The sequence below is a fragment of the Lycium barbarum genome, chromosome 8, assembly GCF_019175385.1.
Source record: "Lycium barbarum isolate Lr01 chromosome 8, ASM1917538v2, whole genome shotgun sequence".
Taxonomy (NCBI): domain Eukaryota; kingdom Viridiplantae; phylum Streptophyta; class Magnoliopsida; order Solanales; family Solanaceae; genus Lycium; species Lycium barbarum.
Window position 1 is genome coordinate 48,127,441 of NC_083344.1, and position 72,089 is coordinate 48,199,529.

A 72,089-nucleotide genomic window follows, 5' to 3' on the forward strand; every position below is an offset into this window, starting at 1 on the left:
ATTCTATTCATCCAGGCTCAACAAAGATTTACCATGATCTCAAGGAAGTTTATTGGTGGGATGATATGAAAAGAGATATAGCAGAATTTGTCGCTCAGTGTCCAAATTGTCAGCAAGTTAAAATAGAGCACCAGAAGCCTGGAGGTCTATTGCAGGCTATGGAGATTCCGACATGGAAGTGGGAGGTAATTAATATGGACTTTATTAAAGGGTTACCCCGTATTAAGCTGAAGTGTGATTCGATATGCGTCATAGTTGATAGGCTCACAAAGTCAGCTCACTTTCTGCCTGTCAGAACTACTTATGCAGCCGAGGATTATGCGAGGCTTTATCTTAAGAATATTGTACGACTCCGTGGTGTTCCTTCAACCATTATTTCAGATAGGGGAGCACAGTTCACAACCAGATTTTGGAAGTCTTTCTAGTAGGGATTGGGGACTCAGGTGAGTCTTAGCACCGCATTCCACCCGCAGACGGATGGGCAAGCAGAGCGTACTAGACATACCCTTAAGGATATGCTTAGAGCTTGCGTGCTTTATTTTCAGGGCATTTGGGAGGATCATTTTCCTCTTATCGAGTTCGCATATAATAACAGTTACCATTCTAGTATTCAAATGGATCCTTATGAGGCCTTATATGGGCGGAGGTGTAGATCACCCATAGGATGGTTTGATGTTGGGGAGGATCAATTACTAGGCCCAGACTTAATACAACAAGAAGTTGATAAGGTGAAAGTGATTAGAGAGAAGTTGCTAACAGCCCAGAGCTGACAAAAATCCTATGCGGATAATCGGTGACGTAAGCTAGAGTTCAAGATGGGCGACTGGGTGTTCCTAAAAGTTTCACCTATGAAAGGAGTGATGAGGTTTGGTAAGAAGGGTAATTTGAGCCCTCGATATATTGGGCTATATAAGATCATTCGTATAGTGGGTACAATGGCATATGAGCTAGAATTGACTTTTGAGTTAGAATCGGTACATCCAGTATTTTATGTATTAATTATTCGTAAGTGTATCGGAGATCCTTCAAGAGTTGTACCAGTGAATGATATCCAGGTGACCGAACAGTTATCATACGAAGAGACTCCAGTGTCTATATTGGACAGACAGGTCCGTCGACTGCGAACCAAAGATGTAGCCTCCGTTAAAGTCTTGTGGAGGAATAAGAATGTTAAAGAAATGACATGGAAAGCAGAAGAAGCGATGAAGATTAAGTACCCGCATTTGTTCCCAGCAGTACAAGAGGTGCAATCAGAGGCATCACTTTTCTCAGGTATTATTTCATTTCAGTTATCGTGATTGGTCGTGTGAGGCCATAGTATTGTATGTTATAGTATGTGTCCCTGTGAGGCATTATTTTGGGTTGTTGCGTACAGGACGGATTGATATAAGTACAGGGGAAACTATGCCGAAATTTCTATAACCCAGGATTGTTCGAACATTTGAGGACGAATGTTCCTAAGGGGGAAATCATGTTACACCCCTCGTCTTCGTAGTGGTAGAAGTCATGATTTCCTAGTTAGGTATGCCTTGGGAATTGAGACCCGAGCTCGAGTTTTGGAGATAGGAAGTGTCCCACCCCGTGTACAATGGTACCAGCAGGTATTTCTAGTGATTTATAGGATTTGAAGTTAAACAAATCGAATCGACGCGACCTGAACCGAATTAGAAATGTCTGCAGACACCAGTCAAGATCGACGGGTCGTCGAACCTGTCGACGGGCAATCATTGTGCGGCATCGATAGGGTTCCGCAGCCCTGCATTCTGAGACGCAGGTCGACGAGCACATCGACGGGTCGTCGACCTGCTCGTCGAACCGGACCACTGAAGCATTTAATTCTCTGAGTATAAATACATGGTCCACGACTTTATGTGTTATTTCTCTCATTCCCAGATCAGAAAACCCTAATATTTTTCTCTCCCAACATTTATGGCATAGTAGTGAAGATTTGACAAGACACGGACCCTGTAAACCCGAGATTGTGAAGAAAAAGGTTGGTTTTAGGGTTTCTCCAAGAATGGGAAGCTTAGGAAGTTGAAGTTAAAGTGATTCTAGGCATTCTTGACCCCTCAAGGTATCTAAATGATTTCTACCCATGTATTTGAGTTTTCTATCAAGAGCTTTAGTGATTTTAGGTAAAGAAAGGGTATTTGTGGAAGTGATAGATTGATGAAGGGTAAGGTAGTGGCATGAGACTATTTTAAAGAAATAATTGGGGATGGATTTACGTGTATTTGGATATATATATAGGCGCTATCATTGTAAGCTTATAAAGGAGATGGTCATCTATGATTCGTTAAGCTGTATACGTGCTTGGGGGATGATTAGTAAGCAAAGCAAGTAGCCTAATTAAGGCTTATGTTATCTTAATTGTAGATTTACAAGTTCAAGAAGTAGAAGTTGGGAGATTTGATATACGTCAAGGTATGTTAAGGTTATTCCATCGTTTTTTGGCATGATCCCATGATATGAACCGATAACCGAGTAAGAGAGTTTTCATATTACTCAATTCTTATAAGTACTAAGAGAAATACAGTTTTGATGTCCCCGTACCCCGGCTATGGTATTTTTCGCATATACAAATCTTATGATTTCCTGTCCTAGTAGTATGAGCTCAGTAAGGCCCATGAGAGGCAAACTATCATTTTATTGTTTGAGAATCCTGTCGTTCCGTTTTACTTGTATTACGCATTCACTTCCAGTTCTCCGAGGTATGAGTGAGGGGCGCACTTGACAGGGAGTGGAGGTGTGACCTATGATATTACGTTGTATATGTGAAAGGCACGCTTGACAGGAGGTGAAGGTGTGGCCTATGAGTGGTCCATGAGTGTCCTATGATGTTGGAGTATATACATGAGAAAGACACACTTGACAGGGGGTGAAGGTGTGGCCTGTGATGTGATGATGAGGTGTGTACCTACTAGTTATATATATGTATATATGCATGTCCATACTTCCCGACATACAGATTCAGCCAGATGCAAACAGATACTAGCTCATACAGATTTATGCAGATAGTCATTTCAGCTTATGAGTCAGATCTTATTCATGATTTCTATACATATTTATACATGTTGTCTTTATGCCTTGCATATTCAGTACATTATCCGTACTGACTCCCCGTTTCTCAGGGGGCTACGTTTATGCCCGCAGGTACGGGTAGATAGGGAGGTGGTCCGGCTTAGTAGGACCCTTATCCAGCAGCGATCAGGGCACTCCATTCGATCCGGAGTTGCAGTCTATTTTGGTAGGCCATTCTTTTGAGATGTATATAGATGGGTACGACGGGGCCCTGTCCCGTCCTTCTTACAGCTTTATTCCGGTAGAGGTCTTTAGACAGTTGTATGTAGTAGTCAGACGATGTAGCCTTGTCGGCTTATATTCTTTTGTGTACAGTATATATAGCAGCCTAGCCGGCTTGCACTGTTCTTCCGCATGTTGTGTATATATATATGCAAATTTTACAGAGTTCGGATGTTTCCTCTTTATGAGATTAGCTTGTGCCATTTATGGGCTATTGATGTTCAGTATGTTTCAGATAAGTGTTTAGGGGTGTTTGGTCGCTAGAGGTCAGACTCCCGTCACAGCTCATCGGTTTGGGTCGTGACCAGAATGGTGCCCCACGAATAATTATGTGGGCTCACCAAATAGTCTCGAAAGTAGCAAGTTCTCTTAAGTCGTAGGCGTATCACGAACCTGCTCCTCAATGATACCTAACATACCATCGAAAACAACAATGTTATGCCTGAGTACTGGGTACTCAGTGAGTGTCTAAGGGGCAATAGTTAACAAAACAAGATATTGATATGGCGTGATTTTATGCCACAATCGATGCGTTTCGGCTATAAGTTTTACTTGTTTTTAAGCAAGTCCATGTGATTTTACGTGTTTTTTATTATGTTTCAGGTAATACGAGGTCCCTAGAGCCTAAGTGTGGAAAACAAGCGAAAAAAAGGAAAAAGGTTGATCACTGGAAACAACTAGAGAATCTGGAATTTTTTGTGGAAAATTACCCTGCGCGTTCGCGCAGGTAGGTCACGCGTTCGTGCCCACGCGCGTCAGTGACTCTGTGCGTTCGCGCAGCCACGTGGCACGTTCGCGTTGAAGGATTTTCGGCCCAGTCCGAGCAGAACTTGGACTTTGACGATTATTACTATTCCAGTTCCTTTAAAAAGCCAACTAGGAGCATTGTAAAATTATCTTTGGCAAAAAACACAAGTTTGGAGGCTAGGGTTCCTATGTAAATATTCTTTCTTTGATTTAATCCTTGTTTATGGGAATTTCTTGGTGACAATTTAGATTGATACTCTTGTTGTGCTTATTTATTGATCGACATTATTTTTAATCAAGTAAGTTATTGTTATTTTAATTATTCTTGTTCTTCAACGTTTCTCAAGGGAGTAGCTAACCCTAGGACTTGCCCATTTACTTTGTTTGAAACTCGGAAGAGGAAGGACAGGGTTGGGATAGAATAATTAACATGAATTTGGGGCGTTAACCCTCATCTAATGGAAATTGACCTAGGAATAGGCGATACCACTTGTAGCCATATTCGGGTGTTCTTAATGCTCCTAATTGCTTGAGAGATCTTCAATTGGGTAGTCTAGTTAATCTTCGGGAGAAGTTAATTTAGAGTCATTATCCGAGGCTAAATAAAATAAACTTGCTATTATTTATAATTAGTGAAATATATTGGATCGTTACTTCAGAAGTAGTTTCCTTTATTCCATTCTTGTGGCCATTGATCAATTTACTTGCTTTCTAGATTAGAATTTATATTTCTGTATTTTATCAAAACCTTATCAAAAAATCACCATTGATGTGTTCGGTCTAGCTATTGTTAGTGATAATTCCTAATCTGCTTAAATTGCCTACATATTGTTCTCTATGGGATTCGACCCCAACCTTGTTGGGTTACTATATTTGACAACATCCGCGTTATACCATTAATAGGTGTAATTTGAGCATATCAAATTTTGGCACAGTTGCCGGGGAACAATTGGCGTATTTTGGCTAATCTAGGAAATAAGCTAACTTGCTTTGAACCGAAACTGTGAAAATTTGTATCATTGTTTTCTATGTTTTATTTAAAAAAAAAATGGCAACTTTCCATGAAAACTTGTTTAGTAGTGATTTTTATTGTGAGCATGGCCAAATTGGTGAGTTCAAACTCATGATGGAGTGCCTGCTAGGTGAGGGTAACAAAAATCAAAAAGCCTTGGAAGAATACTTGGAAACTAGTCTCCAACTTGGTTTGATGACAGACGAAGAAAATCCTCCATGGGCAAATCATTATGAACTCCCCAATGCTCAAGATGAAAGGGTAAATCATGAAGATGAGTTTATTGGGAATGCCAAAGAAAAAAATGAATTGGAGTCAACCATGGTTCTGAAAAATATGATTGGTGTTGATTCCAATCTGGGGGAAAAAGAGGATGTCGTAATTCAAGAAGTTCAAGAGCCTTATATTTTGCAATTTGAAAATTCAAGAAGGCAACATGACATTCCTCACTTGAAAGCCAAGAAGTGTAAGATGAAAAATATTATGCTTGGTTTGTTCATCTACTTACCACCCCGCTTCTCGTGGTCACAAACTTGAATCCAAGTTGGGTGCCCAATTCATAAGCTTCAAATGGCGAGAAAAGTGGTAAAGTTGGTAACCGTCGTGCCGCGACGTTAAATCAAGCGCTTGGTGGGAGGCAACCCATCGTTTATAAATTTTTAGAATAGTTTATTTTATTATTTTTGACTAACCTAATAATAAAAAAATAAAAACGTTCTGGAAAACAGGGGTTTCATATACTTCTGCGCGAACACGCTGAACAAAAAGAAAGATTCAGCGCGAACGCGCCATTTTACCACGCTAACGCGCCCACGCGTATTTCCCAGGTAAGCATACGGTTTCAAAACAGAAGCAAAGGGGTATAACCCCCATTTCCCTCCCTTTTCTCTCACTTTTCTCTCAAACCCAACTTCAAATCTTAAAAAAAATAAAAAAAATTCTTCAACTTGCAACCACAAGGTATGTGATCCTCTCATTCTCTTGTTCATAAGGTTGTTTTTATCATCTTTTCATGTTAGAAATTGTGAAAGAAAATTTTACTTTCACTTGTTTAAGCATTAAAAGTTGATGAAATTGTTGAATTTCTTGTCATGTAAATTATTGTTAGTTGTTGAGTGATGTGAGTTGAGAGTTGGGTGTTGATGTGTGCAAAAGATGGGGCAAAACACGTTCTTAAATTCATTAAATCGAAGCCCCAAAAATCATGCCCATAACCTGTTTGTGAAAATGCCTTCTGGAAATCTGAACTGTCGACTCAGCGCGACCGCGCAGAAATAAATATGTGATACAGCGCGAACGCACCACATTGTTGCGCGAACGCGCTGAAGGAAAATGGGCACTTCAGAAACAGAATGCTCGCACAGAGTTGCTCGAAACTTTTGTGACCAATTCCTTTGGCCTAATTGCCTCATTATACATTGTTTTAGGTATTCATGTGTGTGCTCGACATGTGTGTTCATTTTGTAGGTACTTATGCTTGAAAAATGGATACAACATCCAATGTTGCTCAAGTACCCTTGATTGAATACTACGATAGTACCACTTTTCAATCAGCAAAATGTTCGAAGCTCTATGATAGACTGCTGGGAAAGAGCTTCATCGAAGAAAGGGGCATCGTCACAGAAAGTTTGGAAGAAAAGATGCCCGAGTTCTATGAAAGGCTGGTAACAAGCAGATGGATACGCTTTGCGGATGAACCAATCAAGGCAAATTATACCCTTGTGCGGGAATTCTATGCAAATGCTGCAGAGGCAGACATTACAGATCGGGCGATTGTCAAAGTCAGAGGCGTAGATGTCTTGTGCAATGCTTCTCGAATCAATGCCTACTACATTCTGCAGGATGGTGATAACAGTGAGATGGCACAGAGGTACGAACAAATGCGGCAACAATGGTTTGTGACCCACCTCCACGGTGGGGAGCAACCAAAGTGGTTGACCACAATGCAAAGGAAGATTGACTCCACAGAGTTCACTGCTGAGGCCAAAACTTGGCTAGATATTGTGACATCCAAGGTGTTTCCTTCCAAACATGATTCAGAGGTGCCCCTTAATAGGGCTAAACTAATTTGTGCTGTGATGGAAGGTTTGCCTGTTGACGTGGGGAGGCTAATTATGCGAGAAATACGGGAGGTGGTGCTTGACAAGACTAAGAGCCTATTCTTCCCGTCGTTGATCACTTATTTGTCCTCCACTGATGGGGTGCCCACGAGGCCAGGTGACAAAGAAAAGGGGCCCGGCGGACCGATTCATCCATTGAAGAAAAGAGGGCCTGGTAATGCGCAGAAGAAAAGGAAGATTGACGTAGCAGCCCCTTCATTTGGGCAGTTCACCTCTACTGCATCGGTCTCGACTGATGAGGCGCCTGCTCCTACTCCAGCTATACCAATCTTGCCACCACTACAAGAGGCCGCCAGGCCTTTTCAGTATATCTCCACCCAGGTCCATGGGGTGGACACTCGGATTCAGCAGCTAGTGGCTAGTCTCCCTTCGGGCCCATCTGGAGAGGGCACATCTACAGCTCCTTCTGGATCTAGTGGTCCAACATTAGCAGGTGTAGTGGAGGAGCTGAAGCATATAAAGGAAAAACAGGGTAAGATGGAGAGGAGGCAGAAAAAGGCAAGATAGCACGCCAAAAAGCAAAGCAAGTTTTTGAACAAGATGATGAGTATTATGAGGAGTGTATGCGGAGCACAGAATGAGAAGGAGGAAAATGAGGAAGATTTTGTCCTGCCAGAGCCCAGCAGCTCTAGCTCCGAGGGTGAGCAGAGATGACTATAGCACTCAGTGCTAGCAGGTATGCCTAAGATTTTTTATATGCTTATGTGATGCAGTGAGGACACTGCAAAAATTTTTTAGTTGGGGGTGGCTATCTGGTATTGTTGTATTGTACATATGTGTTTAAGACCCCCCCCCCCCCCCCCCCCCCCGACTTTTCTTTGCCAGAGTTCTTTTCCTGAGGGGTTTTATATTTTTTTTTGTTGAAACTGGCATGTTTAGGATGTTACTTAGGTTGAATAGAGTAGTTGTGACTTATTTGGTGTTACTCTGTAACTAATGGCATGTTGTTATGGTTGTTGAAAATTTTGGACCCCTCAAAAATTTGAAAAATGCATACTTAGAACATTTATTGGTTGACATGATTGATTCTTTATATGACATTATGATTGTAGGGGTATTGTGTGTGATAAGTGACTACTTAGAAGGTCATGATACGCTCAAATTACACCTATTAATGGTATAACGCGGACGTTGTCAAATATAGTAACCCAACAAGGTTGGGGTCGAATCCCACAGAGAACAATATGTAGGCGATTTAAGCAGATTAGGAATTATCACTAACAATAGCTAGACCGAACGCATCAATGGTGATTTTTGATAAGGTTTTGATAAAATACGAAAATGTAAATTCTAATCTAGAAAGCAATAAAATTGATCAATGGCAATAAGAATCGGATAAAGGAAACTACTTCTCAAGTAACGATCCAATATATTTCACGAATTATAAATAATAGCAAGTTTATGTTATTTAGCATCGGATAATGACTCTAAATTAACTTCTTCCGAAGATTAACTAGACTACCCAATTGAAGATCCCTCAAACAATTAGGAGCATTAAGAACACCCGAATATAGCTACAAGTGGTATTGCCTATTCCTAGGTCAATTTCCATTAGATGAGGGTTAACGCCCCAAATTCATGTTAATTATTCTATCCCAACTCCGTTCTTCCTTTTCCGAGGTTCAACCAAAGTAAATGGGCGAGTTCAAGGGTTAGCAAATCCATTGAAAAACATTCAAGAACAAGAATAATTAAAATAACAAGAACTTACTTGATTAAGAATAATGCAGATGAATAAATAAGCATAACAAGAGTATCAATCTTAATTGTCACCAAGAGATTTCCATCAACAAGGATTAAATAAAAGAGAGAGCATTTTTGTAGGAACCCTAGCCTCCAAACTTGTGAAAACTGCCAAAGATATGTTTAGAAAACCCTAGTTGGCTTTTTATAGGAACTGGAATGGCAGAAATCGTCAAAGCCCAAGTTCTGGTCGAACTGGGCAGAAAATCCTTCTACGCGAACGCGCCACGTTTCTGCGCGAACGCGTGGAATAGCGCTCTTCATGAAGCGCGGTCGCGTGTCGTTCCTGCGCGAACGCGTGGACTTAATAACGCGCGTGGGCGCGAACGCGCAAAGTAATTTTCCACGAAATTTTCCAGAATGTCCAATTGTTTCCAGTTTTGCAGCTTTTTTTACTCTTTTTCGCTTGTTTTCCACGCTTAGGCTCTAGGGACCTCGTATTACCTTAAACATGACAAAAACTACGTAAAATAACATAGACTTTCTTAAAAACAAGCAAAACTTATAGCCGAAAAGCGTCGATTGTGGCGTACAATCACGCCACATCAGGTCACAAGTGTAAAAATAATTGTCCTTATGCCAATGTATGTGTGAGCTGTTAGTTTGGTTCTGTTTATACATGTATAATCTAGAACTTGCCCAGTTTGTCTTGTATGAAATCCGAAAGTTAGTTTGGTTGTGAGATGATCTTAGGCTTTCTTTGTAAAAATAGTCACTTTGCCTAAATAAGCCTTACCAAAAGTTTCAAATATCCGTAGTTTCCCTTTGTGAGCCTTTTGACTTTTTTCTTGACTAGCCAATTATGAAACCTTACCCTTTGTGCAATTAATCCATCTTCGCACCCGTTCCCTCCTTGATGCTACTAGATAGATGAGGCAAAATGCCTAAGTTGGGGGTGAATTAAATGTGGAGTAGATGGTAAAAGCATAAGTTGGGGGTGGTGGAGTTCGCTAGTGGAGATTTGATGTGGTAGTTGAAAAAAAAATCAGAAAATTGTCACACAAAAAGATTTGCAAGTTGGATAGGAATAAAACCACATCGAGGTTGAAAACTTGAAAGAAAATAAAGGGGTTGGAAAGAAAAGAGGTGAATCAAGGTGAAGAGATGTTGTAGTGTTCAAGGAGGGTGAGTCACTATTATCCAAAAAAGCATCCTACCCGTCCCTAAGCCTACATTACAAGCCAAAACAAGTCCTAATGTGATCACAACTGAATGAGCCTAGGATGAAAACATAGAAAATAAGGGCAAGCCTATGGAATTTGCATGTGTAGATATGAATTTCTTTGTGAGTGTGAGTGTTTTTCTCTTCTCTTTTGTCTTCGTCCCATTCTTGTTTTATATATGTGTGTTTGGACATTATTTGGTCTATGTGAGGGCATAAGGATGAGAATTGAGCAAAATCAAGTGACCGCCTAAAGTAGCGTTTGTGTGCATCATAATATGTTCGATAATGGAATGTCATGCATTGAAGCTTCATTGTTAGTCATAGTGTTCCTGAGTTGTGTATATTGCTTTAAAATAGAAAATGGGGGTGGTCCTTGGAAGAAAAACATGCATACCAGTGGTTCAGAGTCAAAACCAATGTAGACATTGTTATTAAATGATATCTAGGTGTTAGATTGAGTCGTTGTTTTGTATGGCTTGCTTGAGGACAAGCAAATACTTTAAGTTGGGGGTGTTGATGTGGCGTGATTTTACGCCACAATCGATGTTTTTCGGCTATAAGTTTTACTTGTTTTTAAGCAAGTCTATGTGATTTTACGTGATTTTTATTATGTTTCACGTAATACGAGGTCCCTAGAGCCTAAGCGTGGAAAACAAGCGAAAAAGAGGAAAAAGGTTGATCACTGGGAACAATTAGAGATTCTGGAAATTTTTGTGGAAAATTACCCTGCGCGTTTGCGCAGGTAGGTCACGCGTTCGCGCCCACGCGCGTCAGTGACTCTGCACGTTCGCGCTAGTATCTCACGCGTTCGCGCTGAAGTAACAGATGGATGCTGACGTCATCCACGCGTTCGCGCAGCTACGTGGCGCGTTCGCGTTGAAGGATTTTCGGCCCAGTCCGAGCAGAACTTGGACTTTGACAATTTTTACTATTCCAGATCCTTTAAAAAGCCAACTGGGAGCATTGCAAAATTATCTTTGGCAAAAAACACAAGTTTGGAGGCTAGGGTTCCTATGTAAATATTCTTTCTTTGATTTAATCCTTGTTTATGGGAATTTCTTGGTGACAATTAAGATTGATACTCTTGTTGTGCTTATTTATTGATCGACATTATTTTTAATCAAGTAAGTTATTGTTATTTTAATTATTCTTGTTCTTCAACGTTTCTCAAGGGAGTAGCTAACCCTAGGACTTGCCCATTTACTTTGTTTGAAACTCGGAAGAGGAAGGACGGGGTTGGGATAGAATAATTAACATGAATTTGGGGCGTTAACCCTCATCTAATGGAAATTGACCTAGGAATAGGCGATACCACTTGTAGCCATATTCGGGTGTTCTTAATGCTCCTAATTGCTTGAGGGATCTTCAATTGGGTAGTCTAGTTAATCTTTGGGAGAAGTTAATTTAGAGTCATTATCCGAGGCTAAATAAAATAAACTTGATATTATTTATAATTCGTGAAATATATTGGATCGTTACTCAGAAGTAGTTTCCTTTATTCCATTCTTGTGGCCATTGATCAATTTACTTGCTTTCTAGATTAGAATTTATATTTTCGTATTTTATCAAAACCTTATCAAAAAACCACCATTGATGTGTTCGGTCTAGCTATTGTTAGTGATAATTCCTAATCTGCTTAAATTGCCTACATATTGTTCTTTGTGGGATTCGACCCCAACCTTGTTGGGTTACTATATTTGACAACGTCCGCGTTATACCATTAATAGGTGTAATTTGAGCGTATCAGATATAATGAATAAAGTCAATAAAATGATATCAATGAAAATAACAATTCAAACCCAGGAATAAAGTGAGTCAGCAACATTAAAGGGTCATCAAAGAATCCAACAATGACAGACACATTAACTTAACTCCTTACCATTTACCAGGCCAAGTATTTCACTGACAAAATCACTATCACAACAAGCCACTCACAAGCAACAAGATACGAAACAAGCCACTCACAGGCTAATCAAAGTACGAAACAAGCCACTTACAGGCAGATCAATCAATCGATACTCCAGGTTAGGAAACTACGGGGGCTAATCGTCCTCTGGACTAGCACAACAATAGATACTCCGGGCTAGGAAGCAACAGAGGCCAATCATCCTCTAGACTTACACAGCAATAGATACTCTGAGCTAGGAAGCAATGGAGGTCAATAATCCTCTGGACTGACACAGCAATAGATAATCCGGGCTAGGAAGCAACGGAGGTCAATCATCCTCTAGACTGACACAGCAATAGATACTCCGGGCTAGAAAGCAACGAAGGTCAATCATCCTCTAGACTGACATAGCAATACTCGTATCGATATGTTAGGATCCGTAACGGCTAATCATCCTCTGGAATAGCACAGTTTGCCCATACAGGCCCAAACACAAACAAAATACAAATCATGGCATATTACCGAATCGTCAATCATGGCTTAGAGCCAAATCTCACTTCTCAAGTCATCATCTCAAAATAGAGGCATTTCAAGTCATAACCGATTTAGAATCTTATTAAAATCTCTCATTCAATTTAAAGTTCAAGAAACCCATTCAACCACAGAACAAGTTTAAGGTCCCACCTTTAGAAAACTAAGTTCAATCATCCAATAATAGGAAAAGCGAGTTTCACAAAGTAGTATAGTTCGTATAAGATTTGATGCGGGCTTGACCCTACACACACATGACCTTGTCTAAAAGAAATCATCTTTAATTCCAGAAGAACTTCCACCAAACAAGAGTTATAATAATGTTGATATTCTAGAGGAAGATTTCGAGTCACAAACAATCATCCACACATTTCAAACAAGATAACATACTTCAAAAAGAAGCCTTTTGAAAAGTAGACATACTCAAGAAAGATTTTTGGAAATCTAGACATACTTGAAAAGACGATTTTTGAAACATAGACATACCTCAAATCCCGCTCAGACGCACTTCCCAAGATTCACTAATCACACTTTTTGCAGGAATCTCAAAGTCTCCAACGTTCGTTTCTTATTCTCGTTCTTTAGCTTTCCAGAATCTAGGGTTTGAGAAGATGAACAAGTGTTTAAGAGTAGTGAATTGACGTTAGACTGATGTAACAATGATAGGAATTGATCAAGATCTTACCTTATATGTTTTGGGGAAGCCCTAGGGTTATTTCTTCTCAAAAAGTCGGCCAAAGATGAAGTAGAATGAAGGTTTAAGAAAATTTCACGTTCTGGGGGTTTTTATAGTCGAGCAAGGTGCGTGACACATCCCGTGAATCACACGTTTGACCCGTGAAATGTATCCCTACCACAAGACGTGACAGAGGGGCATGATTTGGTGTTCATCCTGAGATTCGCAGGATTGAACCGCAAGATGATCCCGCGAAATGCAGGTTAGTAAAACGGCCATAACGTTTTACTCACAAGTTCGTTTAAGCTCCACTTTATATCTTTGGAAAGGTATTTCGAAGATCTACAACTTCTATTAGGGGACGTTTTCCCAAATTCTCAATGTATTTTGATGAAATTGGCCTACACGACAGGTCAAAAAAACTTAGGCGATTTTAAGAACTCTTATGAACTTCACTACTTGGTCTTGATCTTAAATCAGCTATTTCCACCCAACTCATATTGATAGGACTTAATATGCATAAAATGTCACATTACTTCTCATTTAATACATTCACACCTAACTCGGATATACGGAGTGTTATAGGTCTGAAGGTCACAAAAAGATGTTTGGTCTCTTTTTCAATTAATAAAATCTATAAAGACCAGATTTTGTGTGATGTAATCAGTTTGGATGCTTGCCACTTATTACTTGGAAGACCATGGCAATACTATGGGCGTGTGATGTGCCGCGTAATTTCGGCACATGTGACGCTTTTAGCGATGAGTTTTACTTGTTTTCAAGCAAGTTTGTGTCGTTTTTATGTGGTTTTTGTTGTATTTCAGGTATTAAGTGTTTTGATGGAAAAAGTTGGAGAAGTTTGTGAAAACACGGAAAGAAGTGGAGAAAATAACAAGTTATGAAAAGGCAGTTTGAAGGACCAATTAGACGGACCGTAGAACTTTCTGCGGAACGTCAAACTTAATGCAGACTTGTCACTGAAAGCAGTTCACTGAAGAGCAATCCTGTGAATCCATTATACGAACCGCAAAATATTTGACAGTCCGTCAAAGTGGTAGCGTAGGAAGTTTACATAAAACTGTTTGACGGTTGAAGGGCAGAGATTTGACGGAGCTTAAAATATTTGACGGTCCGCAGAATGAGCCCGATGGGCAATTTTGTCGTTTTACTTCTCACGACTTAGACTCTTATAAATACCTATAGGTTTCTTGTAGGCCACAATTCACCAGATTTCTTAGCATTGAATACTCAGAGTTTTTGAAGTCTTTTTAGGATTACAAACAACTGCAATTATCTTCTCTTCAATTCCAATCAATCATTCGTAAGATTTCAACTATATTTTATTGTTCTTCTTCTTCTATGAGTAGCTAAATTTCTTTACTAAAGTTGTGAACCCAAGGATGGGTGTTTTGTGATTGGGGATTGTGAATGATATACGCATAATGGATTGTTAGGGTTAGTTTGTTCTTCGTTTTTCATCAAATAGTCAGTGGTTGAAAACATTAGCTAATGCCATAAACTTTGGTTTATTTGGGAAAAGAACTAGGGTTTGGTAAGAACAAATAATAAGAAGTCAATGCTTTAAACCTTCTTTAATAAATTCGCTTAGGAATAAGAGGAATTTACTTGGCATAATTAACTGTTCTTCATGCATACTTTCTTATCTTTGGGAAAAACATAGAAAGAAATAATCTTTTCTTATAGGGAAATAGTATAGATTCACATAGAGGTTAAGTGCATCCACACAAATGATCCATTAGAAGTATTTCAAGATCAATACCCATGATCATATACTTTATCTGACGGGGACACAACCTTGGTTCTTTTTACCCATAACTTTAAACTTTAAATTTCTAGTCACATTAAATTAGTCCACAAACCAAAACTCCTATAAGACCTTTTTTTTGGAATACACCAGGACCGCAAGATTAGTATAATACTTATTTAGTAAACTTTTCACACCATATTCTCTGTGGGATTCGACCCCAACCTTGTTGGGTTACTATATTTGACATCGTCTGCTTTACGCTATTAAAAGGTCTAATTTGAGCGTATCAGCGTGCTCATCATGATGGGTACCTCAACACCTGCTCATTTATAGTTGATGGACGTAAGGTAACTTTGAAACCATTGCACCCAAGAGAGCTTAAGAAGAAGACAAAACCCATGGGTGATGCCCTATTGACCAAATCACAAGTTGTTGGCCACATTAATAAAGGAGAGCCATTGCACATTGTAGTAGCTATAGAAGACTCACAAGAGGAGGAGAAAGTGTTAGATGCACGAGCCAAAAAGCTACTTAGTAAGTTTGGTGATGTGATCTCTGAGGATGTCCTATTAGAACTTCCATCTATGCGCGATATTAAACATCAAATTGATCTTGTACCTGGGGCTTCTTTGCCAAACAAAGCTGCTTATAGGATGAATCCTACACGACAAGCGGAACTCCAAAGGCAAGTTGAAGAGTTACTAGAGAGGGGCTTAATAAGAGAAATCCTTAGCCCTTGTGTTGTACCCGCTTTGCTTGTTCCTAAGAAAAATGGCACCTGGAGGATGTGTGTGATAGTCGGGAAATCAACAAAATCACCATCAAGTATCGCTTTCCAATCCCTAGGTTAGACAATCTATTTGATCTATTGAATGGTGCTAAAATCTTTTCCAAGATTGATTTGAAGAGTGGATATCACTAGATTCGTATGAGAGAAGGTGATGAATAGAAGACTACCCAAGGCTTGTACGAATGGTTGGTAATGCCTTTTGGTTTGTCTAATGCTCCAAGCACATTCATAAAACTTATGACTCATGTGTTTAGACCATTCATGGGGAAGTTTGTTGTTGTTTACTTTGATGATATCCTAGTTTACAGCAAAGAGGAAGTCGAACATGAGAAACATTTGGAGAAGGTGTTTGAAACCTTAAGGAGGGAGAAGTTGTATGCACAACTCAAGAAGTGCATCTTTTATGCTGATAATGTTTGCTTCTTTGGTTACATAGTAACTAGTGCTGGTATTCAAGCTGATCCAAGCAAGATAGAGGCAATCTTAAGTTGGCCAACTCCTAGGTCAATTTCAGACGGTTTATTATAGATTTCAGCACATTGGTTGCCCCTATAACTGAGGATCACGCCCCAAATCTGGAGCAGCGTGACCGGCACTCGGTACCAAACTAGGCCCGAGCGAACCACTCTAAATCTGAAACTTTGATAAGGCCTACCCGTACACAGACAATACCAACAAGCCGGCGAATATATATATATATATATATATGTGTGTGTGTGTGTGTGTGTGTGTGTATGTGTGTGTGTATAGATATGTGTATATATATGTGTGTGTATAGATATGTGTGTATATATATATATATATATATATATATATATATATATATATAGATGTGTGTGTGTGTGTACAGATATGTGTATATATATGTGTGTATAGATATGTATGTGTATATATATATGTATATATATACATATATATATATACACACACATATCTATACACACATATATATATACACATATCTATACATATATTGTTACACCTCGGAAAATTTTCCGTTGGTACGCAAGAGAATGAACTAGTGATGAATATGAGTGCATGATGTCCATGAGCAAGAAACGACGTTTGATGACCTTAGGCGAGATTTCGAAAGTATCCGATGTGAGATGAGGAAGTTGGCTAAGTTAAGATGAGATACAAGGTGAGCAACGCATGTGTATAGACGGGGGTGATTAAAATGAAAAGTAAGAAATATGGGAAGTTGCAGAATTGCAACTGCCCAATGGTCGTAAATTGCAAAATACGGATCGTAAATTGCTATACGGTCCATAAACTGCCATGCAAGGCTTCAACTTTCTGCCAGCCGAGGAAATGGTTAAATACGACCTGGTGGACGGACCGTAAAGTGATTTACGGCCCATAAACCATGGTCGTAAATCAGCATGCATGCAGCCTTAAGTTTCTGGTTCTGCTTAAGCTTAAAGACGACCACGAGGGACGGTCCGTAAACTGAAATACGGACCGTAAACCTCCATGGACGACCACTGTTCACCCAGCACAGATTTTTCAATTCATTAAATATGATGATCAAGACTTGTTTTATTTTATTTCTACATTACACCACTTCTCTCTAGAATCATCTCTCTACATTTATTTCATAAGTTTTCAAAGGTTATAAGTCACCAACAACATAAACAAGTGAATCAAGTGTAAGCAAGCCATTAAATACCATTCAAGTCAAGAAATGCAAATGGAGAAAAACTAGGGTTTTGCTCAAAGTGGAGTATTATTAACCAAAGCTTGTTCCTGCAACTTCTAAGGTAAGATTCATGATTTTTACATGATGTTTAAGGTATTGAAGAGTTGGAATACATGGGTTGTAGAAAATATGGTCAAGTAGGTCATGAATGATGAATAGTGACATTTTGTGGAATAGTTGGAATTGAATCATGAATGTTGTTGTGTTGTGATATGAATGCATTATAAATGGTACTAAGATCATGAACTAGACACTTTAGACGAATGGACGAAGTTGGATGTTATGACCATGAATATGGGTGAATTAGAGGCAAATTAAGGAATCTAAATAATGTGGATAACGCGATTGACTAATGGCCATTGTTATGATATTAATGAAGGTATAGACGCTAGCATTGGAAGGAAGCGTGCAAGTGTAGAATAGTCTGACGAAAAGGTATGTAAGGCTAACCCTTCTTTCATAAGGCATGGTTCCTTGGCCAAACTCTTAAATCCTCTATACGAGTATGTTGTATTCAAGTGATTGACACTCCGAGCTCATAAGCTCACGACCCTTGATACGTGCTATGAATGTACTACGCACCCTATTGACGAGTAAGCATAAGATAGAGATGTAGCGAAAACGATGATGATAGTGATGACGATGATAATAATAATGATGCTAAAGGTGCCTACGGGCTATTATATTCACATGTGCCTATGAAGTGATATAATGACACCCCGAGCTTATAATGCCGGGTAGAATATATGTATATGGATGTATATATGTATGTATGTATATTATTACGTAACGCGCGCACACGTCTGCAGATGGTACGGATAACCCTGAAGCCTTGGTAGGGCCAGGTAGAAATAACATTGAGCCTTGGTTGGCCAAGTACGTACGAAACACTGAGCCTTATGGTCGGGTACGCTATGTATGTATATAAGTGTATGGCTATGTATATAATATGAATATGAATGTGAAAAGACTATGTATATGAATGCGAATAGGGGCATGTATACGAATATGAGCACTATTATGAAATACGCATGAGAAATGGAAAGTTCCTATGAAAGGCAGGTAAGTGCCATGATGATGATATTATTGTCTTCCCTCCTATGCCACTTCATATATTGTCTATGATGCTTCTATATTGATGTTGATCATGCTTTACATACTCAGTACATTCTTCGTACTGACGTTCTTTTGTTTGTGGACGATGCGTCATGCCCGTAGGTGCACAGGGAGACAGACTTGATCCATAGCTGCCTATTCAGAGATTACATAGCGGAGCTCCATTTCCTTCGGAGCCATAACTTTTGGGTACTTATTCTTTTGTGTATATAATTATGGGCATTGCGGGGTCCTGTCCCGCTCATGTGATGTGTTATACTCTTCCTAGAGGCTCGTAGTCATGTGTATATGGTTAGACAGGTCCGGCCTTGTCGGCCTATGTTTTGTATATCATTTTGTCGGCCACGTTGGCCACGTACATTGATGTGGCATAGATGCCTATGGTGATATAAATGTACTGTTGTCCAATTGGGACTAGTTGACGAATGAATGGAAATGTATGTATAATTATATGGCTCACCTAGATGTAAGTATAAGAGTAAGCTAAGAGGGTGCTCGGGTGGGTTAGCACCGGGTGCTCGTCGCGGCCCCGAGTCAGGTTGTGACAAAAGTGGTATCAGAGCAGTTCAGTCCTAGGGTGTGTCTACGAGCCGTGTCTACGAGCCGTGTCTAGTAGAGTTTTGGTTATGGGTGTGTTGCGCGCCACACTTATAAACAAGAAGCTGCGGACATTTTAGGAATATATGACCTTCTTTCTTCATAAGAATCGTGCGATAGAGCTATGATGTAGGAAATTCTTGCTCCTAAATCGTGTGTTGTGTATTTCAGAGATGCCTAAAAAGGGAAAGGCTACGGTAGCCCAAAAGGGCAAGACGGTGGCAGAGAAGCGGGCTAAGAAAGCACCACCACCGGTAGTAGAGGAAGGTGAGTCCTAGAGTGCGGCTCAATCTCAGTCCTCCCAGACAGTGCCTATTACTGTGGAGCGTGAGGGAGCCTCAGCCCCAGCTCCAGCACCTCCAACTCCTCCACCAGATGCTTCGGGCCAAGATGTGAAAGAGGCCATTAATTTGTTGACCTAGTTGGTTACGGCCCAGGCTCAGAGGCAAGGTTCAGGGTATTGTGATAGGGCTGTTAGTGCAAGGGCCCTTGATTTCATTACTTTGAACCCCCCGGAATTCTTTGGGTCAAAGCCGGAGGAGGATCCCCAGGACTTTATTGATGGTATGCTAAGGACGCTCCGGTTGATACATGCTTCAGATACCGAGTCGGTAGAGCTAGCGTCCTATAGATTGAGAGATGTCTCGATCCAGTGGTATACATTATGGACGGCTTCGCGGGGAGCCAATGCACCTCCCCCGGTATGGCAAGAGTTTGTTGATGCTTTTCTCCGTCACTATATGCCTCCAGAAGTTCGGCGAGCAAGGGCCGATAAATTCTTAAATTTGAGGCAAGGTAATATGAGTGCCCTAGAGTATAGCCTCCGCTTTAACTCCTTGCCTAGGTATGCTTCGGCCATGGTGGCAGATATGGGCGATAGGGTACACTGATTCGTAAAGGGCCTAGGGCCACACTTGATGGATAAATGCTTGATTGTGTCCCTTCGGGACGGTATGGATATTGCACGCATTCAGGCACATGCTCAGAACTTAGAAGAAAGCCTACAACAGCGGAGGAGTGAGCGTGAGCAAGATCGGGGACATAGCAAGAGAGCTAGATCTTCAGGTCTGATAAGCGAGTTTAGAGGCGGACACAGGCAGCAGTTCCCTAGACATTCAGGCCATTCTATGACCAGTGCATCTCCTCGGTTTCCAGGCCAGAGCCTCGATAGATCTGCTCGTTCAGGGCCGAGTCCCAGTTATTCAGGACCTCAGTTCAGAGATGATTCAGGCCAGTCAAGGCCACCTGTACCACGATGTTCCCAGTGTGGGAAGTTGCATTGGGGTCGATGCCGATTGGGCTCGGATGGTTGCTATTCATGTGGTCAACCAGGCCATATCATGCGTGATTGCCCCTCAGTACAGGGTAGAGGTAGGACCCAGCCAACAGGGTCGGTAGCCGGATCATCAGCATCTGTACGCCCTACGGGGCCAGGTTCACATGTGCCAGTCGGCCATGGTAGAGGTAGAGGCAGAGCTCCCAGTACTAGCGGTCCTCAGCACCGTATTTATGCTTTGGCTGGACGCCAAGATCTTGAGTCTTCTCCGGATGTGGTCACAGGTATATTATCGGTATTCTCTCATGATGTATATGCTTTGATTGATCCGGGCTCCACATTATCATATGTTACTCCATATATTGTGGGTCGATTTATAATTGAGCCGGAGTCTATCAAGCCTTTTGAGGTGTCTACACCCGTGGGTGATTCGGTAATAGCTAGCCGAGTATATAGGAATTGTGTGATTGTGATTTGTGATCGTCGTACCATGATTTATTTGCATGAGCTAGAAATGGTAGATTTTGACGTTATTATGGGCATGGATTGGTTGGCTTCTTGTTATGCCAATGTTGATTGCCGAATGAAGATGGTTCGTTTCCAGTTTCCGGGAGAACCAGTCTTAGAATGGAAAGGGAATGCGGCATCACCAAAAGGTAGGTTTATTTCCTATCTAAAGGCAACGAAAATGATCACAAAAGGGTGCATTTATCATCTAGTACGAGTTCAAGATCTAGAAGCTGAGTCGCCGACTCTACATTCAGTTCCAGTGGTGAACGAATTTCCGGATGTGTTCCCGGAAGAGCTTCCAGGCCTTCCTCCCGAACGGGAAATTGATTTTTCCATTGATGTGTTGCCAGGCACCACACCTATATCTATTCCCCCATATAGAATGGCACTCGCGGAATTGAAAGAGTTGAAGGAGCAATTGAGGGACTTGCTTGATAAAGGCTTCATTAGGCCTAGTTCATCCCCGTGGGGAGCACCCGTATTGTTCGTCCGGAAGAAAGATGGCTCCTTGAGAATGTGAATTGATTATCGGCAATTGAATAAAGTGACGATTAAGAACAAGTATCCCCTCCCGAGGATTGATGATTTATTTGATCAATTGCAAGGTGCCAAATGGTTTTCAAAGATTGATTTGAGGTCCGGGTATCATCAAGTAAGAGTTAGGGAGAAAGATATCCCTAAGACAGCTTTCAGAACAAGATATGGCCATTTCGAGTTCCGAGTAATATCGTTTGGGTTAACTAATGCACCGGCAGTGTTTATGGACTTAATGAATAATGTATTCAGACCTTTTCTGGATCTATTCGTGATTGTATTCATCGACAATATCCTGGTGTATTCTAGATCCGAGACAGATCATGTGGAGCATCTGCGTATAGTCCTTGGAGTTCTGCGAGCTCGAGAGTTGTTTGCAAAATTCTCCAAGTGTGAGTTTTGGTTGAACTCAGTATCATTTCTGGGCCATATTGTTGCAGCTGATGGTATTCGAGTGGATAGCCAAAAGATCGAGGCCGTGAAGACTTGGCCAAGGCCCACGACTCCTATGGAGGTTCGTAGCTTTTTGGGCTTAGCAGGCTATTACAGAAGATTTGTTGAGGGTTTTTCTTCTATTTCTGCGCCACTCACCAAGCTGACTCAGAAGTCAGCTAAGTTTCAATGGACAGATGCTTGCGAACGTAGTTTCCAAGAGTTGAAAGACCGATTGACTTCAGCCCCAGTCTTGACACTTCCAGAGGGATTGGAAGGATATGTTATTTATTGTGATGCTTCAGGCGTCGGGCTAGGTTGTGTACTGATGCAACACGGTAAGGTGATTGCGTACGCTTCTAGGCAATTGCGGAAACATGAACAAAATTACCCGACCCATGATTTAGAATTAGCCGTAGTGGTCCATGCATTAAAGATATGTCGACATTATTTATATGGTGTCCATGTGGATGTTTATACAGATCATAAGAGCCTTCAGTATATCTTCAAGCAGAAAGAGTTGAATTTGCGACAACGACGATGGTTGGAGTTGCTAAAGGATTACGATGTTGATATCTTGTATCACCCCGGAAAGGCTAACGTTGTGGCTGACGCTCTTAGCCGCAGATCCATGGGAAGTCTAAGTGATGTACGACCAGAAAAGAAAGAGATGGCCCTTGAGCTTCAACAGTTAGCGAGCCTAGGAGTCCGAGTAGTGGACTCAGGTAGCAGCGGAGCTACTATTCAGAATTCAGCAGTTGCATCGCTAGTAGCGGAAGTAAAAGAGCGACAATATGAGGATCCCATGCTAATGCAGTACAGAGATACACTCCCTCAGAAGGACGAGTCATCATTTGATATTTCGGAAGACGGAGTTCTCCGATGTCGAGGTAGGTTATGTGTTCCCGATGTGGTAGGTCTACGTCACCAAATATTGAGGGAAGCTCATTGTTCCCGTTACTCCGTTCACCCCGGAGCGACGAAAATGTATCATGATCTTAAGTCTATATATTGGTGGAATGGGATGAAGAAAGACGTAGCGGAATTTGTAGCTCAATGTCCTAATTGCCAACAAGTGAAGATCGAGCACCAAAAGCCGGGTGGCTTGTTGCAAGCTATAGAAATCCCGACGTGGAAGTGGGAAGTGATTAATATGGACTTCATCACAGGGTTACCCCGTTCTCGACGTAAATATGATTCACAAAGTCAGCGCATTTCTTACCGGTCAGAACGACCTATATGGCAGAAGATTATGCCAAGCTTTATCTTAAAGAGATAGTGAGACTCCATGGCGTTCCGGTATCTATTATCTCCGATAGAGGGACTCAGTTTACATCTAAGTTTTGGGAGTCTTTCCAAGAGGGTTTAGGGACCCAAGTGCACCTTAGCACGGCGTTTCACCCACAGACCGATGGGCAGGCCGAACGTACCATTCAGACTCTTGAAGATATGTTGCGAGCATGTATGTTAGATTTTGGAGGAAATTGAGATGATCATTTGCCACTCATTGAATTTTCTTACAATAATAGTTACCATTCCAGCATTCAAATGGCACCGTATGAAGCTCTATATGGGCGAAAGTGTAGATCCCCAATTGGGTAGTTTGAAACCGGAGAAACTAAGTTACTGGACTTGGTCCAGCAAGCAATAGAGAAAGTTAAGCTCATACAAGATCGGTTGCTAGCGGCTCAAAGTCGTCAAATGTCCTATGCGGATAATCGTCGAAGAGACTTAGAGTTCGAAGTGAAAGATTGGGTATTCTTGAAAGTGTCGCCGATGAAGGGCGTAATGAGATTTGGAAAAAAGGGGAAGCTCAGTCCCCGGTATATTGGGCCATACGAAATTGTACGCAAGATAGGCAAAGTGGCCTATGAGTTAAATCTACATCCAGACTTAGAGTCATTTCATCCAGTATTTCATGTTTCGATGCTTCGGAAATGTGTTGGAGATCCTACTAGGATCGTCCCAGTGAATGATGTGCAAGTGACAGAGAAATTGACTTATGAAGAGATACCCATTGCCATACTAGATAGGCAAGTACGGAGACTTAGAAACAAAGAAGTGGCCTCAGTTAAGGTCTTATGGAGGAAAAACAATCGAGAGGAAATGACGTGGGAAGCAGAAGAGAGTATGCGATCCAAATACCCACATCTATTTCAGCCCTTGGAAGAAGTACAAAATGAGACATCGAGATTATAAGGTATGCATGTTTTCTTTTTATGCTTTTGGGTCGTGTGTGGCCAATTTTTATGTTATTATGTAGTGGCCCTGTGTGGCATCGATATTATGGGCTGTTGTGGCAGGGTGGCAGTGCCATAATGTAGGGGAAACTCTGGCAAAATTTTTATAGAATCCCCGAAGACTTTAACATTCGAGGACGAATGTTCTTAAGGGGGGGGGGGGGGGGAAATGTTACACCTCGGAAAATTTTTCGTTGGTACGCAAGAGAATGAACTAGTGATGAATGTGAGTGCATGATGTCCATGAGCAAGAAACGACGTTTGATGACCTTAGGCAAGATTTCGAAAGTATCCGATGTGAGACGAGGAAGTTGGCTAAGTTAAGATGAGATACAAGGTGAGCAATGCATGTGTATGGACGGGGGTGATTAAAATGAGAAGTTTAAGAAATATGGGAAGTTGCAGAATTGCAACTGCCCAGTGGTCGTAAATTGCAAAATACGGACCGTAAATTGCTATACGGTCCGTAAACTGCCATGCAAGGCTTCAACTTTCTGCCAGCCGAGGAAATGGTTAAATACGACCTGGTGGACGGACCGTAAAGTGATTTACGGCCCGTAAACCATGGTCGTAAATCACCATGCATGCAGCGTTAAGTTTCTGGTTCTTCTTAAGCTTAAAGACGACCACGAGGGACAGTCTATAAACTGAAATACGGTCCCGTAAACCTCCATGGACGACCACTGTTCACCCAGCACAGATTTTTCAATTCATTAAACATGAGGATCAAGGCTTGTTTTATTTCATTTCTACAATACACCACTTCTCTCTAGAATCATCTCTCTACATTTATTTCATAAGTTTTCAAAGATTATAAGTCACCAACAACATAAACAAGTGAATCAAGTTTAAGCAAGCCATTAAATACCATTCAAGTCAAGAAATGCAAATGGAGAAAAACTAGGGTTTTGCTCAAAGTGGAGTATTATTAACCAAAGCTTGTTCCTACAACTTCTAAGGTAAGATTCATGATTTTTACATAATGTTTAAGGTATTGAAGAGTTGGAATACATGGGTTGTAGAAATTATGGTCAAGTAGGTCATGAATGATGAATAGTGACATTTTATGGAATAGTGGGAATTGAATCATGAATGTTGTTGTGTTGTGATATGAATGCATTATAAATGGTACTAAGATCATGAACTAGACACTTTAGACGAATGGACGAAGTTGGATGTTATGACCATGAATATGGGTGAATTAGAGGCAAATTAAGGAATCTAAATAATGTGGATAACGTGAATGACTAATGGCCATTGTTATGATATTAATGAAGGTATAGACGCTAGCATTGGAAGGAAGCGTGCAAGTGTAGAATAGTCCGACGAAAAGGTATGTAAGGCTAACCCTTCTTTCATAAGGCATGGTTCCTTGGCCAAACTCTTAAATCCTCTATACGAGTATGTTGTATTCAAGTGATTGACACTCCGAGCTCATAAGCTCACGACCCTTGATACGTGCTACGAATGTACTATGCACCCTATTGACAAGTAAGCATAAGATAGAGATGTAGCGAAAACGATGATGATAGTGATGACGATGATAATAATAATGATGCTAAAGGTGCCTACGGGCTATTATATTCACATGTGCCTATGAAGGGCTATAATGACACCCCGAGCTTATAATGTATGTATATGATTACGTAACGCGCGCACACGTCTGTAGATGGTACGGATAACCCTGAAGCCTTGGTAGGGCCAGGTAGAAATAACATTGAGCCTTGGTTGGCCAAGTACGTACGAAACACCGAGCCTTATGGTCGGGTACGCTATGTATGTATATAAGTGTATGGCTATGTATATAATATGAATATGAATGTGAAAAGACTATGTATATGAATGTAAATAGGGGCATGTATACGAATACGAGCACTATTATGAAATACGCATGAGAAATGGAAAGTTCCTATGAAAGGCAGGTAAGTGCCATGATGATGATATTATTGTCTTCCCTCCTATGCCACTTCATATATTGTCTATGATGCTTCTATATTGATGTTGATCATGCTTTACATACTCAGTACATTCTTCGTACTGACGTTCTTTTGTTTGTGGACGCTGCGTCATGCCCGCAGGTGCACAGGGAGACAGACTTGATCCATAGCTGCCTATTCGGAGATTACATAGCGGAGCTCTATTTCCTTCGGAGCCATAGCTTTTGGGTACTTATTCTTTTGTGTATATAATTATGGGCATAGCGGGGTCCTGTGCCGCTCATGTGATGTGTTATACTATTCCTATAGGCTCGTAGTCATGTGTATATGGTTAGACAGGTCCGGCCTTGTCGGCCTATGTTTTGTATATCATTTTATCGGCCACGTTGGCCACGTACATTGATGTGGCATAGATGCCTATGGTGATATAAATGTACCGTTGTCCAATTGGGACTAGTTGACGAATGAATGGAAATGTATGTATAATTATGTGGCTCACCTAGATGTAAGTATAAGAGTAAGCTAAGAGGGTGCTCGAGTGGGTTAGCACCGGGTGCTCGTCGCGGCCCCGAGTCGGGTCTTGACATATTTATATGTATATAAATACTGACTACCTCATCTAAATTGGGCACACACACACCCAAAATACGTATACACAACTGAGCAAGACGACGAGGCTGCTATGTATGTCGTACAACAAAATGAGAGCCGATAAGGATACATAACATCCCAACTACATTAAATTGTCTACAGACCTCTAGGGAACATGAGCTATAGAAAGGATAGGACATGGCATCGTCATATTCGTATATACATGTCAAAATAGCATACCACGAAGAGACTGCAGCTCCGAAACAAGTGGGGCGCACTGACTGTAGCTGAGTGGAAGACCTACTGAGCTGGATCGCCTGTCTGGTTACCTGAACCTGCGGGCATGAACACAGCGCCCCCCAAGCAAAAGGGACGTCAGTACGAAATAATGTACTGAGTATATAAGGCAATGGAATAACTGAAACTGAACTGAAAATAATACAATCTGGAGGCCAAAAAATGCCCTGAAAATCTTACCTGACCTGTCTCATGTGAAATGTAATATAATACTATTATATATATCTCACTGACCAAGTGGCCAGGCAACTGCAAAATCTTACTGGCCAAGTAGCCAGGCAATATGTCTCACTGACCCGTCGGCCAGGCAATCTGTCTCACTGACCCATAGGCCAGGCATATCTGTCTCACTGACCAGTAGGCCAGGCAAAATAAAAAGGTCTCACTGACCAAGTGGTCAGGCTAAATAAAAATATATATGTATATCATGCATATGCTAGAAAACACTGATACGGTAACATGTCTCTTTTGTCTCTCAATGAACTCAGGGACATAGGGAGGGGATATGGCCCCTCAGAAAGAACAACATAACACTCAGAAACCAGACAACAATATGACAAGCTCTACTTTGACAAATCTCTAGTCATAAGGTTTATCACGTTATCACCATATATGGAATCATGCCAAGAAAAGAAGGAACAACCTTAACATACCTGATTGATCTCCTACGAATTAACGCTTATTCTCCCGAACTTGTAAATATACATTCAAGAGAAATTATACTACCGTTATACTTATCGTCATATGCCTATCTCAAGTCTTTAAATCAAACTCCTTTAGAATCTGCCAAAATTCGGGCAGCATCTCCCTTGTTTATATTCCTAGCCCGAAATCATAATTTCACCAACCAACACAACCACAACAACAACAACACCAATAACATCATCCTCAATACCAAAATATTCCATAAACATCCTACACGAGGTTTATCCAATTTTTCAACCAACAAATTCGTTATATGACTATTTAATAACTTTATCTCCATAATTAAACTTAGATTAATACCAAAAAAAAAGAGGATTCATACCTTACTCTCGCTAGAACCGCGATACCTTCAATATTCACCTTGAATTCCATCCAAGATTCACCGCAATACGGTATTATAATCGCAACTATATGCTGTCGGAACCTGAATTCGAAGATTACACTTAATTCGCGTTACAATTTGAGGTTTGGAACTTGGGAGAAATTTCCAGTAAGTTAGAGAGGTTTTGGGGGTGTTTTGGATCAGAAATGAGGGGGTAAGCCCATAATGTTCCAGAATCTGCCTGGACCGACTCAAAAATTGCTCAACGCGATCGCGCTGCCTTATGGCGCGTTCACACTGATTTGATGGATTCTCCTCTGCACGTTCACGCCACCTTTTGGAGTGTTTGCGCAGGGTTAATTCCCTGCTCTGATAGCCCATCTTAAAATGCTCATAACGTTTAATTTCGATGTCCGATCGATGCACGGTTTGTTGCGTTGGAAACTAGACTTTATGAACTTTAATTTAGGCTTTTGCTTTACTTCAAAACTCCTCATATACTAAAAGATATTATTTCTCCAGGTTGGACCAAAATTATCATACGAAACCTTGCCCATCTTTTCTTTAAAGTCATGCTAACTCAATTTCTTCTGTTCACTTCCTTATAGGACCTTCCAGTGTTCCTTATATGCATCCTTTACTCATAGAATATACTTGATAATACTTCATTCCTTATTTTCATAATCCAAAGTTGTTTTACATAGCCATAGTTCAACATACTTACTTCCAAATTATGATAAGTGCTTCTCAGAAAATACGGGGCGTAACACTGAGTGTTTGAAGGGAGGCATATTCAAGTGGAATGAAGCTGCCTAAAAGGGTTTTGAATTCATCAAGAATAAGATGACATAAGCTCCTACCTTCAATTACCAAACTTTAATGATCTAGTTGAATTAGAATGTGATGCTTCAGGTGTTAGCATTGGAGGAGTCCTTAGTCGAGAAGGTAAACCCATTGCATACTTTGGTGAGAAGTTGGGTGGACCTAAGTTGAGGTATTCCACCTATAAGAAAGAGTTTTATGCTGTTATTCGGGTTTTGCAACATTGGAGTCATTACTTGCTGCCAAGAGAGTTTGTTCTATATTCTGATCATGAGGCACTAAAGTATCTTAATCATCAACAAAAACTCAATGCGAAGCATGCACAATGGGTAGAGTTCCATTAAAATTTTCAGTTTGTGATCAAGCACAAGGCTGGAAAACTAAATCAAGTTGTTGATGCTCTTAGTAGAATACCATGTGTGCTTTCCATCATGCAAACTAATGTATTCGGATTCGACCACATCGGGGAACTTTATGAGGCTGATCAAGACTTTGAAGTCATTTAGAAGAGATGCTTGGAAGGTCCACAAAGAATGTTCTTGATAAGAGATGGCTTTCTTTACTATGGCAAGCAGCATTGCATACCACAAGGCTCTTTAAGAGAGTCCATTGTTTGAGAAGCATATGAGGGTGGATTAGCTGGTCACTTTGGCCATTCTAAGACATCGAAGATGATTCAAGAAAACTTCTATTGGCCCAAGTTGAATCGAGATGTTTTGAGGTTGATTGAACGTTGTGAAACTTGTAAAAGGGCAAAGATGCATGGTAGAAATAAGGGTTTATACGAACCTTTTCCAATTCCTACAAAACCTTGGGAACATATCAGCATGGATTTCGTGCTTGGATTACCAAGAACTCAAGAAGGTAAGGATGCTATCTTTGTCGTGGTAGATAGGTTTTCTAAGAGGGCACAATTTATCTCATGCAAAAAGACAAGTGATGCAACATATGTGGCTGTCTTGTTCTTTTAACAATATTTTCAAGTTGCATGGTATTCCTTGAAGCATTGTTTCAGATCATGACAGTAAGTTTCTAAGTCACTTTTGGCTTACTTTATGGGCTAAGCTTGGTACAAAGTTAAAGTATAGTTCGTCTTATCACCCTTAAACGAATGGACAAACAGAGGTAGTCAATCGGAGTTTGGGTTCCTTATTAAGAATTTTGGTTAAGAAGAACATAAGAGAGTGGAGTCGTTGCTGCCACAGGCTGAATTTGCTTTCAACAAGTCCATGAATCAAACAACCGGAAAAAGTCCTTTTGAAATGTTATATGGTAAGAATCCTCTTGGTCCCTTAGAATTATCTCCTCTCCTTCAAAATCATTATTTTAGTGGAGATGCTGATGAGAGAATTAAAGAGTTGAAGAAGATTCATGAGAAAGTTTTACAAGAGATTGAGAGGCAAACAAAAACATACAAAAACAAGCTGATAAGAAAAGAAAGAAACAACTTTTTAAAATGGGAGACTTAGTTTGGCTATACTTGAGGAAGGAAATGTTTCCTAAACAAAAGTATCCAAAGTTGCAAGCAAGAGCTGATGGTCCCTTTCATGTTGTTCAAAAGTTGGGTAATAATGCTTACAGATTGGAGCTAACAGAGGAGTATGGGATATCTCTGATATTTAATGTAGCTGATCTTGCGCCATTTATAGAGCCTTTAGACTCGAGGGTGAGTCTTTCTCAATCAGGGAAGAATGATGAAAATGAAGAAGCTATAATGGGCTTTTGTTATTTAGGACGTCAAGAACCATCTCTTGTGAACCCAAGAAATGGAGTGTGGGTTACATACTCTATTTAGAGGCTCGTAGACAGTTGTGTATAGCTAGATGTCTCTTAGCCTTGTCAGCACATATTTTTGTATATCATTTTGTTAGCCTCATCGGCTTGTGTATATATATATATATGGGCATAGTGTTGATATAAAAGTGCCATAGCCCGATGGAAAGTGTATTATTAATGCATAGAGATTATGAGCACGCCATATGGCTCACCTAGATATGATTGTGGAAGTATGATGAGAGGTGCCCAGTGGGTTAGCTCCGGGTGCCCGTCAAGGCCCTCTGGTTGGGTCGTGACAAAAGTGGTATCAGAGCAGTTCCATCCTAGGGTGTGTCTACGAGCCGTGTCCAGTAGTGTCTTGTTTATGGGTGTGTTGCATGCCACACTTATAAACATAAGGTTGCGGGCATTTAGAATGAATGACCTTCTTTCTTCATAGATCGTGCGCCATGATATAAGGATTTCTTTTTCCTTTACCGTGTGTTATGTATTTCAGAGATACCTATAAAGAGAAAGGCTACGGCATCCCAAAAGGGCATCACAGTGGAAGGAAAGCGGACTGAGAAAGTACCGCCGACAAATATAGAGGAGGGTGAGTCCTAGAATGAGGTTCCATCTCAGTCCTCTCACTCGTTGCCTATTTCAGATGAGCATGAGGGAGTCTCAGCCCCAGCTCCGGCACCCCCAGTTCCTCCACCAAATGTCTCAGGCCAGGAAGTGAAAGAGGACATCTATTTGCTGACTCAGTTAGTCACCGCTCAGGTTCAGCGGTGGGGTACGGGTCATGGCGATAGGACGGTTAGTGCAAGAGCCCATGATTTTATTATCCTGAACCCTCCGAAATTCTTCAGGTCGAAACCGGATGAGGACCCTCAAAGCTTTATTGATGGAATGTTGAGGACACTTCGGTTAATGCAGGCTTCAGATGTCGAATCGGTGAATTGGCTTCCTATAGACTACGGGATATTGCGGTTCATTGGTACACGGTTTGGATGTCTTCTAGGGGAGTCAATGCACCTCCCCTGGTATGGCAAGAATTCATTGATGCTTTCCTTCGACATTACTTGCCCCGAGAGGCTCGGTGAGCTAGAGCCAATAAGTTCTTGAATCTTAGGCAAGGAAGTATAAGTGCCTTAGAGTATAGTCTCCGCTTCAACTACTTGGCTAGGTATGCTCCGGCCATGGTAGCAGATATGGGTGATCGAGTACACCGGTTTGTGAGTGTCTTAAGGCCACATTTGATGGATAAGTGCTTGACTGTATCACTTCAAGATGGTATGGAAATTTCTCGCATTCAAGCCCATGCCCAGAATTTAGAAGAAAGCCAACAACAGCAAATAAGTGAGCGTGAGACAAGACAGAGGTTATAGCAAGAGGGCTAGATCTTCGGGTCCGACTAGTGAATTCAGATAAAGACAAAGATATCAATTTTATAGGCATTCAAGCCATTCCATGACTAGTGCGCCTCCACGGTTTATGGGAAAGATATTTGATAGATCTATTCACTCTGGGCTGAGTCAAAGTTTTAGAGATTTAGGTTCTCATTACAAAGGTGACTCGGGCTAGGAAAGATCGCCCATACCACGATGTTCTCAGTGCGGGAAGTTACATTGGGGCCAATTTCGATTGGGTTCAGATGTTTGCTATGCATGTGGTCGGCCAGGACATTCATGCGTGACTACCCCTCGATTGGTGGTAGGGGTAGGGCCCATCCCTTAGGGTCAGTAGTCGGGTCTTCATCATCTATGCGTCCTCCGGGGCAGGGCTCACAGACGCCAGTTAGTCGTGGTAGAGGTAGAGGGGGAGCGCCCAGTTCTAGTGGTCCTCAACACCGTATTTATGCTCTGGCAGGATGATAGGATCTTGAGTCCTCTCCTGATATTGTCACAGGAATGTTATCGGTATTTTCTCTTGATGTATATGCATTGATCGATCTGGGCTCTACATTGTCATATGTTACTCCTTATATTGTTAGTCGATTTGGGGTGAAGCCGGAGTCAATTAAACCTTTCGAGGTATCGACACCCATTGGTGATTCGGTAATAGCAAGTCAAGTATATAGAAATTGTGTAGTTGTGATTTGTAATCATCGTACCATGGCTGATTTACATGAGTTGAAAATGGTGGATTTTGATGTTATCATGGGCATAGATTTGTTAGTTTCTTGCTATGCCAATGTTGATTGTAGAACAAAAATGGTTCGCTTCCAGTTTTCGGGAGAACCCATTTTGGAATGGAATGGAAATACGGCGTCTCCGAGAGGTAGGTTTATTTCCTATCTCATCGCAAGAAAGATGATTGCTAAAGGTTGTACTTATAATTTAGTCTGGGTTCAAGATATGGAAGCCGAATCACTGACTCTTCAGTTTGTCCCCGTAGTGAATGAGTTTCCGTATGTATTCTCGGATGAACTTCCAGGCCTTCCTGCAGAGCGAGAGATTGATTTTGCTATTGATGTGCTACCAGATACCAAGCCCATATCTATTCTTCCTTATAGAATGGTTCCCGCAGAATTGAAAGCGTTGAAAGAGAAATTAAAGGACTTGCTTGAGAAAAGGCTTTATTAGGCCTAGTTCTTCCCCGTGGGGAGCACCCATGTTGTTTGTATGGAAGAAAGATAGCTCCTTGCGAATATGTAATGATTATAGGCAACTGAATAAGGTGACGATCAAGAATAAATATCTGCTTTCAAGGATTGATGATCTATTTGATCAATTGCAAGGTGCCAAATGGTTTTCAAAGATAAATTTGAGATCTCGGTATCATCAGGTGAGAATTAAGGAGGGAAATATTCCTAAGACGGCTTTCAAAATGAGCAATGGTCATTTCGAGTTCCGGGTAATGTCATTTAGGCTAACTAATGCACTGACAGTATTCATGGATTTGATGAAAAATGTGGTCAGGCCTTTTCTAGACTTGTTTGTGTTTGTGTTCATTGACGATATCCTGGTATATTCTCGGTCTGAGGCGGAATACGCAGATCATTTACATACTGTCCTTAGAGTTCTTCAGGCTCGAGAGCTATTTGCAAAATTTTCAAAGTGTGAGTTTTGGTTGAATTCGATGACCTTTTGGGGGCATATTATATCAACTGATGGTATTCGGGTGGATACCCAGTAGATTGAGGATGTGAAGACTTGGTCAAGGCCTACAATACCTACGGAGGTTCGTAGTTTTCTGGGTTTAGCAGGTTATTACAGAAGATTAGTGGAAGGTTTTTCTTCTATTTCTGCACCATTGACGAAACTAACTCCAAAATCAACTAAATTCCAATGGACGAATGCTTGTGAATGCAGTTTTCAGGAGTTAAAGAATAGATTAACTTATGCCCCAGTTCTGACACTTCCAGAAGGATCGGAAGGCTATGTTGTATATTGTGACGCTTCAGGCGTTGGGTTAGGATGTGTACTAATGCAGAATCGTAAGGTGATCGCTTATACTTCAAGGTAGTTGCAAAAACATGAGAAAACATATCCAACCTATGATCTGGAGTTAGCTGCAGTGATCTATGCATTGAAGATGTGGATAAATTATTTGTATGATGTCCATGTTGATATTTATATGGATCACAAGAGCCTTCAGTATATTTTCTAGCAAAAAGAATTGAATTTATGGCAAAGGTGATGGTTGGAGTTGTTGAAAGATTATGATGTTAACATCCTATATCATCCCGGGAAGGCAAACGTTATGGCTGATGCTCTTAGCCATAGATCTATGGGGAGTTTATGTGATGTTCAGCCTGAGAAAAGAGAGTTAACTCGTGAGCTCCAGCAATTAGCTAGCCTAATAGTTCGGGTAATGGACTCGGGCAATATGGGAGCTACCATTCAGAATTCAGTTGTTTCGTCATTAGTAATTGAAGTGAAAGAGCGCCAGTACGAGGATCCCATGCTAGTTCATTACAGAAATACACTTCCTCAGAAGCAAAAGTCATCCTTTGAGATTTCTGGAGATGGAGTTCTCCAATGTCGAGGTAGGTTATGTGTTCACGATGTTACAGGATTACATCACCAGATTTTGAAAGAAGCCTATTGTTCCCGTTATTCTGTTCACCCCGGAGTAACGAGACTGTACCATGATCTTAAATCTATATATTGGTGGAATGGAATGAACAAACACATAGCGAAGTTGGTGGCCCAATGTCCTAATTGTCAACAAGTGAAAATTGAGCATCAAAAGCCCGGCAGGTCATTACAAGCTATGAAAATTCCAACTTGGAAATGGAAAGTGATTAATAAGCATTTCATCGCAGGCTTAGCTCGTTATAAGCATAAATATGATTCTATATGGGTCATTGTGGATAGACTTACGAAGTCAGATCATTTCCTACCAGTCAGAACGACGTACGTAGCTGAAGATTATGCGAAGCTTTATGTCAAAGAGATAGTGCGACTTCATGGTGTTCCAGTATCTATTATTTTCGATAGAGGGACACAGTTTACCGCCAATTTCTGGAAGTCTTTTCAAGAAGGTTTGGGGACTCAGGTGAGTCTTAGTACAACATTCCACCCATAGACAGATGGACAAGCTGAGCGTACCGTCCAAACTCTCGAGGATATGCTACAGGCATGTGTGTTGGATTTTGGAGGTTGTTGGGATGATCACTTACCACTTATTGAGTCTTCTTATAATAATAGTTATCATTCTAGCATCCAAATGGCCCCGTATGAGGCTTTATATGGGCGCAAGTGCAGATAGCCAGTTGGGTGGTTTGAAGTGGGAGAAACTAAACTGATAGGGCCAGACTTGGTCCAGCAAGCTATAGAAAAGGTCAAGCTTATACAGGATTGATTGTTAACAGCTCAGAGCCGTCAAAAATCTTATGCAGATAATCGCCAACGAGACTTGGAGTTTCAAGTAAAGGATTGGGTATTCTTGAAGGGTTGCCAATAACGGGCGTCATGAGAGTTGGAAGAAAGGGAAAACTTAGTCCTCAGTATATTGGGCCTTATGATATTGTACGCAAGGTGGGCCAAGTAGCTTATGAATTAGATCTACCTTCGGATTTGGAGTCAGTCCGTTCGATTTTCCAAGTATCGATGCTTCGTAAGTGCATTGGAGATCCTTCCAGAATTGTACCTGTAGATGATGTTCAAGTCACCGACCAACTGTCCTATGAAGAAGTTCCCATTACCATTCTAGATGGGCTAGTACGGAGACTCAGAATCAATGATGTAGCTTCAGCTAAAGTCTTATGGAGAAATAATTGCAGAGAGGAAATGTCGTGGGAAGCGGAAGAAGACATGAAGTTCAGGTATCCACATTTAATTCCACCTCCCGAGAAGACTCAGGCAGAGACGCCATTGTCTTCAGGTATGTAATGCTTTCTTTGATGCTTTATTGGTGGTGTGTGACCATGGTTGTTGTTGTTATTGTTGTTGTAGCCCTGTGAGGCAATATATTTTAGGTTGTTGTGACAGGATGGTAGTGCCATATTACGGGAATAACTCTGGCGAAATTTTTGTACAATCCCCAAGAGACTAACATTCGAGGATGAATGTTCCTAAGGAGAGGGGAGAATGTTACACCTCGAAGATTTTAGATTGTCGCATTGTGAGTAGACCAACGCGAGCTTAAGGTGAACATGAAGTCCTTATGAGGTTAAGGAGAGTATTTGATAACTTTAAGCGCGTACCATAAGATTTCAAAGTCATATGAATCGGTGAAACTAAGTTCGTCGAAGGAATTGAAATGTAAGTCATGTTTGGGAAGGTTTCGCAACAATCAAGCTATAATTGTAATGTCTTAAGGGGGAGCTATAGGGCCCCTTATATGGTTAATGAAGTGTTATACAAATGCCAACAAGGTTCCATAAGGATTGGGGGTTGAACGAATCGACGAGAGTAAGTTTCGGGAAAAGATGGATTGTACGGTCATTTATACGAACCGTATAATTTATACGGCCCGTATAATGGTCCGTAGAATACTTCCAGAGAAGGGTGAACCCCTGGTGAGATTATACGGTCTAATTATATGGATCGTATAATTTATACGGCCCGTATAATTGGCCGTATATCCGGGTCGGGCTAGTTTCTTTTTCATTATATAGGAACGATCGTTGTTCCTCTTTTTCATTTCCTACTTTCCCTAAACTCTTAAAAGCTCTAGAACCTTCATCCAAGCATATTCCACACAAACCCAAGAGAATTAAAGATCAAATAGCAAGAATTGAGAGATTCAAGTGTTGGAAGACTCAATAGGGTTCTAGGATTCAAGAATTCCTTTGGTGTTGAAGTTAGGGTTTCATTCAAGTTGGTAACTTGATCCAAAGCTCATACCTATGTGATAAAAGGTTAGTTTCCATGTCTATTTCATGTTATTAAACATGCTTGGTTGTTGAATAACTTGGGTGAGGGAAGAAAGTAGAAGATGAAGCTAAAATATAGATTTAATGATATTTTGAGTAGTAAATTAACTTGAGTTATCATTGTTAGGACGTTATGAGCGTAATCTTGTTATAAAAGGTAATAATGATGAAAAGGAAGTGTTGCATACAATTGTACAAAGGGTTGATGTGAAGTTGTTGATATAAATTGATTATAAGAATGAATTTTGAGACTTAATGGAATATGACTACTTGATTATGATATTTTGGATGTTGTTATAGTTGTTTGGTGGTTGTTTGGGGAAATGCTGCCCAATTTTCGCTAGTTCATGAATTATTCTAGTTTGAACTTAAGAGCGCCTTTAAGACTTAACCTTGGTATGAATCCTTTTAAATGTAGATTTCTCAAGCTTTGGAGGTGAACATTAAGTAGTTAAGAAGACATAAAGGTATGTAAGGCTAACTATCACGACCCAACCAGAGGGCCGCGACGGGCACCCGGTGCTAGCGCACCCGGGCACCCCTTAGCGTACTTATACACTTACATCTAGGAGAGCCACATAACAAAACATATATTTCTATTCGTCCGTCATGCTAGTCCTATTGGACAACAACATCTTTTATATCATCATAGGCATCTATGCCATATCAATGTACATAACCCGACAAGGCTAACAAAATGATGTACAAAATTTAGACCGACAAGGCCAAACACATCTAAACACATACACATGTCTACGAGCCTCTAAGGAGAGTACGTCATGTCACATAAGTGGGACAGGACCCCGCTATGCCTATAATTATGTACACAAAAGAATAAGTACCCAAAAGCTATAGCTCCGAATGAAATAGAGCTCCGCTACGTAGTCCCTGAGAATGTAGCTATGGATCAAGCCTGTCTCCCTGTGCACCTGCGGGCATGACGCAGCGTCCACAAACAAAAGGACGTCAGTACGAAGAACGTACTGAGTATGTAAAGCATGATTAATATTAATATAGAAACATAATAAGCAACATAAGAAATAGCATAAGATGGGAGATAGTGGAATCATCGTCATAAGCACTTACTTGCCTTACATAGGAACTTTCCATTTCGAGTGCGTGATTGTGTACATACATCTGTATCCATATCCATATTCATATCCGTACTCCTTTACATATCCTTATTCACATTCATATCATGTACATATTCTTATTCGTAATCATATCATATTCGTATTCATACTCGTATTTATATCATATACCTAGCCATAGCATATACATATTCATATCATACACATATCATTTACATAGCATACCCGACCACGAAGGTTCGGTGTTTCGCGTACCCGACCATAGCTAGGCTCGGTGATCATACATATCCGGCCAACCAAAGCTCAGTGTTACACATACCCGGCCCTACCAAGGCTCAGTGTTGTCCGTACCCAACTGTAGTGGTGCGCGCGCGTTACATAAACATACATACATGTTCTACCCAGCCTTATAAGCTCGGGGTTCCATAATTGTCATACATAGATACATATACATAATAGCTCATAAGCATCTTTACTTGTTATATCCCGTATTTTCGCATATTCGAAAAATTCAAAATAATTTTGACTTGTAAGAAATAAGGCCATAATTTGATTTTTATTATATATATATGTGTTGTTCATGAAATGTTGGTGTGGAAATATGGAGGAAGGCCAACGGCAAAATTGGGAATTTTGGAAATTAGTTTCGGGCATTACAAAATAAGACCCATAACTAATTGGGCTCAAAAGAAATGAAAAAAAAGGCCCAATTCATATAAGTGGTGGCCGGCCATGTGGAGGAAAAAAGAGGGCCCAAGCCCATGATAAATTGATCCATGTGATGAATAAATAAAGAGGGCTTATTATATGTCTTCCATTAGAACATTCAAGAAACAAAACAAAGAGAGAAAGAGAGAGAGCAAGAAGGCCTCACGGCCAAGACAAGGAAAAGAAAAAAATTTGAGGCCATCAATCTTTGATCCAAATATTATAGTTTTCTAGTATCCCTACTAAGCTCAAGACCCTCTTCAACGGGATATAAATTTTGAGGCAAGAAAGTACTTTTTTTAGCAAGCAAAAAAATTGGAAAAAAGTAAAGATTCTACTCTTTTTATCTTGGAAGAATTTTATATATATGTTGTAGTATATGGACATGAGTGTAAAGTATGAAAATTGTGTGTTATGGGTATGGGTGTGTGTGGCCGAATATTGTTGTGGGTGGAGAGGGATGAGCAAAATTTTATTTATTATGTTAATTGTGTTGTGGTGGCCTTGTGATGTAAATGGAAGAATACTAGTTCAAGTTGGCATGAAAATTGGTTGTTAAGTTGTTGTAGGAAATTTTGTGATTTTATTGTAGATTTACGTAATTATGGAATTGTTAAGGTGCGAATTGTGGTTGTTGTTGATGAAATTGGAAGATGTAACATGTGTTGTGAATCTTGTGTCGAAGGTTGGAGGTTTCGGGTGAATTATAGTTTTGGTGGGATTTTTGTATATTTTGTAGAATGGTATTAAATGCTTTTGAATTGCACTTGAATGGTCTTGAATTGGTAGTGAATATGTAAGTGTCGAAATCGGCTTGAAAATTCGTAGTTGAATCGAATATTGATGAATTATGTTGAAAGGAAGGTTACTAATGTTAGAATGCGTTTAAATTGATTCTTGATGACTATTATTGTGGTTGTTGGTATCGTTGGTGTGGTTGTTGATGAATTTGGCCGAGTTAAATTCTCGGGGTTGTTGAATTTACAGGGGAGATGCTGCCGAAATTTCTGTAGACAAGTACTAGTTAGAATTTGGATTTCTAAGTACTTGTAGCTAATGTTTGGTAATTAATAACGCTATTGTAGATCTTGGAGAACCCGAGACTGGAGTCGGGATTTGTCTAGCGAGTGATCGGGATTTGTTAGCAAGCGATTGAGGTATGTAAAGCCTACCTTTCTTTCTTTTGGCATGACCTTTTTGGAATGAACAAATAGTATAAGTATGCTCCTAAAGAAGATCCTATTCTTAGATGGATAACATCTTTGACCTCCATAAGCTATTCCATATGACTGGATACATATTTTATGATGTTCAAAGATTCTATTTGTTATGTTCCGAATGTTGTTCGAAAGAAAAACGAGAAGACTAAAGCCTTTGATGAATATTTCGATATGAAAATATGTTCTGAAAATCCCCATTTGATTTGAACCATAATGTTATCCGCAAGTTTCCTAGTATGAATATGTGATCCATAATGATGTCCGAAAAATATTTGATATGACTAAAGTTTTGGATACATATATTTTGATACGTACATATGATCTTAAAGGCTTCATTTGATTTGCTCCATAGTAATGGTTGAAAGTTCCCCTAATATGAATGTCACTTGAATTTCCGAAAAGAGCTTCTGAAATGCTTTTAGAAAGTTTTGTACTTCAAAAGTTTGTAACTTTCGTATACTATCTCCGATTGACCCGAAACTGATTTCTGAGCCTTCGGATGCCGTAAATATATTTGTTCATCGGGTTTTGAAATTTATTATTTATATGCATATAGTTTCCGCACTACGCTGCTCGTGCCTACTACTATGATATCGTTCGCTGGATCCCGGGCCGGTTTTGTGATCGTGTGCACTATGTATATTCGGCGGTATGATGTGTTGCGGTTCCCGAGACCTCGCCATAGGGCCGGGTACCGCTTATATATATACGGCGTTATGATGTGATATGGCATATGATATGTTCTGATGTTTTGATATGATATGATGATATGATATGTTCGGGGATTGTACGGAGATTTGAAACCTTCTGGAGTATGATGTGCTGTGGCGCCAGTGTCGGAGTGGCGACCACGTTCCTGAGCCTTATGCATGATTTTATTTGCATTATTTATGTTTTTAAAAACAGGTTTGATATACTGATTCTGTAACCGCTTTCCATACTCCCTATTTCAGTTCTAATTTGGATTACTGTACTTCATGCTTTACATACTCAGTACATATTTCATACTGACCCCCTTTCTTCGGGGGTTGCGTTTCATGCCCGCAGGTACAGACGTTTGTTCTGGTGACCCGCCAGTGTAGGATACATTCTGCTACTTTGGAGTGCTCCTTTGACTCGGAGCCCATACTTTTGGTAAAGACCTTTCATTGTATATGTCTCTGTATATATGTATGACTATCTGGGGTACGACGAGGCCCTGTCCCGTCATATGTTTCTGTTATGTTTTGTAGAGGCCTGTAGTCATATATGTGGGTCATGGGTCATGTTTGTTCGTTTCTGTTTATGATCTGTGCCTTAAGCGGTCCCGGTTGCTGTTATTGCCAAAACGACCCATATGTTTGTATATCTGGGCGATGTATATTCCGCCAGCCTACCGGATTTGATATGATATTTCTGTACGGACAACCGCTTAAGATGACATTTGTCCTTAGTATCTGTTTGAAATAACGTATGTTAAGTCTGAATAAATCTTTGATATGTCGATCTGGTACGTAAGTCAGTTTGGGTGTCCAAATAGAGCACCAGTCGCGGCCCACGGGACTGGGTCGTAACATTACTATTATCATCACTATCATCATCGTCATCTTTGTCGTCATCGCTATTACCATTATAGTCGTCATCAATATCATTATCACTATTATCGTCATTCATTACATCTATCTTTATAGGCTTACTCATCATATGAGGAACTTAGCGTAATCGTAACATATCGAGAATCATAAGCTTAGTAGCTTTGAAGATAGAGGCATTTGGAGAATATCATAGACTCGTAGAAGATTTAGATGATTGGCCAAAGAACCATGCCTTATGAAAGAAGGGCTAGCTTTACATACCTTTCCGTTCAACTATTCTACACTTTCACGTTCTCCTTCAACACTCGCGTCTCTACCTTTATTAAGGTTATACTATCATTAGAAATCGATAGCTAGCATACATGACTAAAACTAGAGAAAATCGGACAGCATCTCCTTTATTTATACGACATTCCTCCATAGCGTCTATCAACTCCCAAACATCAATAATACATTCACAATACTATAACAATAGTCATTATTCATCCACGTTACCCACATTTCTCAATTTACTTTCAATCACCCACATCCATGGTCGTAACACACAACTATGTTCATTCACATGCATTTCCTATCCCATGTTCTCAACGTCATTTATAACAGGTTTATATCACAACATATCAAGAATCATGACTCAATTCAAGGTATTAATCAAAATGGCACTATTCCACATTCATGACCCATTTTTCTATACCCTTCTACAATCCAAGTATTTTAACTCTCAAATACCTTAAACAACATAGAAATACCATAAATCTTACCTTAGATGTTGTCGGAACAAGCCTTGGTTGGTAATACTTCACTTGAGCAAAAACCCTAGTCCATCTCCAATGAGATTTCTTGACTTGAATGATCTTTAATGGGTTTTCTTACACTAGATTCACTTAGTTTATGTTGTTGATCACTAATAACTCTTTAATTCTTGTGGAATAAATGTAGAGAGATGTTTTAGAGAGAAGGGGTGTGATATGGAAGTGGAATGAAATAATACTTGGTCCCTTTATTTAATGAACCATTTCAGTCCCGACCGTATATACGGACCAACATACGGTCCATACAATTTATACGGGCCGTATGTTTGGTCCAGAAAGTCATGCCATTCTGGGCTGATTATATGGTCCCAACATACGGACTGTATAATTTATACGGCCAGTATGTTTGGCCGTATAATCCCTAGTGATTCCGAAGCTCGTTTCGTCGACTCGTTTCATCTCCAATCCTTGTGGAACCTTCTTAACACTTGTTCAACACTTCAATACCAATCTAAGGGACGTTATCACTCTTCTCCAAGACATCATTAAGTCCTCGTTAAATCGTTACTCGTAATTCCTCTCCAACACCTATCCTATGCCTTGCCTTGTCTTGGCCAACTTTCTTCCCCTATCTCTAACATCTTTGAATTCTTAACTAGGGTCATCGAATGTCATTTCTTACTTATGGTAATATGGTATGCTCGTACTCTTCACTAGCCTATTCACTTGTGCATCAACGGAAAATTTTCCGAGGTGTAACACTAACCCTTCCTTCTTAAGGCATGATTCCATTGTTGTTCACCCATTCGTGAAATTCACCATGTCTTCCATGACGCCTCCATTTCTAGAAGTGTTAAAGCTCCTAAGTCTTGATACTCTCATGATATTGTTGATCTCATCTTACGATAGTTGGCCCTCTAAGGAAAGATGTAGTAACGATGATGTTGATGATACTTATGTACTCCTATACATATATATCTATATATGTGTGTGTGTGTGTGTGTATGGCTACTTGGTAATACCGAGCTTATGTGGTCGGGTATGATATCTACTACACGCGCACCACTACAATTTGGTACGTATAAGACCGAGCCTTTGTTACACCTTGGAAAACTTTCCGTTGATGCACGATGAATAGACTAACGAAGGGCACAAATTGTGCGATGTTTCAATAAGTAAGAAATAGCATTTGATGACCCTAATTGAGATTGCAAAGACACTTGAGGTAAGAGAAGAAAGTTGCCAAGGAAGGCAAGGTATACGTTACGTATCGGAAGAGATTTATGAGTACCGAATTAATGATCACTTAATGATGTCTTGAAGAAGAGTTATAACATCCCTTAGATTTTCAATAAAGTGTTAGATAAGTGTCAAGAAGGGTCCATAAGGATTGGAGATCAAACGAAACGACGGGAATCATTTCAGGAAAATAGGGTTACACGACCGCTTATACGGTCCGTATAAGGGTCCGTATAGCACCCAACAGAAAAGTTGTTTCTCTGATGGTGAAGTACGATCACTTATACGGACCGTATAATGTTGTACGGACCGTATAAGTGTCCGTGGAAGTCCTGACGGGCTGAATTAAGTCTAAGTATAAAATGATGTTCCCACTTTATTATTTTCATTTCCCACTCTTCTCCATCTCTCTCAAGGCTTCTAGAGTGTTCTACACATTTCTTCAACACTAAATCAAGACTAATCAAAGATCAACTTCATCAAACCAAGAGAACCAAGTGCAAGAAACTCATTAAAGTTCATCCAAGACAAGAAATCCAAATGGAGGTGGAACTAGGGTTTTGCTCAAGTGCAGTGTTTCCACCCAAAGTCCATTCCTACACCATCTAAGGTAATTTTTATAGTCTTTCCATGTTGTTTAAGGTATTGAGAGGTTGAAATACTTGGATTGTAGAAGGATATAGAAAATGGGTCATGAATGTGAGAATAGTGATATTCTTGAGTAGTAGTTGGATTGAGTCATGATTCTTGATATATTGTAATTATGATTATGTTATAAATGATATTAAGAACATGGGATAAACATTATATTGTGAGTAAATGCAATAGCGTACTATGACCATGGTTATGGATGAGTTGAAGTGAAATTTGGGAAAAGTGGATAATATAGGAGTATGAAGATTGTTACTTATAATGTTGTGAATGTTATTATTGATGTTTGGGAGTTGATATATGATATGGAGGAAGTTGTATAAACAAAGGAGATGCTGCCCAATTTTCTTTAGCTTTAGTCGAGTATGCTCAGCTATCGATCTTCTAATGTTAGTATAACTCTAATGAAGGTAGAAACGTGAGCATTGAAGGAGAACGTTCAAGCGATAGAATAACTGAATGAAAAGGTACGTAAGGATAACCCTTCTTTCAATAAGGCATGGTTCCTTGGCTATATATATACCCTTTCAGGAGCCTATAATGTCCTCCAAATGATTCTATCTTTAAAGCTACTAAAGCTCATGATTCTCGATATGCTATGATTCTACCAAAGTCCTTATATGATGAGTGATCCTCCAGGGATAGATGTAATGAAACGATGATGGTAATGATGCCAAAGATGCTTATGAGCTCTTATGTATATGTGTCTATGTATGATTATTATGTAACACTGAGCTTATATGGCCGGCTATGATATATATTGCGCGCACACCACTGCAGTTGGGTACGGATAACCCTGAGCCTTGTGTTACACCTCAGAAATTTTTCGTGAGCCAACAATGAATAGACCAATGAAGGGCATGAGTGTGCGATGTTTTACTAAGTAGGGGATGACCATTTATGAACTTTGGAAATAAGAAAGTTGCAGAATTTCATTTCAGCCCAGTGGTCGTAAAATGGAATACGGCCCGTAAAGTGATTTACGGACCGTAAAGTGCCATCGTCCTTCAACATTCCAAAATTTTAACTTTCTGTCAAATGCTTCAAATGGTTAAAAACGACTTGGAATGTGGACCGTAAATTGAAATACGGCCCGTAAACTGAGTCGTAAACTGCCATGATATTCAGCCAACCTTTCTGTTTCTGATATGCTAAAATACGGTCGTGGAGGATGGACCGTAAACCAGTATACGGCCCGTAAAGTGGGGTTTACGATCATTGTACACCCCGACTGTTGTTCATTAAAAATCAGATTTTGAGTTATTAAAAAGGGACCCTAAGCTCATTTTATTTCATTTCCCATCTACACAACTCAAGAGAACTGTAGAACATTCCAAACATTTCATCCACAAGAATTTAAGGGAAATTAGTGATCAACAACACCTAAAACCATGAAATCAAGAGTGTGAAACTCATCAAAGTTCATCTACACCAAGAAATTGCAAAGGAAGTGAAGTAGGGTTTTTGGCATAGAAGAGTATTGCTACTCAAGGCTTGTTCCTACCACATCTAAGGTAAGTTTTATGACTTTCTCATGATGATTGAAGTATTTATACGTTGAAACACTTGGATTATAGAAGAGTGTAGTAAATGGGTCATAAAATGTGAATAGTGCCATAGTTGAATGATAGTTGAATTGAATTATGAATTTTGATGAGTGGGGAGTATAAACATGTTATAAATGACGATTTTTGATACGATATTGTGAGTGTTGTTGTGAATGTTTGGTAGTTGAAATGAAACATGGGAAAAGTAGTAGGAAACACTGACGTTGATGCGAATTCTCTTGAAGGTAAAGACGCGAATATTGAAGAAGAACGATCAAGCCGTAGAATAGCTAAAGGAAAAGGTATGTAAGGCTAGTCCTTTCTTTCCAAGGCATGAATCCTATGATATGATATTATTTCCCTACATTTCCATGGCTTCCTTATATTCCGGAACCAAGAGCCTATGTTCATGGATAGCCACGTGAGATAAGGATAAAAGACATGTTATGAGCACGATAACAGAGATGATAAGCTTAAGGCTAAAGATTCTAGAGTTCATGGTATAATGTTTAAACAATCTAAAGACATTAACTATGATCTATTGGAAATGCTCGATGTATACACTCACCTTATATACTAATTCCTTCAAGGTGAGGCGGAATACCTATGAATTCCCCATAATGTAAGCGGGGGCTCTCGACCTTACGTCACCCCGACATTGTTATAGATTGTTCATAATCCTCAATGCATGTCCTACCAATGTTTCGAGAAACTACGAGTCTATGTTCATAAAGGATTTCATGTGAGATAAAGGTAAGAGATACGCTATAGAAATGATAATGGAAATGATGAGCTTAAGCCTAAAGATTATAAAGACTATCATACGATATTTATACGAAATTCATGCTACGAATATGATGTGATTTTCATAGATTGTATTTAAATTTAAATGTGTGCATTAATGAAAGGTTACGATAAGCTTATAAGATGTATGTGATGGCTATGATAATGCTGAGACATATTGATCCTTGTATGATGCATGTGATATGGTCGAGCCACTACGTGGCCGAATATAGAAGATATGTATGTGATAGTGTTGAGCCACTACGTGGCCGAATACGGATACTGTCGAGCCACCATGTGGCCGAATACGGATATTGTTGAGCCCTACGTGGCCGAATACGGATAATGTTTTATGTGTATGATAAGCTACGGCACTACGATGATGAATTATATGACATGATGATGTATACGCTATGATGGTTCATGTACGACGATTATGTATATGTGGTATATGTATGAAATGTATTCACCCTTAAAGGTCACGCAGGTTTTGCCTTCACCTCATGACTTATGATTCCTCTATTATGTTTGTTTCATTCATGCCTTACATACTCAGTACAATATTCATACTGACGTCCGTTTTCTTTAGATGCTGTGTTCATGCCCACAGGTAGACAGGGAGATGGTGCAGACCTTTAGGAGCTATCAACAGATTTGCAGAAGCACTCCATTATTCCGAAGGTGCTAATCGGGCTTATACTTTTGTGTATATACATATGTATAAATATTTTGGGCACAACGGGGTCTTGTCCCGTCCATATGTCTAGTACTCTAGTAGAGGCTTGTAGATAGGTATGTGTGGGTTATATGGTCTCACAAGGTCACTACTGTATATACGTAGATATGTGTACATTATCTTTTGATAGCCAAAGGGCTTATGTATATAAAAGTATTTATGTTCTTCAATGAAAATGATTTTCTTATGATTATGAGTTTATGAACGAAAAAAGAAGCTTAATGAGTATGATGAGTAGTAGAACGAGCGGTGCTCGGTGGTCAGCCCCGGGTACCCGTCACGGCCCCTAGCTGGGTCGTGACACCTTGGTAGGGCCAGGTATGTATAATCACCGAGCCTTGCCATGGCCGGGTATGTGAAGCATCGATTTATATTCCTTCATGGTCGGGTATGCTAGGAATATGAATATGAATACGAATATAAATATGGATATGAAATGTAAATAAATATGGATATGAATACGGATACGGATATGGTTGTATGTACACAATCACGCATTAGAAACGGAAGGTCCCTATGAAAAGCAAGTAAGTGTTTATGACGATGGTTCTACTGCATCCCATCTTATGTTATTTCTTATGTTGACTCTTATGCTTCTATAATGATGTTGATTATGCTTTACATACTCAGTACATTCTTCGTACTGGCGTCCTTTTGTTGTGGACGTTGCGTCATGCCCGCAGGTGGCCAGGGAGACAGGCTTGATCCATAGCTTTATTACTCAGGGACTACGTAGCGGATCTCCATTTCATTCGGAGCTACAGCTTTTGGTACCTATTCTTTTGTGTACATACTTATGGGAATGGCGGGGTCCTGTCCCGCCTATATGATGTGACATACTCTCCTTAGAGGCTCGTAGACATGTGTATATGGTTAGATGTATTTAGCCTTATCGACTTATATTTTGTATATCATTTTGTTAGCCTAGTCGGCTTATGTACATTGATATGGGCATAGTTGTTGATGGTGATATAAATGTATTGCTGCCCAATGGGATTAGTATGAAGATGGATAGAAAGTATGATTTAGCTATGTGGCTCGCCTAGATGTAAATGGGAATGTATGATAAGAGGTGCCCGGGTGGGTTAGCACCGGGTACCCGTCATAGCCCTCCGGTTGGGTCGTGACAGCCTTGTTATAGCCGGGTATGTATAACACTGAGCCTTGTTATGGCCGGGTATAGTACTACTATATACGTATGTGTATGTAATGGAAGGTTCCCATTAGAAAAAGGGTAAGTGAATATAATGGGCGTCGCTAGAGGTATAAATGGCTCTACTATCTCATGACTCTCCTATCTCATGTTAGTCTTCATGCTACTATTATGTTACTTCTTATGCCTTACATACTCAGTACATTGTTCACTTCTTTTGTTTGTGAACGTTGCGTCATGCCCGCAGGTGGACAGGGAGATAGACTTGATCCTTAGGCTGCTTATCCAGAGACTTCTTAGAGGAGCTCTATTTGATTCGGAGCTGCAGCTATTGGTATTATTCTTTTGTGTATATACATATGGGCATGGCGTGGTCCTGTCCCATCTTCGTGATGTTACATACTCATTTTAGAGGCTTGTAGACTGTTGTGTATAGCTAGATGTCTCTTAGCCTTGTCAGCTCATATTTTTGTATATCATTTTGTTAGCCTCGTCGGTTTGTGTATATATATATGGGCATAGTGTTGATGTTGATATAAAAGTGCCATAGCCTGATGGAAAGTGTATTATTTATACATAGAGATTATGAGTAGGCCATGTGGCTCACCTAGATATGATTGTGGAAGTATGATGAGAGGTGCCCGGTGAGTTAGCTTCCGGTGCCCATCATGGCCTGCCGATTGGGTCGTGACATTCTCTTACACTAATAGAAGTTCCTAAACCTCCAGAAAAAAGAGAAGGTGAGAGAATAAAAGAATTGAGTGAAAAAAAATGATATGGAAGAGAGATACAAAATTGGGAGGAGTAAGGGAGTGCAAAATGGCAACTCAAGAGAGGAAAAAGGAGAGTTTCAGTTAACAAAAACGAGTGAGTTGTCACAAGAAAAGAATGGAGACAAAAACAAAAGCAGGAGTGAAAAGTATGAGAGTGAAGGCAAATATGTTAGAACAAAAAGTGTTCTGTTACAAGAATTGAGAGAAGCAAAATAGAGCTTAAGTGAGAATGGTTCTTGTTTATCTTCTAACCTCCTTACTCTTTGTCTTTTAGTGTTTTTTTAATCTACATTGCAGGTTTTGGAACAAGCGCCCATGTGGTCTTTGGAACAGCAAAGAAAAGGGATAAAGATCTTATGTTACGAAGAAGATTCCGCAAAATTTTCAAGTGCTACATCACATGTAGACCAAGGTAGAGGATCCGTTAAGGAAGCAACTTGTAGTAAAATTTCTAAACCTAATACTTTATATGCTTTGAAAGTCGTTGAATGAGAAGAGACTATAGGTAAGAGTTATGATAATTCAACTTTTGAATCTGTTATTTCATCACCTATGGATGAGAGTTATGCTCCTTGTTTAGTTATTCCTTATTTGACTCTAGTGATGCAGTTGTTGATGAGAAATCATTCACGTCTAATGTGCACTATGCTAGTAGTCCATTAGTTGTAGCAATGGAAGGGGATATGACTAATCTCATTAGTCAAGGTTTTAAATTGTGTGATAACCCATTGTGGGATGATACTAAATATGAGTTTGCAGTTTATTTTTGTCCACTTTGGGATACCAATGAAGGAAGAAAATATGATGAAATTCCCAATGAAGATAATGAGACACCTGAAGCTTTTGGTGTCTTAGATATTACGGAATTTGAGCTAAATGCAGAATATAATCGCTCAAGTGTGGAAAAGGATAAGTGCTCATATATTGCTAATTTCACAATATCTTTATCTTGTTTCGTAGATCCTTTTTTGCAGGTTTATTCCAAGCCACTTCTTGAGGAAAATACTTTTGATCCATATCCATATCTTTATTATGGTATATCTAATGGTGAGGTTAAATTTTTTAGCAAGAGAAAATATGGTATGTTTTCTTGGTATTCATACGCTTTTGGGCTAGCTAATGACCCTCTGCAGTTTAAAGAGCTTATGAATTGTGTCGTTAGTGCTTGTGTTGGTGATTACATTTTTTTCTGTTAGCAGATTTTATACTTGGATATTTAAAAGGAGTGTTTGTGCATAAAAATAATAAGTGGATTAAATGGTTTCATGGTCACTACCTTGTGTTATTCATACCAAGTGGTTGTTGTGTTTTTCTACTTATTGTCATTATCATGTTGGTTGCAGGAAAATATTGTGATTCGAGGACGACTCATCTTTAAGAGAGGAAGAATGATATCAACCATGCATTAAAGAGCAAATAAGGTCACCAACAAGATTCGAGACGAATCTTCTTTAAGAGGGGGAGAATGATAGCAGCCATGGAAGCTCAATTCCATTGAAGGACAAGGAAATTTTATATCAAGATCAAGGAGCTTCGATTAGCAATTAAAAGGTGAGTTGTGATGGAAGAATAGGTCCAGCCCAATAAAGATATTTTGCTCAACTCTTACATCTATTTGGAGGCCCAAAATTAAAGACTAAATTAGATGAAATAAGGCCCAAATCAGCCCAAAAAGGAGAATTTCCAGCAGCCCCAAATCTGCCCAAACTAGGTCTAGAATAAATATTTAATTGTTGTTTTAATCTATGTTGACTTGCATTGGTCCATGTGTGGGTAGTATTCTAGGTTGTTTTAATCTATGTTGACTGCATTAGTCCAAGTGTGGGAAGTCTTCTATGCTTCTAGGGAAGACAATTCCCATTTATTTCTATTTTTACTAGCTCCTTCTTTACAACTATATAAAGGGGTGATTATCCTTCATTGTAATTCAGATTTTTGAAGAATATACTATATTGAGAGTTCTTTTGAACCTTTGTGGCATCGCTTTGGGATTTATCTTTCAACCTAACTAGTTCATAGTTCAAGGTAGTAAGATAATTTCTTCTTTGATTTCTTTTTTTTATTCTTTCGAAGGCAATTAGTTCTAAATACTAATTGTTGTCGTAAGTTACTCACAAAGCAGTTAAGATCTGAATCTATTGTTTTTGATTTGTCATCTCCAGTAAAGGCGTTAGATTTCTTCCTATAAATCTATACGTTGTTACTTGGATCTTGTCAAGACTTTAGAACTTACGTTCTTGGAAATTCGTGGATTGTTCCTTCGAATTTCCCATATCTTTTATCTTCTAGTTTTTAGATTCTTTTCTATACTTGCTTCCGCATTTCTTATATTTTAATTATAACTTTGGGATCTCCCTAACCTCGTTGTTATCACCCGGTCAAATGTACCTTTTCATAGATGTAAATATATTTACCTCCACATCGCTTTCAATGATTGATTATCAAGTAGTACCTCATATTCATCCCAACTCGGCTATAAAACCGGATAGCACAACTTATGCTTACTCAGACTTTCTGCTCCATGCATTATCCCATAACCACATGCAATATATGCAACGATGCTGATGAATAAAAACAATGTCATGAAATATGCCCTTGACTGGCGCAGCACTATTATGCCTTCGCTTCCACTCACCCAATGCAACCCTCTTAATTGATAAGAATGAACAACCGTATGAGCATTGCAATATCTACTCGACCATCAATGCAAAAATTAAATAACAATGGAATAATTAGGCTAGCCCTCTTTATCAATGACAAGTAATCACTTCCTATCAGTAACATACAAGCATCAACACACCTTAGGACTTAGTTTCCATTTAAACTCTCGTTATTATTCTAATTACTATCTATACCTAAACTTCCATTAGTTATGAACATATCTATCCGAAAACCTAATCATGCATTCTCCCATTAATTCTATACGTATATATGACTCACTAATCAAAGTCTAACTCAAGTAAACCGTAACCTACCTTGATGACGAACAGCGATTCGAACTTCCATGATGCATCCACCCTTCTAGCCTTTATCTGAAATCCGCGAGAGATGGTAATTGTAGGGAAAGATATGGAGAATGTTGTTTCTTAGTGTTAAGGGTTTTTCTACATATAAAACCTAATAGCTGCCTTAAAGGGTCTTTTATTAAAAGGGGGGGGGGGGTGAAATATAAAACTAAGTATGGAAAAACGCGCCTACCGGTCCGTGATGTCCACTGCGGCAGACATTAGTTTAGCTATGGCGAGACCACTGTGGCGTCCCTATGTTCGTTGTGGTGAGACTGCTTGGCGGCACTCTGTCTGCTGGGCGGATTAGGTGTCATGCCCCAATCTCATCAGGGCATGATGGGCACCCAACTCTTACTTAGAGCTTAGCGAACCCTCTGACATTCACATAATGAAACTAGACATATAATAAAGCGCTTTCAATCAAACCATAGAAATTTGCAAATAATACTCAATTAATCAAAAATCGAATAAGTCAAACTGACATATCGGCCTACATGGTCGCTTTACTCAACGCATGACATCTTAACATAATAACCACAGGACAATGTCTGCAAAGTCTCTAAGAGTAAACACTTAAATCACATGAGTAGGGACAGGGCCCCGACATACCCGTACACACATATGATAATCATAATGACTCGGCACTGCTCTAGGAAGAAAATGGAGTTTGTCAATCCCAGCTGATAGCCAACCATCCTAGCTTAATACTTTTACCTGCAAAACAATATGGGACTGTGTGGCATGAACACAGCGCCCCCAAGCAAAGGGACGTCAGTACAAACAGTGTACCGAGTATGTAAGGCAGCAGTAATCATAAAGAATGAGACATAAGCCATAATAAATGTATGAGAAACCACCTGTAATATGAATAGCCCCGAAGGCAATGACTAAAAATGTAAATATATGTCGTACCCGGCCCTTTAGTAAGGGACTTGGTGAAATATAAATATATACCGTACCCGGCCCTCTAGTGAGGGACTCGGTGAAGTAATCATATATATACCGTATCCGGCCCTCTAGTGAGGGACTCGGTAAAATAATCATATATATATATACCGTACCCGGCCCTCTAGTGAGGGTCTCGGTGAACAATGCAATGAAACTGTGCACGAATACATACCCGGCCCGAGACTCGGTGAATGATATATTAACAGCATGCACGAGTAGAATATCATGAGAAACCATGTGCAAACTATATCATCATCTGAGACTTAATAGAATGATTAGAATGAACCGACACTTGAGAATCAAAGACAACTGTCATGTCAAGTACCGCTGAGAACTAGAATTCATTGGAGTCATGTATGTTCATCGTTCGCTCGTTTATGTAGTTCATGCCAAAAATAAAGAAGAGATAGCTTTACATATATAGAAGCAAATGAATGCAAGTGAGACTCATAAGATTATTTTTGAAACTCTATGAATAACCTGGAAGCATAACACCCTCGAATGTCACTATGGATTATAATATCAAAATAGGACTTCAGGAGTCATAGACACGTATCAGGACATAATGAAATAGCTTTTGGAAATCAAGAACATTAGCCATTCTAGTATTTCTAAGAATAGGAGCTTCTTTGGAGTATATACGTTCGTCGTCTGTTTGTTTCATATAGACCATGCCAAAAGAAGAAAAGGGAATAGCCTTAACATACCTTGTCGCTTCTCAAGTTAACCATAACTTAGGTCTCGGGCTTCACCAATCTACAAACAATACCAGATATGCCAATAATCAAATTAGGATACTCTTTCAAACCAATCCTTTAATTACTTAGAAATCTAACGATATTCGGGTAGCATCTTCCTTAAAAACTTAATAATCCTCATGATTCCAATTTAGCCAAAATATCAATCGCAATACCAATAACAATATCAACAAATACATATCCAAATAGAATCAAATCCATTCATAAATCACCTCTAAAACAGCCCAATATACATTCCTATACCGATGCTCGTATACACTTCTTTATTTTCGTATATACATAGTATAACAACAAACACAACAACAACAACTACAGCCAATCCCACAATATTCCAGCCCACAAAACAATTCATAACAACCACCAAACAGCCAACATGACAATTTATCCGATTTTCGAAATAGTTTTCGTAATTCTTTCATCTAGCAACGTAGATACGACTCGGATAATTCAAATACATCTAGGAGAGAGTATTTCTTACCTTATATGTCAATAAATGATCTTCTTCCATCTAACTTCACTTCAAAGAAATCTCCGATTTTCTATCAACCGGAGGAAAGCGACGCCAAAATCAATTAGTCAGCGAGGGCTCCATGTCGTTTGCCGTATTTTGTTGCTTCAACATAACTTGTACACTTTTCATGCCTTTAAAAATGAAGTATATAGCTGCTTCCTATATATTTTGCTGCTCCATACGTTCTTAAGAGAAATATCCCTTTTGAGAGGAATGATTTCAAGCACAACTTCTTAATTAGGGACCGTGAGCCCACTCTTCACTTTAACATATATACATATATCATTTGTCTTCAACATGCCACCAACAAAATGTGATGAAAGGTGTCAATTTCTTGTCCCTAATCATGGACACGTGGTGTGCATGTTAACATACCAATTTTTATTTAATTCCTTTCTCTCCCATAATAATCCAATCATAATCATTCACCCCTATAATTAATTTCCTGATCTCAATTCACTTAAATAGTAATCATTTTTAATACACGCCATATACTCATTATCATGCTTATGTGATATAGCACTAGTCCATAACCTCTTTTGCAACACCAAATATTATCTCCAATCACCGTCATCCAACTTTTAGGCCCTAAATAATTTTGGGCCTTTATCGCTTTATATAATGAGTTCTTCATGTTCATACTCAAATATGACCAAAATTCTCCAGCCTCGGGTAAATTTGCTCATGTTGGACGATTAAATTTTCTAGTCCAAAAATACGGGATATTATAGCTTGAACTGTATTTCACTCGAATAAATGTTGAAACTCGACGAAACTTATTTTCTTCGATTGGTTTAACTTCAAACCCTTACGGTGCATGTGTAACATCACTCTAAGAACCTATAAGCTTGAGGGATAACCTCGCTTCCGTTACTAATGTCATTTAACTCGCACACTTTCCATCGCATGAAAATACGGGATGTAACATTAGGCTCACCCGGGCCCACGATTTTTAACTCTTTACGAAACTGATTTTCCCACTATTAATCATTTAAACACCCCATAGGGCTTACCATTTAAGATCGTCAGCCTAGATTGGGTACGAGTTTGCGAAGTATTAAATAACGGCCGGGCGGGTCATTACACCAGATACCAATTAAACCATCGTTCATCCCCGAATGGCGTGGGATGGGGTTATAATCACGCTCCTAGTCCCTACACCTAGGAGGTAGGAATTCGAGTTATCGCCGCGAAAACGGAAAAATTACAAATTGGTTGGGAAATGCGAGGCCCGCTACAGCGGTCAGTGGACTACTATAGCGGTACCGCCGCAGCGGTTGCCCCACCGCTGTAGCGGTACTCGGTCAAATTTAAAAGTGGGGTGATTCAGTTCACCCCTCACTTCACATACTCTCCATAACCGAAACTCTCCCACTCCCCACAAAAATTTCTCCCCTTATTCATTTTCTTGGACCTCTCATCTCCCTCCCCACTCCTCTTTTAAACACCTTACCTGTTACGCCTCTCGTTTTCATCGTAGTAAGACTTATGGTTCCTTGTCGGGTATGCCTTAATAATGGAGACCCGTGCCTGAGTTTGGGAATATAAAGTGTCTTACCCCGCATATAAAGGTATCATCAGGAATTTCTGGTAATTTACAAGATTATAAGTTGAACGAATCGAATCGACACGATTTGGACTGAATTAGGAAATTCTGCAGACATCAGTCAGTGTTGATGGGCCGTCGACATGTCGACGGACCGTTGCTGTGCACCATCAATATGTTTCTGTAATCAGGGATATGCAGGAGTAATTTGACGGAGCAAGTCGACGGACCGTCGACACGTCAATGGGTCGTCGACCCGCTCGTCGAACCGCCTCGCTGGAACTTTCCAGTTCCAGTTATAAATAGATGGCCCTTGCTCTTATTTTTCAGTTTCCAGTTTCTCTACAAGTCTTGAAGGCTCTAGAATATTCTTTACACCATATTAATATAAATCCAAAGGGAATCAAGGACTAATTACCAAGAATCAAGAGAATTAAGTGAAAAAGAGGTTCGCTAGGGTTGACAGAAGTCAAGCACTCCATTGGTATTGATGTTACGGTTTCACTCAAATAAAGTATATTCATACAAGGATCATTCCTATATAATCCAAGGTGAGTTCTACATCTATTTCATGTTATTAAAAGTATTGAGTGGTTGAAAGACTTGGATTAGAGAAGGAAGTAGAATATGCGCTCAAATATGGAAATAATGGTATTTTGAGTAGTAAGTTAATTTGAATTATGATTCTTAATATGAGGTGAGTATAATCTTGTTATGAATGATGCTAATGTCGCTGAGGAAGTATTATGTGAAGAATGAGTATGTATTGTGTTGTGGCTATGGTTGTGGATGATTTTGAAAGGGAATTGTGAGGATTGAATAATGTTTAACTTGAAGAAGTTTATTGATTATGATATTATGGGTGTGGTTATTGATGTTTGAGAGTTGTTTACTAGATGGAGGAAGTTTTTGAAACAAAGGAAATGTTGCCCAATTTTCATTAGCTCTTAGTCGTCTTAGCTTAGCCTTAAGCATGTTTCTAATGATCCAATGTAACACGAATTCTCTTGAATGTAGAATTGTGAGCTTGGAAGGAGAGCGTTTAGTCGTTAAGAAGACGCAAAGGTATGTAAGTCTAGTCCCTTTCATTCAAAAAGGCATGACTCTTATATCACCATCTCTTATATGTTTCCATGACCTCCTTACATCCCACAAGTTGAAAGTTTATGATCTTTAAGAGCTTCTTATGAGATAGAGATGAGATACGTTCTATGATAATGATACTATTTTAGAGATTCCAAAGCCTATGAGATGATGCTATTATGAGCTTGATAATTCTATCTTCATGATTTCATTAATATTATTTCTTGTTGTCGCCTCACCTCATGATACTAGTTCCTTTAGGGTGAGACCTAACGATGATGTTGATCTATAACATAATCGGAGGTTACCGACCTTACGTCACTCCGATAGAGGTGTAGCTTTCACTTGGGCTCTCATGCATGCTTTATGTTATTTTTATGTATGATCACACCGTGCCTACATGGCTAGGAAGTATAACACCGCGCCACCCTATAGGCGGCCGGGTAGACACACCATTGCAGTAGGCAGCCTATGCCCCGTACGCGGGAGGCTTGGACGCGGGCTAATGATGATCACACCGTACTTATATGTCGGGCAGCTTATTTATGTATGATATGATATTATTTTTGCAATAAAAGTTAGCATGCATGACTCCGCCTTAAGAGGCAATCAGTTACAGGTTTGCTCTTCATCTTATGCTCTTTTATTTCTTTATTATGTTGTTTTACATGCCTTACATACTCAGTACATCGTTCGTAATGACGTCCTTTCTTTTATGGACATTGCGTACATGCCCGCAAGTAGACAGAGAAACGGCACTGACGCTTAGGAGCCTACTCAGCAGATTTGCAGAAGCACTCCACTACTCCGGAGTTACCACTTCATGGTATATTCTTTTGTGCACATATTGTGGCAGGGCGGGGTCCTGTCCCGTCCTTATGATTTCAATATTCCAGTTAGAGGCTCGTAGATACTCATGTCTGGGTAATAGATGTTATATGACCTCTTCAGCATATACTTTGTACATCATTTTGTAGCCTTATGGGCCTATGTATATATGCATGTTCTTGGGAGATGTTAGTGGTCATTTCATAGTAAGCTTGTGCTAAAAATGGTGTATGTTCATGTTGAGTTTGATGATAAGTCTGAAAGGTGGTGCTCGGTGGGCTAGCTCCGGATTCCGGTCATGACCCTCTAGTTGGGTCGTGACATTACCCTCCCCATTACTCATTATACCACCCCTAAATACTAAGGAAAAGGGAAGAATCTCTCTATAGCGCAAGGTTTATTTTTGTGGCAAAAGCTTGCAGTTCTCTAACTTTTTCAAGTGTACTCCCTCTCATTGTCCTACAACTTGATTATGGCCTTCTATTTCAAAATTTCCAGGCCTAAATTGCTAGATTAGAGCAAAAGTTTGGTCATTGAAACAAGGGTTTTTGATTTCTTGCGGTAGGAAGTTCTTGGGTCATAGAAGGTTATTTCGTCGTTCACACTGTCTTAGCAACACTTTCTACTAATGATCTACTTAAAACGGTGTAGTTTACGTTGGGGTGGGGGTGTTTGGTAGACGTGAATTTTTTTTATGATTTTGCTCAAATTTTTAGTGTTCATTATAGTTGAAATATGGTGTTATAGGTTGTAAAAGTCCTGCATGCTATCATAGTACTTGATCCTTGCCAAAAAAAATGTGAAACCAATGGTGAAATTTTGGGTTTTCTAAAAGTTGGTTCGGAAGATTTTCTCGTTAGAGAAGACGCAGAACCCTCTTCGCTACAGCGGCGCCGCTGAGGCGCTCGGGTTGTCGCTTGGAGCGGACAGCTGACTTTAGAAAATGTCTGTTGTAGCGAACACCTGCTCGCTATAGCGAGCCCGCTACAGCGATGAAAGCAACGCCATGGCGGAGCCCTGTCCGTTGTGGCAATCTCTTTGCCGCTATGGCGGCTTCGCCACAGCGGTCATCCTACTGCCGCAGCAAAGCTGCCTGAGGCAAAAACTTATAAACCAAAAATAGGATGGCTTTTTAACTTAATCAAGCATGTCTACCACTGTCTATTCTTTGTGCCACATTAATCTAACTCAATCTTCCCTTTGCAGGCTAACTTTCTCATTTTCCTATGGCGAATCCATAACAATAATAACTACTCGCTACCCCCACCTATGTTAGGTTCGCCTCACATGCTTGCAAGAGGCGCTACATGGAGCAGTAGATAAAGGGTATACTTCATGAAAGGGCCTTTCTTATGGCCCGAGTGGAAGAGCTAGCCTCGGAATTCTATCAGCTCCTGCATCACATGGGTTGGGGTCCATTGGTCGAGGACCTGGGAGATTTTAATTGCAATTGGGTCAGGGAGTTCTATGCCATGCTCCCTACTGTTGATTAGACTGCTCCAGAACCTGAGATCACTATCAAAGGGGTCAATATAAAGGTTGGTGTAGAGGCCATCAACGTTGTTCATGGGTTGCCCAACCCTTCACAGGCTGAGTTTAGGGCCAAAGACCTCAAATAGGCCGTGGTTGGTGAGGACGTTGGTGAAAGAGTCCAAGCGGAAGAAGACTACATGGGGTGTTACCCAATCTGCCATCAAGAGCTTTCACTTTACTTCAGAGGCTCGGAGGTGGCCGAACCTTGTTGCCCGACGGGATCGCCCTTCGAGCAATACTACTGATGTCAGTTACCCCCGGCCTTTGTGGTTGCTTGCATTCTAGATAGTGTGCTCGTGAATGTGAGGATGCGTGTGATTGAGGAGTGGTGGGGTTTTATGGCTAAGGCTGGTTCGAGCTTGATGTTTCCCTCCCTGATTACCTACCTATGCCAAAGGGCAAGGGTGCCCTTGGAGCCTGGCGACTAATATGTCGAGTGCGATGTTCCTTTTGACCCCTTGAGGGTGAAGGGAGCACAGGGCAGGGGTAAGAGGAAGAGGACAGACTCGAATGGTGATGAAGACAGCGAAGGCCAAGGGGGAAGTTGTCACGACCCAGCTAGGGGCCGCGACGGGTACCCTGGGCTAACCACCGAGCACCACTCGTTCTGTCGCTCATTTTACTCATTTTATACCCTTTTTATCATCTTTATACTGATAGTGTAGGAAAAATCATATCTCGTATGGAAACATAAAATACTTTCATGTACATGTGCCCTTAGGCTAGCAAAATAATATGTATAGGTATAGATATACAGCAGCGATCTCGTGAGACCATCTAACCCGCACTGCGTATCTACGAGCCTCTACTGGGTAACTGAACATAGGGACGGGACAAGACCCCGTCGTGCCCAAAATACATATACAAGGCTATATATATACACAAAAGAATAGCCATAAGCACCTCCGGGACAATGGAGGGCTTCCAATCAGCTGACAGCTACTACGGATCTGGATCGAGCTCTCCTCCCTGTCTACCTGTGGGCATGAACACAACGTCCAAAGAAAACGAACGTCAGTACGAATATTGTACTGAGTATGAGAGGCATAAAAAATGAAGTAAGACAATGATATAAGGAAGATACTCATATGGAACATCAGAATCTAACTGCCAAGTATAAGAAAACAAATCATGCTGTCTTACTCATGCTCATCATCATATCATATCATATCATATATGCATCATGTATAAACTGCCCGTCCATATCGTATCGGTGTGATAATCATAACATGAGCCAGCGTTCAGCCCTCCCGCGTCCGGGGTAACATCTCATGCCGCCCACTAGTGGTGTCTGCTCATGCCATCTGGCCATGGTGTATTGCATAGCTGCCCGCCTTGGCGGTGACTGCCCGGCCAAATTGGGGCAGTGTAATAGTAATATCATCATATGCTCATCACAATATGCTTAGCTTATCATAATACATACTCTATCGGGGTGACGTAAGGTCGTGATCTCCCGATTGCATTATGAAACAATCATGGACATTCTGTCTCACCTTGAAGGAATTAGCATATAAGGTGAGTGTAAGCGATAAATAACATCATTAGACTTTCTATACTTTAACTCATTACCTTGTGTAGCTAATTATAGACATAGGCTCATGGATAAGAAACAAGTTACGCTATAGGATTCATGTCATTAGAAAAAAGGGACTAGCCTCACATACCTTTGACGTTTAGCTAAACTATCGCTCGCTTGTTCTCCTTCGATATCGCGTTTCTACCTTCAAAAGAGGATTCGCATTTACGTTAGTTAATCGACTATAAGAACACACTACTATTTCTAGAGACAATTGGGCAGTACTTCCTTTGTTTACACTGCTTTTCTCATATTTCATGTCAACTTCCAACACCCACAACAACAATTACAATTTAGCAATCAACAATCATCATTCATATACAATGACCACGATCCACCATTTGTCTTCATTTTTCCCACATTTATGGTTTTGGGTTCACTATCGTATTTTCTCATGTATCACACTTATCTCATGGTTTACATGTCATTTATAACGTATTCATACTCACAACACACTAACATTCATGATTCAATACAACTACCATTCACTAATGGCACTATTCACTCATTTATGACCCATTTGCTATGCTTTTCTACAATTCGGGTGTCTTAATCTTCCAATACCTTAAACAAAATGAAATGGTCATGAAACTTACCTTAGATGATGGTTGAACAAGCTTTGAATGGATTTACTCCTCTAGCACTAAAACCCTACTTCACTCTTTTTTGGAACTTCATGGTTTGGATGAACTTCACTTGAGTTTCACACACTTTATTTCATGGATTTAATGTTGTTGATCATTGATTTCCTTGTTATTCTTATGGTTGAAGTGTTTGGAGAATTTTCTAGAGAGTTCTTGAGTGGTGTAGATGAGAAAATGAAATGAAATGAATGAAAAGGGTCCCTTATAGTAATCACAAAATCTGATTTTTTTTATGAACAGTAGTTGGGATGCACAGTGGTCGTAAACCCCACTTTACGGGCCGTAGTCTGGTTTACGGTCCGTCCTTCGCGACCGTATTTAAGAATATCAAAACAGAAAGGCATGCTGGATATCATGGTAGTTTACGACTTAGTTTATGGGCCGTATTTCAATTTACGGTCCGTATTCCAAGTCATTTTTAACCATTTGAAGCATTTGACAGAAAGTTGAAATTTTGATAGTTGAAAGACGATGGCACTTTACGGTCCGTAAATCACTTTACGGGTCATATTCCATTTTACGACCACTGGGCCGAAATGCAAATTCATAACTTTCTCATTTTCAAAACTCATGAGTAGTATTCCCTTCTTAGTAAAACATCATACACTCGTATCCATTGTTGGCCTTATTCATCGTACGTTCACGGGGAATCTTCCGAGGTGTAACATTCTTCCCCCCTTTTTGGAACATTCGTCCCCGAATGTTAGGTCATCGGGGATTCTAGAAAATATTTGCCAAAGTTTCCCCTGTAATATGGCACTACCATCCTGTCACAGCATCCCATAATATCATACCACTGCCTCACAGGGCCATAACATAAAAGCAACATATTTATGGCCACACCCGACCAAAGACATAGAAGTAACCATACATACCTTATAATCTCGGCGCATCATCATGAACCTCTTCTGGAGATTGGAATAGATGTGGATATTTGGCTTTCATCTTCTTTTCTGCTTCCCAAGTCATTTCTTCCCTGTTGTTGTTTCGCCATAAAACTTTGACTGAAGCGACCTCTTTATTTCGAAGTCTGCGCACCAGTCTATCTAAAATGGCAACAGGCACTTCTTCATATTCCAGTTTTCCTGTCACTTGGACATCATCAACCGGAACTATTCTTGTTGGGTCTCCAATACACTTGCGGAGCATTGAAACATGAAAAACTGGGTGTACGGACTCAAGCTCTGAAGGCAAGTCCAATTCATAGGCTACATAACCCACCTTATGGATAATTTTGTAGGGTCCAATGTATCTGGGACATAGCTTCCCTTTCTTACCAAATCTCATCACCCCTTTCATTGGCGACACTTTCAAGAACACCCAATCACCGGCTTGAAATTCCACGTCTCGTCAGCGGTTGTCCGCATAGGACTTTTGGACTTTGGGCTGTCAACAGCCGATCTTGGATCACCTTGATTTTTTTTATTGCTTGTTGGATCAATTCGGGGCCTACTAGCTGTACTTCTCTTATTTCGAACCATCCAACTGGAGATCTACATTTCCTTCCGTATAAAGCTTCATATGGAGCCATTTGAATACTGGAATGATAGCTGTTGTTATATGCAAATTCAATTAGTGGCAAATGATCGTCCCAACTTCCACCAAAATCCATCACACATGCTCGTAACATATCTTCCAAGGTTTGAATAGTACGCTCGGCTTGCCCATCCGTCTGCGGATGAAACGCCGTGCTAAGCTTCACTTGAGTGCCTAGACCTTCTTGAAAGGATTTCCAAAACTTGGCTGTAAATTGTGCTCCTCTGTCTGTGATAATAGATAATGGGATTCCATGGAGTCGCACAATTTCTTTGAGATACAACCTTGCATAGTCTTCCGCTGAGTACGTGGTCTTGACTGGAAGAAAATGGGCTGCTTTCGTCAGCCTATCCACGATCACCCATATAGAATCATACTTTCCACGGGAATGAGGTAATCCCACTATAAAATCCATGTTTATCACTTCCCATTTCCAAGTAGGGATTTCTATTACCTGTAACAAGCCCCCTGGCTTCTGATGTTCAGCTTTTACTTGTTGGCAATTTGGACACTGTGCCACAAACTTGGCTATGTCTCTCTTCATGCCATCCCACCATTACATCGTCTTGAGATCACGATACATTTTGGTTGCACCTGGGTGTATAGAATACCGAGAACAATGTGCTTCTTCTAGAATTTGTCGGCGCAATTCTGCTACATTCGACACACATAACCTGCCTCGGTATCTAAGAATTCCATCCATAAAGACTTCAAACGGAGACTTTTCCTTTCCATGAGACGTGTCTCTGTAATGACACAACTGCGGATCTTCGCACTGCCATTCTTTCACTTCTATATCCAAGGACAAAATTGTGGAATCATTTATACTAATCCCGGCATCGCCCGAATAAATTACACGCACTCCAAGATTAGCCAATCGATGAAGTTCTTGAACCATCTCTTTCCTTTCCGGAGGGACTTTACATAAACTGCCCATTGATCGGCGGCTAAGTGCGTCGGCTACTACATTCGCCTTCCCGGGGTGGTATAAAATGTTAACATCATAATCTTCTAATAATTCTAACCACTCGCCTCTGCCGTAAATTCAGCTCCTTCTGTTTAAAAATGTACTGAAGACTCTTATGATCTGTATAGATATCAACGTGCACCCCGTATAAATAATGCCTCCATATTTTTAAGGCATGAATAACCGCAGCTAGTTCGAGATCATGAGTTGGATAATTCCTTTCATGTTTCCGCAATTGCCTCGAAGCATATGCAATAACTTTCCCGTGCTGCATCAATACGCATCCTAGTCCAACACCGGCATCACAATACACAATATAGCCATCTGGCCCTTTTGCAAGTGTTAAGATCGAAGCTGAGGTCAACCTGTCTTTCAACTCTTGGAAACTGCGCTCGCAGGCATCATCCCACTGAAATTTGCTGACTTCTGGGTTAGCTTCGTCAATGGGGCCGAAATAGACGAGAAGCCCTCTACGAATCTTCTATAGTATCCTGCCAAACCCAGAAAACTACGAACTTCTATGGGCGTTGTAGGCCTTGGCCAAGTCTTCACCGTTTCAATTTTCTGAGTGTCGACTCGAATGCCATCATTGGAAATAACATGGCCCAGAAATGTTACAGAATTTAGCCAAAACTCGCACTTTGAAAATTTTGCATACAATTCACGGGCTTGGAGAATGCCAAGTACAATTCTCAAATGATCTGCATGTTCTGATGCTGTGCGAGAATATACTAGAATGTCATCAATAAATACTATGACAAACATGTTATATCCCGTGTTTTGCGCATTCGGAAAATTAGAAATAATTTTGACTTGAAAGAAATAAGGCTATGTTTTATTTTAATTAACATATGTGTGATATTCATGAACAATATTGATGTGGAAATACGGAGGAAGGCCAAGGGCAAAAATTGGAATTTTAGAAATTAGTTCCGTGAATTACAAAATAAGATCCATAACAATTGGGCTCAAAAAATATAAGAGAAATTGAAGCCCAAGGAGAGAGGGTGGCCGGCCATGTACCATGGCCCAAGCCCATGGATAATTAAATCCATGTGACAAATAAAAGGGTCTTTATCCTTAAGAAGTTTCAAGAAAAATGAGAGAAGGAGAAAACAAAAGAATAAGAACAAGAGAGGCAAGGCCATTCATCCAAGCCCCTAAATTTTTTCACTTTGAAATTTTGTTCCAAAAATTGTTTTCTTGTGGTATTCCTACTAATTCAAGGACTCTCTACAACGTGGTATAATTGTTTCGGAAGATAAGTCATACGTTTCATCGTTTCTGCACTTTGGTCAAGTGAAGAAGTTGAAGAGAAAAGGTAAGATTTTGCTCCTTTTATTTTGGAAGAAATATATATATGTGTTGTAGAATGTGGAAAGGAATGTAAAGTATAAAAATGGTGTGTTATAAGTATGTGTGTAAGGTGGCCGAAAATGGTATTAGTGAGAAGGGATAATTAAAATCTCATTTGTTATGTTAATTGTGATGTAGTGGCCTTGTGGAGTAAATGCAAGAATGTTATCCAAAAATTTGTAGGAAGAATGGTTGTTAAATGATTGTAGGAAGATTGGTGAATTTATGGTAAATTTAAGTAATTATGAAAATAAATGGTTAAGGTGCAAATCGTGGTTGTTGTTGATGAATTTGGGAGACGAAAATGTGTTATGAACATTTATGTCGAAGAATGGAGGCTTTGGATGAATTATGATTTTGGTGGAATTTTTGTATGTTTTGCAAATAATTTGTAGATTGATATGGAATGCCTCCAAATTGTGTTGGAATGAACTTGAATTAGTAAATGAATATGGAAATATTGATATTAGTTTGAAAGTGTGAAGTTGGAATGGGAATTGTTGCATTGTGTAGAAAAGAAGAATAATTATGTTAGAATGTGTTTTGTTGTGGTTATTGATGTTATTGGTATTGTTGTGGGTGTTGTTGTTAATATTTTGGCCGAGTTGATTCTCGAGGATGTTGAATTTATTGGGGAAATGCTGCCGAAATTTCGGTAGACAAATATGAATTTAAGATTTAATTCTTAAAAGCTTGAAACTCATATTTGGCAACTATGACCAATTGTAGATTTTGGATGAAACGGGAGTTGAGTTTGGGCGAGCGTAAGACGCAAGTAAGGTATGTAAAGCCCCACCTTTTCTTCTTTTGGCATGTCCTAGGTGTACTAGGTTTGGATTCGAGCCTCGGGGAATATTCTGCTCATAGAAATCCTAGTTTACTTTTAGCATTATTCCATTCAGTAAAATTGAATTAGAACTTTGACATTTTGTTGGAAAGAATGTTCAAACATCCGTAACTTTCATAAACATGACCGAATCACCCCTAAGCTTTTGTGGATGACTCCATAGAGTCTAATGTTTGTAATTCACGTACGCCCCCTCGACTTGACCCGAGGTGGGCCCACTAGTCCCGAGACTTCCTTCGTTTGTCTTACTTGATCTATTTTTGTACGATATAAAAAAGGGGACTTTTGCCTATGAATTTAAGGCTCCATTTGATTTGCTCCATAAGTTATTTGAAAGCTCCTTAATGTGAATGATACTAAATTTTCAGAAAACGTCTTATGAAGTATTTTTCGAATGTTTTGTAAATTCAAACGCTCATATCTTTTGTATACTAATTCCGACAGACTCGATACTTACTTTGAGCTTTCTGATCTCTATATATGTATATGTATTTATTTGTCGAGTCTTGGAATTTGATTGTGTATATGCATATGGTTTCCGCACTACTCTGCTCGTGCCTACTACTATGATATCGTTCGCCGGTTCCCGGGCCGGTTTTGTGATCGTGCGTATTACGACATATTCGGCAGTATGATGTGTTACGGTTCCCGAGACCTCGCCATAGGGTCGGGTACCGTTTATGGAGTTATGCTGTGATATGGCTTATGATATGTTTTTATGATATGATATGTTGTGATGATATGTTGTGTTCGGGGTTTGTACGGAGATTTGAAACCTTCTGGAGTATGCTGTGTTATGGCACCAGCGTCGGAGTGGTGACCACGTTCCTGAGCCTTATGCATGATTTCTGTTTGCATTATGTACATATGTCTTCAGTATAGGTTTTGATATATTGGTCCGGTATTCTCTCTCTATATCCTTCACTTCAGTTATGGTTTGGATTTCTGTACTTTATGCTTTGCATACTCAGTACATCTTTCGTACTGACCCCCTTTCTTCGGGGGCTGCGTTTCATGCCCGCAGGTACAGAGGTTCGTGATCCGCCAGTGTAGGCCACACATTCTGCTATCACAGAGTGCTCCTTTTGATCCGGAGCCCATATGTTGGTATATATCTTTGGTGATGTATATGCTTCTGTATATTTGACTATTTGGGGTACGACGGGGCCCTGTCCCGTCCTATGTTTTCGATATGATGTGTAGAGGCCTGTAGTCATATATGTGGGTCATGGGTCATGTGTGTGTTTGTTTGTTTGTGATCTGCCTCTTAATGCAGTCCCGTTTGCTGTTGTGGCCAAAACGGCCCATTTGTCTGTATACGTGTATGTATCTGGCGATGTACATTCCGCCAATCTGTCAGATTTGGATGCGGCCTAAATGGCCTGTATGTTTGTATATATGCATATATTCGGCGATGTGTCTTCCGCCGCCTCTGTTGGTTCCGATATGATATTTTGTACGCGCGACCGCTCAAGATAATATTTGTATTCAATCTGTTTAAATTGATGAATATGAAATCTGAGTTAAGTTAGAATATGACGAGTTAGTATGTAAGTCTGTTTGGGGTGTCCAAATAGGGCACCAGTCGCGGCCCACGGAGCTGGGTTGTGACAAAACAAATCCAAGAAGAGTCGGTCCTCGGAATGTCTACAGGCCGTGTCTAGTAGAGTCTTGTTTATCGGTGTGTTGTGCACCACATCTATAAACAGGAGGCTACAGGACATTTAGGGTGTTACCTTTCTTTCGATCTTAGACCGTGCGATAGAGCCAGCCGTAGGAAATGAATTCCTTTTACTAACCCTTGATTTCAGCCGAAGAACGACATCGACAGGAGACAGTGACTGATGATATTGGAAGCTACACAGTACACAGGTAAGCAATCGTATGAAAGATGTATGTCGGGGAAGTTATTTGAAGTATGATTAAAATATAAAGTTGAAAATTGAATAGGAAAGTGTCACCGGTGTCGTCTGAGTTATGTATGTGAGGTAAATCTCGACATCTTCATACTTTTACTTGAAATTGTTAGCCCTGTGTGGCCATGATACGATATGATACGTTCGTATATATGTTGGCCCTGTGAGGCATTGCTGGTATTTCTGCGTGCAGGTGTTGGGATAGTAAGAAGTACAGAGGAACCTCTGCCCAAATTTTTCCAGAAGTATAAAAAGGAAAATGAGATATAAGTTCTTAACATGTCTTGAAAGTCGATACCGATAGGGTAAATCTATTATATTGGATTAAAGTTTAAGAGATACCCTCCATGTCATTTGTAAGAAGCACCATCCTTATTTGGGAAATTTTATTTTGAGAAAACATATATGAGCAGCAAATTTGCAATTCATTTAAACGGACCAGAATACGTTCCGACCACACTTTGCTTTAGAAAAGCCTATGTTGAAGGGCAAAAATGTCCAGCGATTAAGTTCCACCTTATTGGAAGAATACAAAGCGTATGACAAGTAGTTGGGAATTAAATGGTTCGCTCACGACTCAAAAAATAATATATATATATATATATATATATAAAGATGGAGGTAATTATGTGAATTAAGTACTAAGAGGTTCCGCGATGCTTGTCGGACTCTAGTTTTCTTCTGCTAGTGGTCGGAGAATGCCTTACAGTAACATTTTATCAGTTCCCATCGACTAATTGGAGATGGAATTTGTGGAATAAAAATTTAAACTTGTGGGCTGTCCAGGATTATATATATAGATGAAGGTAAATATTAAGGATTTAGAAAAGGGGCGACACGGTAATTATCTGGTCAGAAAAGTAAAAGAATCTTCTCTAGATCGGGGTGGGACCCGCTATGAGAACGTTTTGAAAGTTGTTAAGACCCCGACTTGCCTTAAATTACGTGATAAAGGTCGTGCGGGGCAGTTGATACAATTATACCGGCCTTAACGCACCTAAATGCATTATAGTTTTAAGGTTAAGCGTGCTAGGGCCAGAGCAATTTTGGGATGGGTGACCCCCTGGGAAATATACTAAAATTTTCACAAATATAGATATAAGAGAAATAGGAAATTTGGGGTAACCTAAAGGGAATTAGAGTATGTGAAATGGTTAGAAACCCTATAGAGGTTGCGTGGGCTGAGACGGATTAGATTAGTGAAAAGGAAGAAAGAGCAACGCAACTCTGGAATTAGAGTAAGTTTGAACAAGTGATTGAAGATGTCTTGTAAAAGAAATGACAGTGATATATATATGTATGTATAGGACCCCCCTTTTATGACTATGTCGATCGATAGGTGAACCCTAACAACTAGTGTTGTAATATATGGAAGACATTAAGTGGACAAAATTTATGAGATAAAGTGAAAGGTATGGTATAGATGTTACGAGATAAACTGATATTGATTTTGCTACCGGTTGGGATTGGAAGATTCTAATACAATGATATTTGGAAAGAAAAGAGAGTAATTGAATGGAAGATAAGGAGATCAAAATGTCAGAAAAGCGAAAAGTAAGAAACGTAATTAAGCAGAGCCTCAAAAAGAGCCGACGGGCAAAGCACGATATTATTTGCAAAAAGAAACTGGAATGTAATAGCGCAGGGCAAAAAGGAAAAATCTATGGTATGGAATGATGAATCATGTGAATATCAAGTAATTCGATTATCGAGAAAACAGAACGACAGATAAGGAACGGGTATGAAGGAAGGATATGATTACTAAAAGGTAAATTGCTACATTAATTACATTACTTGAGGGCCAGTTATCAGATAAGATTTTGTGCTTTATAATCGAGAGTTCTCATCGCCTCGTGATTTTATTAAGGTCTCGTATGAAGCTAATCAAGTTATAGATTATAAAGAAAAGGCATGGATATGGTATAAGTACAACCCCAAAGGGGGGGGGGGGGGGAGCGGATGAAAGTAAAGTAAGTATAAATGGAAATAATTGACACACAGAAGATCGAAGCGATAAAGAATTGGCCTAGGCCTTCGACATCGACTGAGGTACGCAATTTTCCGGGATTGGCCGGATGTTACAGAATATTTGTGGAGAACTTTGTTTCTACTACGACACTATTAACGAAGCTAACTCAGAAGGCAGTAAAATTTCAGTGAACCGGTACTTTTGAATGCAGTTTCCAGTTGCTGAAGGAAAATTAATTACAGCTCCAGTTTTAGCTCTTCCTGAGGGGCCAGACGGGTATGTTATTTAATATGATGCTTCTAGTATTGGGATAGGTTGTGTATTGATACAGCACGGTCGAGTTATAGCCTGTGCTCCCCGGCAGTTCAGACCGCACGAGAGAAATTATCCCACTCATGATCTGGAATTAGCCGCGGTGATTCATGTTTTGAAGATATGGCGGCATTACTTATATGGGTCCACGTTGATATTTATACGGACCATAAGAGTCTCCAGTATATTTTAAGCAAAAGGAGCTGAATTTGCGGCAGAAAAGATGGCTGGAATTATTGAAAGATTATGACGTCGATATTTTGTATCATCCTGGGAAGGCCAATATGGTAGCCGATGCACATAGTCGCAAGTCCATGGGCAGCTTGACTGATGTGAAGCCAGATAAGAAAGAATTGGTTTGCGAGATTCGTCAGTTAGTTAGCCTTGGAGTCCGTTTGGCAGATTCTGGATATACTGGGGTTTCTGTCCGAGAAATTACTGAATCGTCAATTATGGAAGAGGTAAAACAGTGTCAGTTCGAGGATCTTGTTCTAGTACAGTATAGAAATGTGGCCCCTAATAAAGAAAAGACTCAGTTCGAAGTTTCACCTGAAGGGGTATTATTATATGGAGGCAGATTATGCGTACCTGACGTTGCAGGGCTACGGCGGCAAATTATGGGTGAAGCGCATAATGCTCGGTATTCTGTTCATCCTGGTTCCACAAAAATGTACCATGATCTCAAATGTTTATACTGGTGGGACGGTATGAAAAGAGACATTGCATAGTTTGTTGGCCAATGCCCAAATTGTCAGCAAGTCAAGATTGAGCATCAAAAGCCCGGAGGATTACTACAGGAAATGGAAATGGGAAATGATTAATATGGATTTCATTATAGGATTACCGCGCACTCCACTCAGGTATGATTCTATTTGGGTTATTGTTGATAGATTAAGGAAATCAACCCATTTTCTTCCGGTCAGGACTACTTATTCGGCTGAGGATTATGCTAGATTGTATATTAAAGAGATAGTAAGACCTTACGGAGTTCCTGTATCTATTATAACCGACAAAGGTGCTCCGTTTATGGCTAACTTCTGGAGATCGTCCCAGGAAGGACTGGGGACTCAGGTGAGTCTTAGCACAGTATTTCATCCTCATTCCGACGGACAGGCCGAGCGTACTATTCAGATACTGGAAGATATGCTACGGTCCTATGTTATTGATTTCAGAGGTAGTTGGGGTGATCTTTTGCCGCTAATTGAATTTGCTTATAATAATAGTTATCATTCCAGCATCCAGATGGCCCCGTACGAAGCCCTGTATGGTAGAAAATGCAGATCTCCGATTGGTTGGTTCGATGTGGGCGAAACTAAATTAATTGGGCCAGATGTGATTCAACAAGTAGTTGATAAGCGAAACTTATTCGGGAACGGTTATTGGCTGCCCAGAGTCGATAAAAATCATATGCCGATAAACGACGTCGACCGTTAGAGTTCCAGATCGGCAACTGGGTATTTCTGAAGATGTCGCCTATGAAGGGTGTGATGAGATCCGGTAAAAAGGGTAAGCTTAGTCCGCGGTATACCGGGCCGTATCAGATTATTTGGAGGATAGGCGAGGTCTCCTATGAGTTAGACTTACCATCCGATCTGGAGGTAGTACATCCGGTATTCC